Source organism: Myxine glutinosa, chromosome 3 (genome assembly GCF_964187855.1).
Source record: "Myxine glutinosa chromosome 3, kmMyxGlut1.1, whole genome shotgun sequence".
Classification (NCBI taxonomy): Eukaryota; Metazoa; Chordata; class Myxini; order Myxiniformes; family Myxinidae; genus Myxine; species Myxine glutinosa.
Window position 1 is genome coordinate 34,195,001 of NC_136263.1, and position 72,089 is coordinate 34,267,089.

Below are 72,089 nucleotides of genomic sequence, written 5' to 3' on the forward strand. Positions count from 1 at the left end.
ACAACACACTTACACAGATATATTATGTTCTTGTAAGTACTTGTAAAAGCTATTTTATATTTGAAGTTATAACCTTTCCCTATAAGCAATAATTGACTGAATTTTCCAACTGCCCGGATCATCAGCTGGGCACCGTTTTTCATCGAGGTTTCGATCCTTTCAACCCAGAACCTCTCCAAACGGAGGATCCACAACCCTGACTGCAGGTCCACATCATTAGATTACTCAACATCAATGGACCGACAACCTAAAAAAAATGATTTAAGTTATTTTTGGTTGAATTTTGCGATTCTTCAAAAAATGTATGTTAGCCATAATATGCTGATAAACGCAAATATCAATTTAAATGAGCAGATTCCCCCAAACAGCCAATTTCCTGCTTGCTGTAGTCGGAGCCAAATTTTACTTAAAAGTGAGAAAGAAAAAAAAATCAGTTGAACTCGTACTCAGTTAAAACAATCTCATGTTGAAGAAGGTTTAGTTTATGTTTCAAAATTTAACCCCAGCCAATGAGAAGCCAATTACCTTTTAGTGAATTACCATATTACTCTCTAATGCCCACAAATACCACTATTACCCTCTGATACCCATAACGTTTGGGTATCAATTATAAACATGCATAACGTTTGCCGTGTAATAGATTGGTGATTAATACAATTCCGTGTTTTTGGATGGAATTGTCTGGAATTATAAACATGCTTGATGAATGATGCAATTGATATCCCATTGCTAATAAAAAGTCTGACCTCTTTCATTTCTTGTGTGAATGTAGACATATTCATTTCAATTTCATCGTCAACACTGGAACGTGTGAAAATTTGGTCCACCAAAGGAAAACAAGCAATTTCAGCTGGGACAAAGGACCCTGAAAAAAACACATCACAGCATTGGTTATAATCTCAGTGTGATAACACTCACTGGAGGTCTGTGTACTGATGGGAAGAAAAAGAAGAAGAAAAAGAAGAAGAAGAAGAGTCAACCATCATGTGTATTACAACTCCCAAGTGCTTCAGTTTTTTTTTGTTCCTTGAGATGAGCAATTTTTAAAATTAAATTACTGGAATCAACGTTTGTGGTACAATCCAAGTTGTGGTACAAATCAGCGTTTGTGGTACAAACTCCAAATCGGGCAGGTGAGTGAACTCCAAACTTGAGTTTATTTCAAAACGTCAAATCAAAAGCGGTAAACCTCGTGCTATGAAGCAGAATGGAACGGCAAATTTAAGCAACTGATGACTGGCTCTTCTTCTGCCTTGAAAAAAATTCCTTCTTTATAAGGTACGAGCAGGGGAACCCAGCGTTGGAAAGGGGGGTGTGGGGGGCGTTGGGAGAGAGAGGGGTGAGGAAGGGAGTGGGTGGAGTAGAAGGGGGAGGGGAGGTGAGGGGAGAGCGAGGGCAAAGATATACTACATATACATATTTTGGGGGGTGGGGAGGCTTTGACAGGCTCCTCTGTTTTGGATGGGGAAGGGAAGGAGGAAACATTTTCCCGTGCAAAGAGTGCTTCATAACTTCTGTGTTGCACAGGTAAAAAAAGGTAAATTGAAATACCCTCTGCCACCATCACCAGATGGAGCTACACAGTACACATTTACATGGAGAATTCACGCCCCTCTCCCAGTCCCCCACACCCCTGAATGAGGCCGCGGTCACGTAACCTATGTTGCCCCCCCAGACAAAGTTGTATTTGTATTTGTACCCCAAGTAAAGTATATAAGCGTTTATAGCTGGAGTACCCGGCGTTGCTCAAGCAAAAAATAAACATTAACATATTTGAAATGAAAGCAAATGTAATGGAAAAGCAATTACATCCAAATCAGAATCCATCACAAATGTCAAATCATCATTTCACCTTTTTGTTGAATATATGCTGGTGAATGTGCCGTTCATCATGTTTCTGAGTTAAGTATGATGACGTTCATGAAGAAGAAGAAGAAGAAGCCTTACCACCAATTCCACTTCAGGAATTGTTTTATTATTTGTGTTCAAATGTCTGGTGATTGTTTTGTATTTATTTATTTGAATGTGTACTTGTATAGAACTGTCATTAATCAAAAAGGCTTAGGCACAAAAGAGCGATTTTTTTTTTTTAATCCAAAAAAACGATTTTTTTTGGCCTAAAACACTCCCAGGCATTCACTGATGAACCTCCGAAAGTTTTATGAAGATCCGTTCAGCCATCTCTGAGAAAAATGGCGACACATAGACACACACACAGACCCAAGGCTCTCTTATATAGTAGATGATGACAAACACCACGTGACACCCTTACAGGAAAGGTTATTACCCTCAAGAGGAGAGGGTATCACATTTGGGTCTGTTTGTTTGTCTGCACAGAACGTGACTATGCCTGTTAATTATATACGATTGAAATGATAACTATACACAACGATAACGAGGGTAATGATAATGGTACATATCAATGATACATCTATAGTATAAAAGGAGCTGTGTCTGTCATGCTATAACTTTAGAATGGAGCCATGTATTTCAATGAAACCAACGACAGTGGATTCAGGGAACTCCCATGAAGGTTTATGACGCAAAACCTGATTTGGAACATCGTCTTTCCCGGGTCGGTACACCGCTCAGGGTCGCCCTTCCTGGTGTGCACAAACGTGACATGTTGGCTCGGACACGCATGCGAGTGAGAAACGGTGGTGAGGGGACACGCACTTCTCGCTGGGACAAAGGGAGTCAAGGACTAGACATTGTGTCCAAGACAATTTGGAGGTGTTGGTTCATCGAGGCTGTTTCCAGGTGTGGCAGGGTGCAAGCTATACCACATCTCTCTCTCTTTCCCTTCCACTTGTATCTCTTCTCTCTTGTCTTGGATGAATGCTGGGCCCATATGCTGCAGTGAGACATTCGAGGGTGGTTACGTGTGTTTAGTTTGTAAGGGAATGTTTTTACCTGCACATACACTACCGGTCAAAAGTTTTAGAACACCTCAATTTTCCCAGTTTTTATTGAAATGTACGCAGTTTAATGTCCAGTGAATAACCTGAAATGGTACAAAGGTAAGCAGTAAACTGCTCGAGGTTAAAAAAAAGTTTAGGTTCGCAAAAATGGGAAAAGAATGTAAACTGCACAGTTATATTGTAAAAAAAGGCCTTCTTCAGGCAACAAGTAATGGGTTAACAACTTACTGCTGTTCTGCAGCAATGTAAGTAAAGTAACCCTTCAAAGTTGATGCAAACAATTCCTACAGGTGTCCCAACCTCTGCTGATTACATGATTACAAACCCCCTGTCTGTATAAAAGCAGTATTGGAACAGACTGTTATTACACCCTCTGAAGCATTATTTGGACAATATTGCACTGCAGGAAGTAGTGTGTTGGAAACTGGAGGAAACGTTGACAGGAAGAGGTCTGGCAGATGCAAAGCCACGACAGAATCAGAAGACAAGTTTCTGAGAGTCAACAGCTTGCGTGATAGGCGGTTCACAGGACAACAGCTTCAAGCACAGTTTAACACTGGTCGAAGTAAGCAAGTCTCAGTTTCAACTGCGAAGAGAAGACTTTGAGCTGCAGGTTTGACAGGTTGAGTGGCAGTAAGAAAGCCATTGCTAAGATGGAAAAATAAGAAAAAGAGGCTTGCCTGGGCCATGAAGCACCGCCAGTGGACTACTGAAGACTGGAAGGTCTTATGGACCGATGAATCAAAATTTGAAATCTTTGGTTCATCACGCAGGGTTTTTGTATGCCATCGAGTAGGTGAAAGGATGGTTCCTCAGTGTGTGACACCAACTGTCACAACATGGAGGAGGAAGCGTGATGGTCTGAGGTTCCTTTGCTGGATCCAGAGTTGGCGACATGCACAGAGTGACTGGCACCCTGAACCAAAAGGGCTACCACAGCATTTTGCAGCGCCATGCAATACCCTCTGGTATACGCCTAGTTGGTCAGGGGTTCATCCTACAGCAAGATAATGACCCTAAACACACCTCCAGGCTATGTCAAAACTACCTTCGAGGAAAAGAACAAGACGGTAGGCTTCAAATCATGGAATGGCCAGCACAGTCTCCAGACTTAAACCCCATCGTGCTGGTTTGGGATGAACTGGACAGAAGGGTGAAAGCAAAGCAACCTACAAGTGCAACACATTTGTGGGAACTTCTGTAACAGCGTTGGGAAGAACTTCCCGAACAATATTTGATTTCCATTGTAGAAAGAATGCCACGAGTGTGTTCGGCGGTTATATCTGCAAAAGGTGGCTACTTTGCCGAGTCAAAAATTTAAATTAAATTTTGTTAAACAAAATGATTCTATGATTTCTTTTTTATCTCCAATTGTTTATTTGTTCGATGCGTAATTTCAGAGTACATTGAGACATTAAACTGCGTAAATTTCAATAAAAACTGGAAAAACGGAGGTGTTCTAAAACTTTTGACCGGTAGTGTATATGCTCGCTGACCTGTAAATGCATGTGGTTTTTAATACTCGTACATGCTTAAAACACGATCCTGTATTGACTCATCCTGTTTGTCCCGATGGTGGCATATTGCAACTGAAAAATCAATTGATCAAGATATTGGGCTGCAGATAACATCGCAGCACATGACTTGGTACCGCTCAGCCAATCAATTAAGATCTGTCACGTGACTACCGGCACAATACACATTTGTAACGGTAACCTCACCTGTAATGGTAAAACGACCCTTCAGACCCTTCAGACAATCACCCCTTTTAGTTAGACCCCTCACTGCCCTTTTAGACCATTATCAGACCTTCAATCCCTTTGACCTTTAAATCCTTTTTAGACATTTTAAAACCCGTTAGACAATTCAAACCCTTTAGACCTTAAATTACACCCTTTAGATCCTTTATATCTTTTAAGACTTGAGACATTTTAAACCCCTTTAGAACTTTCAGACCACTTATATCCCTTTCGAGTTAGACCTTTACACCCTTCAGATCCCTTTCGACCTTTACACACTTTAGAGCGTTACACTCTTTAGACCTTGTTATGAAATGAAGTCGAGACCTCTTTTCCAGATATGAGGCTTTATTGAAATCTATCTCCACATACCCTATAACACAGAATAAAAGAATAATATGAGAACGACAGAGAACAAACGAAATAGCATTTCTAACTAATCTATAAGAAAGCAAATAACCATTTAACATTTCCCATCATACCTTACTCAAGCGTCTGCTCACAGAATACAGAAACGAAGCCAACTCCCCCTCCTTCCTACCCTGCATTCCGTTATATCCACTCCTCAGTGCCATCCCACAACAGAATCTTCTTCTTCATATTTCATCACATTCTCCCTCCGTTAAAAACACAAGCGATCAAACAAATAGCAAATAAACAATAAATCAACGTAACAGGGTGCAGAGCTGTACCAAACAAAATGAGTAGGTGGTTGGCACAATCTTCCAGCACGAGTCCGATAAATCCCTTCAGTCCCCGGATCCCCGGATCTCGCAAAAGTAGGATCATCCTCATCAGACCGCTTTCTTTGAGGGCTTCCTGACACCGACGGGATCTCCGGAACCTTGACGTTATCGTTAATCACTTTATCCCCGGTTGATCCTTGCTGCGACTCTAATTTGATGGGGGAAACGGAGATTCCGTCTCCCTTGTCGTCAGCAGCCCGCTGATTTCCTTCTCCACAAGGCGCGAGATGTCGGACTGATACAGTAGTCTCGCGTCTGTCAGGCAGCCGAACGTGAGCGTATTCCGGATTTGCTTCTAGAATTTCCACGCGATCCACCAACGGCTCATATTTACTTTGTCTGACCGCTCGTCTCAGTAGAGCTGGACCGAGCACCGTCAACCAAGAGGGTAGCGCTTGCCCACTAGCACTCCGTCGCTGGAATCGAAATAAGCGCTCGTGCGCAGTTTCATTCGTGGCAGTACAGAGAAGTGATCGAATAGTATGCAGCACCTCAGGCAATACACGCTCCCACAGCTGAAGAGGCAAACCCGCATGTTTTCAGGCCCACGGGGACACAGCTCTCCAGATAATTCCGTTATACCATTCCACCAGTCCATTTCCTTTGGGGTTATACGCCGTGGTACGGCTAGAGGCTACACCTCAATCCTGAAGAAACTGTTTAATCTCCCAAGACAAAAAGGCCGTATCCCCATCGGAGTGAACAAATGCAAGATATCCGAACAGTAAAAATAATTGCTGAAGACATTCAATAACCGTCGCTGATGACATATCCGCACACTGGAAGGAGAACGGAAAATGATAGTACTCGTCAACAACTGTAAGAATATATCAGCATGTTCCTGCAGCAGGCAACGGTCCTTTGAAATCCACGTTCAACCGCTCCCAAGGCCTTCCGACATGAATCAGAGTTCCCATAGGTGGTCTATAAAAACTCGGTTTAACCTTGGCGCACACAGAGCACGTCTTACATAGATGCCAAACTTCATCTATAGAAAAGGGAAGATTCCTACTACGCATGAAGTGGGTCATTCGAGTGACCCCTGGGTGGCAACGTGATTCATGAATATCACATACCTCGCCGGTGGCCATTCCAGAACAGACCGGTCGAGATAGAGCATCAGCAGCCAGATTATCTCGTCCCGGTCTATACACAATGTCAAAGCTAAAGTCGGCTAGTTCAACGTGCCAGCGAGCGATCTTGTCATTTTTAATCTTCTGCAGGTGCCGACCGTCATACATAAATGCAATGGACTGCTGGTCCGTAATCAGCTGAAAATGCTTACCTAGAAGAAAATGGCACCACCTTCAGACCGCTTCTACAATTGCATAAGCTAAGCTTCCTTTTCGATGGCAGAATGTTGCTTCTCACTGTCAGTCAAAGTGCGAGAAAAGAACGCGACCGGCCTTCCAACTTGATTTAGCGTCGCCGCGATAGCGCTGTCCGAGGCGTCTGTCTCGACCATGAAAGGAACAGTCTCATCAATCGAGGTCACAACAGCACTCGCGATGTCGTCTTTCAGTTTTTTTTTTTGGTTTTTTTTTGTATACTGAATCGAGGCTCGTGAAAGAGCTAACATTTATTTCACAAACAAATCAACCAGACAAACAAAATATACAAAAAGAGGGAGCGGAAGACAAGATGGGGAGAGAAGGGGAAGCACACAACCACAACATTTGAGAGCAGGGAGAAGTGTGGGAGGGAGAGGGCTTGGGGGCAGAAGGCATGGGAAGGGGAGGAGGGGGGGGAGAGGTATAAAACACAAGGGGACCGAAATTAGCGGGGGTAGAAAAGATCAAGGTTTTGGATGGGGGAGGATAAGAGATGGTGGTGAACAGCTGTTTTAAAGACCTGGAGGGTGGAGGGGGATTGAAGAGAGTGAGGGAGTTTGTTCCAGAGGCGGGAGAAAAGAGGCATGAAGGAGTGAAGGTGAGCAGAAAGTCTTGATTTTGGCAGTTTAACCATAAGAGGGTTGCAGGCACATCTTGTGCGACCTGTAGGAATATTTGGGGTACAGAGCCCAGAGAGGGCTGGGGGGGGCAAGGCCAGAGAGGAGTCGGTAGAAGACGGAAAGACCACCAACCTGCCTGCGGTGAGTGAGTGAAAGGCCCTTGGAGTTAGCTTCATCGCGGGAGATTCCAATGATTCTGAACGCTTTGGTTTCAACAGCGTGAAGACGGGCTAGGTGTGAGGCAGGAGCACCAGACCAGAGGGGAGAGCAGTATTCCATAGAGCTGCGGATGAAAGCCTTGTATGTGGTGAGGAGCTCAGGTGTGCCAAGGAAGGACTTCGCACGACGGAGGATGCCCAGTCGGCGACTGGCTTTGGAGGCCAGATTTTAAATGTGGTTTTCCCAGGAAAGATCATGGCAAATAGTGAGACCCAAAAGCTTGAGTGACAGAACTTCTTGGAGAGGATTATTCAGAAAGTGGATGGGAGGGTTTTCCAGTCGGTCTTTTCGGAGAGACATCGTAAGAGTGTGAGATTTATCAGGATTGAAAGACATGTTCCATTTGTTCGCCCAGTCTGTGATTTTGTCCAGGTCTGCAGAGAGTGAGGAGGCTGCAGACTGCCGATCTGAGGGATGAGGAATGGAGCGATAGAGAGTAGAGTCGTCAGCAAAGAGATAGAGAGGATTTTCAAGAGAGTCAGAGAGATCATTGATGAAGACCAGAAAAAGCACAGGGCCCAGAACACTACCTTGGGGACCTCCAGCCTGAACAGGAAGAGGAGATGAGAGAAACCCATTCAGGGCCACACGTTGACTACGACCAGAGAGGAAGTCCGCCAGCCATGCGTGGAGATTTCCATGGATACCAAAGGAGGAGAGTTTGGTGAGCAGAGCAGGGTGCCAGACCGTATCGAAGGCACGTGAAATGTCAAGGGAGACAGCTGTAATTTCCTGTTTGGCGTTGAGGACCTCCATCCATTGTTGAGAAAGCAGAAGCAGCATGTCCAGAGTAGAGTGACCAGGTCTGAAACCAAATTGATGATCAGAGATCAAGCCATTGGAGAAGAGGAAAGATTTCATATCTGAAGCAATGATGGATTCCATGACTTTGCTGATTAATTGGGAGAAGGCTGATTGGTCTGTAGTTGCTGGGATCTGTTTTTGCACCTTTTTTGTGCAAAGCGGTGATGTTGGCTGATTTCCAAGCAGATGGCAGATGACCTTGAGCAAAAGAGAGGGTGAAGAGAACAGAAAGAGGGAGTGAAAGAGCGGAAGAACATGATTTTAGGACCCGTGGGCTGATGCCGTCAGGACCAGTTGCAGAATCAGAGTCGAGGGTTGACAGAAACTTTTCCACCTTGTCAGGAGGAAAGGACACAGAGTCCAGGAGCAGCTGGGTACGACTGGGTACGGTGGGTACAGAGAGGGATGGGTTTGGGACACAAGATTTAGAGGCAAACACAGAGTTGAGGCATTCAGCCTTTTCACGTGCGGAGTCAGCCGTTAAGCCGTTTGAGGTGAGGGAGGGGATGGAGGGGGAACAAACACCAGAAACAGATTTGACCAGACGCCACCAGGATTTGGAAGAGGGAGACAGATAAGAGAGTTCGGTCTTGAGAACGGTGAGATATTGTTTCCTGGCTCTCCTGAGGGTGGACACACACTTGTTTCGGGCTTTGTGAAAGGAAATGAGATTTCCTTCCGTTGGATTTGCTTTCCAGGAGACGAAAGCAAGTTGTTTCAGGGCAACAGCCTCACCACAAGATTCCGTGTACCATGGACGGGAGGAAGGGTATGACAACTGAAGACGAGATGGGATAAATCTGTGCATGAGAGAGAGCAATTTACTTTGAAAGAATTCCCAGGATGAGTTGATGTCAGAGGCGGTAGAGATGGGAGACCAGTCCAGATGATTGATGGCTGCTTGAAGACCGTGCCAGTTGGCCTGAGTGAAATGCCAGACTCGTCGACGCTGAGGAGGCTCTCTGAGAATGGTCAGAGAGATGTCCACTTTGACAAGCACATGATCAGATGAGCCGATTGGAGCAGAAGAAGAGCAGCAGACATTTTCAGGGAAGTTTGTCATAACCAAATCCAGAAGAGAAGATGCTCCGTTGACTGAGATCCGGGTCGGGAAATTGACAGATTGTGTCAGTCCCAGTGAGTCGCAGAAGTCCTTTGCTGAAGAGCCATGGCTGGTGAGAGAGGTACCCACACCCAGCCAACTGGCATGGTGACAATTGAAATCACCACATATGAGGAAGAGAGAGTTGGGATGGGTAGATAGAAGTTGGTCCATATTATCAGACAGCGAGATGTAGATGGAGTCATCGCTGTTTGGTGGACGGTACAACACACATATGAACAAAAGGTGGGAGCGAAGGGGAAGCCGTAGCCAAAGGTATTCCTGGGGGTGAGGTGGAGAGAGGGCAGTGGAGGGCGAGTGAGGAAGAGAGTTTTTTATAAAGATAGCAACCCCACCTCCAGGACGAGGCTCAGGTCTATCATACCGGAGGAGGGAGTAACCTGGGAGAGATACCAAGGCATCAGAGACATCATGAAGGAGGAAAGTTTCTGTTAAGCAGATGACATCTGGTTTGTCAGCAGCAACCTGTATGGAGAGATCAGTCAAGTTTGAGCGAAGGCCCCGGATGTTTGAGGTCCATACTGTTAAGGAAGAGGAAGGGGGAGCATCGGATACAGAATGGGGGGGGGGGGGGTAGGGTAAGATGTGGAAGAGGAGGAAGAGGTAGGGAGAGCTGTTGAAGGTGTGTCAGAGATTTCAGAGATTTCAGAATAGCTTGGAGAAATGGAAGAATGGGGCGGACAAAAGGTTTGATGGAGATTGGGTGAGGCACAGTGAGGTGTTATTTGAGGAGGGGGGAAGAGCGAGGCAGAAGGTTGGGGGAGATGAAGGTGAAAGTTGGAAGGGGGAAGAAGCAGGGAGGATGCTTTGAGGAGGAGGGGTGAGAGGGGAGTCTAGGAGGGGAGGAGCGAGGGAGAGTCTCGGAGGGGAGGGGTGTGGGGGGAGTTTAGGAGGGAGGGGAGGGAAGGGGGGAGATTTGAAAGGGATGGGTGATGGGGAGGATTTGGAGGGGAGGGGTGAGATTGGATTTTGAAAAATGTACGATTCATGGGAAACGAACATTTTTTGCAAAATGAGTTTGAGACAGACCTTCGAGTCAAAAATACGTTTGAGGACACTGAAGGAGGGGTGGAGTTCTGGATAGTTTAGGGAATGTAGAAAGGAGGAACTGTAAGAGATGGTATTATATATATATTTTGGAATGAATAGATTTGGTGAGCAAGATGAAAGCATCCTTTTGTAGGAAAAGAAGAAAAGGGTGTTATAATATATGAGAGAAAATAGTTGTTCAGGGGAGAGATTATACATTTCTAACCACGTGATCGCGTGATCGCGAACGAAGAACGAACGAACAAATAAGAACAACAAATAAACGAATAAGACCTGGGAAGGAAATATTTTTTGGGTTTTTTTTTTTTTTTTTGAGTAGAGATATTAAACAAGGAGGTATGGGGTGAACGACTGGGATGAAACAGAGAACGAAAATAATTGCAGCGCATTCGACGAATCGCTGAGAGAAAAACAAAACCACAAGGTCGGAGACGGTACGGTAGCCTAAGCCTACGAGTACTAGGCTGCAGAATACTCGATATGCATTACCGACGATTGTGTATACATGTACGAAAAATTAGCACCGAAAATTTTACAAAAGATACGCTATAGGTACATACACCGAAAGATAGATACAGTCTCGACAAAAACACAATTGAGAAAGATCACTTAGCTTCGAAAGCGTGAGCGCATGGAACAGCTTCGAAAAGACGTGACCTCGCCAAGATCTGTTGTTGAAAGGCAGCCTTAGCGGCCAAAATTAGCGGAAATATTTTACATTCTACCAGTGGACTGATCCTCTCTGAAAAACATGGGACCCACTTGGAATAATGAGCAAACAGCCCCATGGCTCTACGCAATGCAGTGCGGTCAACGGAAGGGGCAATATCGAGCAAAGGTTGCAGCCGAGCCGAATCAGGTCGTATCTCCCCTCCGGTCACCGTATACCCCAAGATATCTGCTGTTTTGACTGAATAGCTACACTTATCCTCGTTGAAGGTCAGATTGTATTTCTGAGCCACGTCCAAGAACCGCCGTAAGTTCGAATCATGGTCCACCTGATCCCAGCTACAGACTGTGACATTGTCAACGTACACGAATACATCTCATCTTGCTCTCTGGATATAATGTCATCAATCACCTGTTGGAAGCACGCAACCCAATTAGTGACCGTGTAGGGAATCCTACGGAATTGGTACAACCGCTGACCTGATTCGGAGGCGGTTTTTATGTCGATCTGTATCCCTGATAGGTATCTGGTGATAAGCACTTCAAAGGTCCAAGGTGCTAAATACCCTGGAGGTAGATACTTCCCTGACCATGCTGTCCATCTTGGGGAGCGGGTAGGCATCAAGTTGGGTAAATCAATAAATCAATAAATTGTTATGAAATCAAGTCGAGACCTCTTTTCCAGATATGAGGCTTTATTGAAATCTATCTCCACATACCCTATAACACAGAATAAAATAATAATATTAGAACTACAGAGAAAGAAAGAAATAGCATTTCCAACTAATCTATAAGCAAGCGAATAACCATTTAACATTCCCCATCATACTGTTGTGGTTTTGAGAATAAAGGCAACCTCCCTTTTAGTTAGTTGCACCACAACATGTAGCCTCGCTTTAGCCAGTTATTTCTTATTAAATATGAAGTATAGTCTCCTTCTCAGTGTTAATATGCGTTGAGGCAGGTAAGTAAGGGTAGGCCTCATTGGGCTTGGAATGCCATGTGCTGGGCCGAGGACAAGTCGAGGAGGCCCGAGGGAGGAGTCGGAGGGAGTGGCTGGTAAGCAGCAAACAGCCAATGGGAGCTAAAGGGGAGTGGCCAGCAGCGGCGGCCAATGAGGACTAAGGGGAGTAACTGATGGGGGGGCTATCACGACACGTGACCCCCGGCGGCCAGTGGAGGCCCGTGGAACATTCTAGTGGGGCTCTGGGGGGATATAAGACCCGCCCCAGGCCCCCGAGCAAGAAGCTCTCAGCGCTCTGCCCAGGTCTCTGCGTTCTGCCCCCGCTCTCTACTGCCCCGTTCTCCCTGGCTCTGGTCTCTCTTTTGCCCTCGCTCTCTTGCGATTCAGCCTCTCGCAAGACAATCTCTCTCGTGGCCCTGTACTCCGGCGATCTCTTTGCCTGGACTCTCTGCACGTGCGCTTTTGCCTCGCCGACTTCGGGACATGCTGCGGGGATTTCCGTACGTGCACGACTGAAGCCGACGTCCCTGCCGTGAAAATCACCACGGGGAAACGAATAAAATGAGTAATCAGATGAACGCCATGGGGGAGGAGATTGGGCGTAGGATGAGCAAGGAAGCAGCAGTGATACGCGACGAGGCAAAGCGGCACGAGGAGCGCGTGGAGAGGGGGTTGAAGCAGAGCACGGCCAAACTGACTGGGGCTATGAGAGCAGCGGCGGGGAAGGTAGAGGAACCGACGATGGTCGAATTGGAAGAGAAAATTTTGGGGGCGCCGGATAAGGTCGAGTTGGAGGAGGAGATTTTGGGGGCGCCGACAATCGTCGAGTTAGAAGAAGAAATAATTGGGGTTGAAGAGACAGGAGAGACAGGGAGTGAATCACGGGAGGAAGTTATGGAGCATGTACAAAGTTCGTGTTCGCACCGTGATGCCGTGCTTGCTAACCCAATAAAAAGTTTGCAGGTGCTGGCGGAGAAGCAGGGGAAGGAGAGCCCCGAGGTGAGTAAAAATGGCGGGAATGTGTTTGGTGCGAACGGGTGCTCGGCGAGCTTGGGAGAGAGGCGAGACCCGGGCGTTCCAGAAGGGCCCATTGTGCGGTGTGCGACTGGTAATGGTACGGAGTGTGAGAGAGAGTGCATACCGAAGTGCGTGGAGAGGGAGTGTGCACCGGAATGTGCGATAACGGAGTGTGTGGGGGGCGCATGTGCGCCTGGGTGTGCGAGTGTGGAGTGGGTCGCGAGGTGTGATGACGCGGCCCAGGCATCGACACAGACCGGGGTAGAGCTTAGCGGGATGAGTAGCATACGCGAGCCCCCGGTGAGTTGTGTGTCGCGGTAACCGGAGGGAATCGGTGTTGCGTCGGTCTCGCAAGGACCGGCGTGCACGATTTGTGCCTCCGGCACCCACACGGTATGGTTGGTGCCGTATGGCGGCAAGGGCGATCGACCGGGTTCGAGGGGAGGTATGGATTTTCGGAGCCACGCACCTTATCGGTTGAGGTGCTCGGATCGTGGCCGGCTGGGTCATCGTGCGTGGGACCGAAAGGCCCCGCGCAGGGATGGAGTCCGGCACCTGGGCCCATCAATTCCTCCCCCCTCGGATCGTCAAAGCCGGACGGATACCCCATACAGGCGACCAACCACCTGCATGGAACGCTCGGCCCTTCGAGGCCGAGCCGAGACAACGTACCTCCACATGGAGGGGCTCATAGTGTAGAGGACTGTGGAGAGTAGTGTACCCCACGTGGGGGAATGGTAGTGTAACCATTCCTCCCCCGGGGGGGGGGGGGGGGGGCATGAGCATTAGTTTTGGGGGATGGCAGTGTTAGGCCCATGGAGGGGCCAGCAATGGTTACCTCCATGGGGGACCGAAGCTAGCCGAGGCAGGGCTAGGATAATGATAGGGATTTAGAAGACCATAGGGACAAGAGTTAAGTAGCGACACCTGAACTGTAGAGGGGACGTAGAGAGTTTAGGTGGTTGTTAAAAAAGGGTGTGCATAGTGTAAAGGGGACGACGGGGAAGCATGAGTTGCAGGGGAAATTAGTTAGGTAGATGATGCTGTGTGTTTGAGGAATTGTGTTGTAGTGTGGATGAAATTGTGTTGAGGTGTGTGGAAATAAATGGTGTGCAAGATAAAAGGTGTGGAATGCATGGTGCGAAGGATTGAATAGGGGGAGTGGAACCCATTCACGAAAGCCCAGGGGGTAGTTTAAAGCCAGGTAGAGGGCATAGGTAAATTGCATGGAGATTGACACCTGTGGTGCGGGTAGTAGAAAGTAGTGTTTTGTGAGGTGCAGGAGACGGTGGAATGGCTGGGCGTGTGGCTTAATTGGTGAGTGTGGTTATTGGGGCACTCCGTCACTGGTAGCTTGTCAGCCAGGTAAGGCCGCAGGTAGGCTCTGGGAGCCGGTTAGGTTAGAGTGTGAGTGGGGCCCAAGGATCCCCGGGAAGGACCCGGGTTGCCCAATGCCGAGGTGGGCATCGAGGGGGTAAGCGCCAGGGAGGGCCTTCCCCAGTTAGTGTAGTTGTGAGGAGCAGGCAAGCTCAGGAGGTGGCTTCAGTGACGGAGGTGCGCAGGTAGGTAGACCTGCTGTTAGAGCCACACGACCTAGCCCCGAAATTGTGCGAGGGCACGAGTAGAAAATTCGTTGGGTGAGACCCCAAAATCAGGAGGGCGCCACAGTGTGGGCAATGGGAATTCGGGTTCTTAGAACCACATAGTTTAAAGAAGGCTGATTGGCAGGGTACGACCCCGGGTAGTTTAACAGTGTGTAATGTTATTAGTGTAGTTAGGATATGAGATCCCTTCGCACCATCCACAGCCATTCACCGAGGACGAGCTTCACACCAAGGCTCTGTAAGCCGTTTGGGTGGTAAGACGCATCATGACGTGGGTGAGACATTGCTTTGTTCCATCCCTTCCTTCCTGGGAGGGATTTGGAGACGAATTTGGAGTTAGAGGGGGACATGGGAGACAAGACGTAGAATGAAGGAATTAATGAATGAATGATCGTTTTAAGGCCATTTTCCCCGCTAGAGCGGGGATTAGCCTCTAAATACAAGGGGATTCTAAATACAAGGGGGGTTAGGGTAGTGTAGCCAACGGTGGGGGGTACGGACGGTTAGGGACGAGCTTGCTCCGCTCGCTCTGCCGCGTCCCTCGCACCGCACCAGGTATGGTGGTGCCTGGTCACCTTGTTTTTCGTGTGCCACTGTGTGCTTTTCCTTTTGCTTGTTGCGCCTTGTCTTCCCTCCCCGCCCCAGGACCATTTGGAGGCCGACCTGTGCAGCACCCTGTTGCCAATCCATTTTGCTGCACCTATGGACCACAAGCCTTGTGGCCCCGTACCTCTGCTGTGCAGCATCTTGCTGCAATTCATCTTGCACCTTCGGACCACCTTTTGAGTGGCACTGACGCCACGCAGTTGGACCACGTGAAGAGTGGCCCTGCTGGCAAATAAAAATGAAAAAAGAGTGTGTGCAATTGTGTGCCAAGTGTGAAGATGTGAAGATTTAGATGGCCCTGATGTTTCACATGGCCTGTATGCCGGTCAGGGCCAGCCAGGTTTGTTAGCCGCACACACAAGACAAGAAGATGCAAGATGCAAGCAGCAAGTGCCTTGATTTCTCTCCTCCAATTCTTTCCTCAAAGTGCAGGTCCTGGGTCGTAGTATTGTAAATAAAGGTTAAGTTCTGTGCTTGTAAATATAAGAATGTGCCCACCGGCTATGTGTTTAGTTTGAAAATTCCGAAAATACATGGATAGTTGTGGCTGTGAGTCTGATAGAGTAGCTGCTCAACGCATTAGGAGGGACATATCTCGTGTAAAAAAATGTCGCACACATGGGTTAGAATAAATGTTTGGGGGATTACATCTATGTGTCACATTAAAAGTAAAAGTAAATTGAATGCCAGACTCTACCGGTCGTTCCGACTAAGGTCGACTCGGGGCGAGTCTGGTCAGACAGGGGGGTCGTGTTGTGGTTTTTAGAATAAAGGCAACCCCCCTTTTAGTTAGTTGCACCACAACATGTAGCCTCACTTTAGCCAGTTATTTCTTAATAAATGTGAAGTATAGTCTCCTTCCCAGTGTTAGTATGCGTTGAGGCAGGTAAGTAAGGGTAGGCCTCATTGGGCCTGGAATGTCATGTGCTGGGCCTAGGACAAGTCGAGGAGGCCCGAGGGAGGAGTCGGAGGGAGTGGCTGGTAAGCAGCAAACAGCCAATGGGAGCTAAAGGGGAGTGGCCAGCAATGGCGGCCAATGAGGACTAAGGGGAGTAACTGATGGGGGGCTATCACGACACGTGACCCCCGGCGGCCAGGGGAGGCCCATGGAACATTCTAGTGGGGCTCCGGGGGGATATAAAACCCACCCCGGACCCCCAAGCAAGAAACTCTCAGCGCTCTGCCCAGGTCTCTGCGTTCTGCCCCCGCTCTCTGCTGCCCCGTTCTCCCTGGCTCTGGTCTCTCTTTTGCCCTCGCTCTCTTGAGATTCACGCTATCGCAGGACAATCTCTCTCGTGGCCCTGTACTCTGGCGATCTCTTTGCCTGGACTCCCTGCATGTGCGCTTTTGCCTCGCCGACTTCGGGACACACTGCAGGGATTTCCGTACGTGCACGACTGAAGCCGACGTCCCTGCCGCGAACATCACCAAGGGGAAACGCCCATCGAGCCGTCCGGGGCGAAATGCACTAAGCGGCCGCGCTTTTAGCTCTTCCTCTTCTTGCTCCCTTTCCCCGAGTGAGTCAGAGGACCATTGTCTGGGCAACGAAAGTAAGAACGGTTAAGTTTCTCTCATGTGTCTCTTTTCTCTGACCATTGTACATTTGTTAATAAACCTGTGTTTGTTTCCAACTTGGCCGTTTTCGTCTCTTCACCATTGGCCTCGCATTGCACGAGATAAAACCGCTCGATCGGGTTCCTAATAATAATTAACGGCAAGAGTTACGCGACACGCAAACCGCTCGGGCGTATCAGACCATCGTGACTCGTGTGAGGTCCAGCCCCCGTCCTCGTGGCGGCATGTGTATCGAAGGTACTCGGGTTATTGACCGGAAACCCTTCCACGCGCTTGCTGCGGGTTTGGCGGCTGGAATTTTTTTTTTTTTTTTGTATACAAGATCGAGGCTCGTGAAAGAGCGAACATTAATCACACAGAAAGACAAACCGACACATAAAACATATAACATCGGGAGCGGTAGACAAGATGGGGAGAGAGGGGGAAGGACACAAACACAACATTTGAGAGCAGGGACCGAGAGACATGGAGACATCGAGAGATCTGAGAGAGGGCGAGGGCTTTGAGGGGGGGGGGGGGCATGGGAAGGGGGCGGTGGGAGAGGTATAAAACATATGGACACTGCCAGGACTTCCAGGAAAGAAGTTGGAATTTCAAACAAGGTGGATCTGGGGTGAATTAGCGGGGGTAGAAAAGATCAAGGTTTTGGATGGGGGAAGATAAGAGATGGTGGTGAACAGCTGTTTTAAAGACCTGGAGGGAGGAGTGGGATTGAAGGGAGTGAGGGAGTTTGTTCCAGAGGCAGGAGAAAAGAGGAATGAAAGAGTGAAGGTGAGCAGAGAGCCGAGATTTCGGCAGTTTAACCATCAGAGGGTTGCTGGCAGATCTTGTGCGACCTGTAGGAATATTTGGGGGACAGAGCACAGAGAGAGCTGGGGGTGCAAGGCCGGAGAGGAGTCGGTAGAAGACAGAAAGACCACCTACCTGCCTGCGGTGAGTGAGTGAAAGGCCCTCAGAGATAGCTTCATCGCGGGAGATTCCAATAATTCTGAAAGCTTTAGTTTCAACAGCGTGAAGCCGAGCTAGGTGTGAGGCAGGAGCACCGGCCCATAGGGGAGAACAGTATTCCATTGAGCTGCGGATGAAAGCCTTGTATGTGGTGAGGAGCTCAGGTGTGCCGAGGAAGGACTTCGCACGACGGAGGATGCCCAGTCGGCGACTGGCTTTGGAGGCCAGCTTGGAAATGTGGTTTTCCCAAGAAAGATCATGGCAGATAGTGAGACCCAAAAGCTTGAGCGACAGAACTTCTTGGAGAGGATTGTTGAGAAAGTAGATGGGAGGGTTGTCCAGTCGATCTTTTCGGAGAGACATAGTAAGAGTGTGAGATTTGTCAGGATTGAAAGACATGTTCCACTTGTTTGACCAGTCTGTGATTTTGTCGAAGTCTTCAGAGAGTGAGGAGGCTGCAGACTGCCGATCTGAGGGAAGAGGAATGGAGCGGCAGAGAGTGGAGTCATCAGCAAAGAGATAGAGAGGATTTTCAAGAGAGTCAGAGAGATCATTGATGAAGACCAGAAAAAGCACGGGGCCCAGAACACTGCCTTGGGGAACTCCGGCCTGAACAGGAAGAGGAGATGAGAGAAACCCATTCAGGGCCACACGTTGACGACGACTAGAGAGGAAGTCCCCCAGCCATGCGTGGAGATTTCCATGGATACCAAAGGAGGAGAGTTTGGTGAGCAGAGCGGGGTGCCAGACCGTGTCGAAGGCACATGATATGTCGAGGGAGACAGCTCTAATTTCCTGTTTGGCATTGAGGACCTCCATCCATTGTTGAGACAGCAGAAGCAGCATGTCCAGAGTAGAGTGACCTGGTCTGAAACCAAATTGATGATCAGAGATCAAGCCATTGGAGAAGAGGAAAGATTTCATATCCGAAGCAATGATGGATTCCATGACTTTGCTGATAATTGGGAGAAGGCTGATTGGTCTGTAGTTGCTAGGATCTGTTTTTGCACCTTTTTTGTGCAAAGCGGTGATGTTGGCTGATTTCCAAGCAGATGGCAGTTGACCTTGAGCAAAAGAGAGGGTGAAGAGAACAGAGAGAGGGTGAGATAGAGCGGCAGAGCAGGATTTTAGGACCCGTGGGCCGATGCCGTCGGGTCCAGTTGCAGAATCAGAGTCGAGGGTTGACAGAAACTTTTCCACCTTGTCAGGAGGAAAGGACACGGAGTCCAGGAGCAGCAGGGTACGACTGGGTATGGTGGATACAGAGAGGGATGGGTTTGGGACACAAGATTTAGAGGCAAACACAGAGTTGAGGCATTCAGCTTTTTCACGTGCGGAGTCAGCTGTGTAGCCGTTTGAGGTAAGGGAGGGGATGGAGGAGGAACAAACACCAGAAACGGATTTGACCAGACGCCACCAGGATTTGGAAGAGGGAGACAGATAAGAGAGTTCGGTCTTGAGAACGGAGAGATATTGTTTCCTGGCTCTCCTGAGGGTGGACACACACTTGTTTCGGGCTTTGTGAAAGGAAATGAGATTTCCTTCCGTTGGATTTGCTTTCCAGGAGACGAAGGCAAGTTGTTTCTGGGCAACAGCCTCACCACAAGATTCCGTGTACCATGGACGGGAGGAAGGGTATGACAACTGAAGACGAGATGGGATAAATCTGTGCATGAGAGAGAGCAATTTACTTTGGAAGAATTCCCAGGATGAGTTGATGTCAGAGGTGGTAGCGATGGGAGACCAGTCCAGATGATTGATAGCTGCTTGAAGACCGTGCCAGTTGGCCTGAGTGAAATGCCAGACTCGTCGACGCTGAGCAGGCTCCCTGAGGATGGTCAGAGAGATGTCCACTTTAACAAGGAAATGATCAGATGATCCGATTGGAGCAGAATTAGAGCAGCAGACATTTTCAGGGAAGTTAGTCATAACCAAGTCCAGAAGAGAAGATGTTCCGTTGACTGAGATCCGGGTCGGGAAATTGACAGATTGTGTCAGTCCCAGTGAGTCGCAGAAGTCCTTTGCTGAGGAGCCATGGCTGGTGAGAGAGGTACCCACACCCAGCCAACTGGCATGGTGACAGTTGAAATCACCACATATGAGGAAGAGAGAGTTGGGATGAGTAGATAGAAGTTGGTCCATATTATCAGACAGCAAGATGTAGATGGAGTCATCACTGTTTGGTGGACGGTACAACACACATATGAACAAGAGGTGGGAGCGAATGGGAAGTCATAGCCAGAGGTATTCCTGGGGGTGAGGTGGAGAGAGTGCAGTGCAGGGCGAGTGAGGAAGAGAGTTTTTGATAAAGATAGCAACCCCGCCTCCAGGACGAGGCTCAGGTCTATCATACCGGAGGAGGGAGTAGCCCGGGAGAGATACTAAGGAATCAGAGACATCATAAAGGAGGAAAGTTTCTGTTGAGCAGATCACGTCTGGTTTGACAGAAGCAACCTGTATGGAGAGATCAGTTAAGTTTGAACGAAGGCCCCGGATGTTTGAGGTCCATACCGTTAATGAAGAGGAAGGGGGAGCATCAGATACAGAACAGGGGGGAGGAGGGGTAGGGTAAGATGTGGAAGAGGTGGAAGAGGTAGGGAGAGCTGTTGAAGGTGTGTCAGAGATTTCAGAATAGCTCGGAGAAAGGGAAGGATGGGGCGGACAAAAGGTTTGATGGTGATTGGGTGAGGCACAATGAGGTGTTATTTGAGGAGGGGGAAGAGCGAGGCAGAAGGTTGGGGGAGATGGAGGTGAGAGTTGGAAGGGGGAAGAAGCGGGGAGGACGCTTTGAGGAGGGGGAGTGAGAGGGGGGAAATTGAGAAGCAATGAGGGTGGGGAGATTTGAAGGGGAGGGGTGAGGGGGGAGTTTGGGAGGGAAGGGACAAGGGGAGGGATTTGAAAGGGATGGGATATGGGGGAGATTTGGAGGGGAGGGGTGAGGGAGGAGTCTAGGAGGGGAGGGGCGAGGGGGCGTCTTGGCGGGGAGGGGTGAGGGGATAGTTTAGGAGCGAGGGGGCAAGGGGGGAGATTTGAAAGGGATGGGTGATGGGGAAGATTTGGAGGGGAGGGGTGATAGGGAAGATTTGGAGGGGAGGGGTTATGGGGAAGATTTGGAGGGGAGGGGTGAGATTGGATTTTAGAAAGTGTACGATTTATGGGAAACGAACATTTATTGCAAAATGAGTTTCTTGTGACCTTCGAGTTAAAAATACGTTTAAGGACGCTGGATGGAGGATGGAGTGCAGGAGAGTTTCGGGAATGTAGAAAAAAGGCACGATAGGAGATGGATATTTTTTTGGGGATGAATTGATTTGGTGAGCAAGTCGAAAGCAGCCTTTTAAAGAAGAAGAAGAAAAAGGTGTTATAAAATATGACGGAATACATAACTTGAGGGGAAAGTGTAAACATTGAAGGTTAATAACAGTGAAAACTATCTGGGGAAATGGGGGAGAAACACGTGGTCGAAGAACGAACGAACGAATAAGAATGAATAAACGAATGAGAACAGAGAAGGAAATGTTTTTTTTTTTTTTTTTTTTTGAGTTGAGATTTACACAAGGAAGTAGGCTATGGGTGAAAAGACTGGGAATACAGAGAACGAAAGTTATTGGATCACAAACGACGGACCGCTGAGAGAAAAACAAAGCCTCAAGGTTGTACAGTGTACACTGTACAAGGCCTCAAGACGCGACACGAATTAACACGATTTTCAATACAGGTATGAAAGATTTGCACCGAAAAATCTTCGTCGGGACACAATATATGTACAACACCATAAATAAATACAGTTTTAACGAAAATACAAATGGGAACAATCACTTAACTTCGATTTCAAATCGTTCGCGACGCGGCAAAGGCCTTGCTCGTGACACGGCAAACAGACGATCAATTTATGAAAGATAAACACCGAGAAACAACCAAAGTTGCACACAATAACTTCACACACCGAAAGATAAATACAGTTTCGACAAAATGTATTTAGCAAGTGGGTAGCGGCCTCGTGGACTCGAAGCTCGATGGGAAGAAGGGCTTAATCCCCCCTCAGTACATCGACGGGCTCGAGATCCGCAAGAATACATTACTCAAGTGTCTGCTGACAGAATACAGAAACGAAGCCAACTCTCCCTCCTTCCTACCCTGCATTCCGTTATATCCACTCCTCAGTGCCATCCCACAACCAAATCTTCTTCTTCATATTGATCATAGACCCCTTTCTACCATTTAAACTTTTTTTAGACATATCGACCTTGCCACTTTATAAATACCCTTTTGATCTTTTGAAACTTTTTGACATATTAAAACTCTTTATACCCTTTTAGACAATTCAGACCCTTTAGAGTTTAGAACTTAAATGACACTCTTAAGACCCCTTTAGACCTTGTAAGACATTTTCAACCTTTCGACATTTCGATCTTTACACCTTTTGACTTTTACACCAAACTGTCTTGCCTTCTTCTACATATTGAAAACAAATTATGAGGAAATAAAAAATAAAAATTTCAAACTGTTTTAGTTGGGAATGACATACCGATTTGAGCCATGATCTGGAGCAGAGCCACTTGCTTGATGTACGTGGACTTTCCACTCATATTTGGTCCCGTGATCAACACAAACTCGGCTCCGGGTGCAGCGAATACATCGTTCGGCACCAGTGCCTTTGTGTTCTTGTGCTCCAAGAATGGGTGACGTCCTTGTTTAATGTAAATAATGTCGGTGAACTCCGGACAAACTGGTAAAAAAGATGGAAAGGGAATTTTGATGTAACATTAAAATGCCAGTGTGTATCGTGGTTCACATTCAATGAGGAAAGCATCCTTTGAAATTGTGACTTGCAGCATTATTTGGGGGACAACTCTTATTTTGTTAATAATAGCAAGAAATGACTGCAAGTGGAACGATCACGAGCTAACTTACTCTCCAAACTCTCTGTCTATTGCATACAAGGCCACTTCCATGCAGGACTTACTAACTTCCTCCACTTTTATAACCAACATGTGGCTCTCAACGGAATTCCTTTCATCTCCTCTCCCTGTCAAGACTGGAGTGCCCCAACACAGTGGTCTGGGCCAAGTCCAATTCATAATCTTCATTAACGATCTCGCTTGGCTCTCTGGAAACTCTATCTTTTTGCTGACGGTTCCACCCTCTGCAGCAACATACCTCCACCAGCCTCTTCCCTCTCTGCAGACCTTGATAGAATCGCGAGCTGGTTCTACACTAGGAATATGTCTTTCAATCATAACAAATCGCGCTTTCACTCTGTCTTTTTGAAAGGATCTTCAAGCAAACATTCCCATCCACTTCTTCAATAATCCTCTTGAAGAAGTTCAGTCACTCAACATTTGGGCCTCAGAATCAGTCATGATCTTTCTTGGGCAAACCCCATATCTGAGATGGCCTCACTGATTGGGAATCCTCCGTTGTTCAACACCTCTCCTTGGCAGATTTGAACTTTTATCAACTTATAAAGCCTTCATCCGCAACTTGATGGAATGCTGTTCTCCCATTTGTGCTGGTGCCCCTGCCTCTCATCTTGCCTTTGGGGAAACAAACAAAGACCTTCAATATCATTGGAATCTTCCACGATGAAGCTGAGACTCTGGGCCTATAACTTTTACATCGCAGACAGGTCGGTGGTCTTTCTGACTTATACCTCTCGTTTCTGGTCTCTTGCACTCTCTGCTACTCCCTTGCTCCCCCACACCCCTCCCCCGGTTTCTGCAGGGTACACGTGATCTGTCAGTAACCCACTCCTGATTAAACTTTCAGGATCCAGGCTCACTGGTAGGTCCCATTCACTGATTTGTTTAACTACTCTATCACCTGTGAAGCAACTTCTTCAGTCTGCTCAATCACATCTTTCTCTCCAAGGCTTCAATATAGCTGTTCACCACCACCTCAAGTAATCATCCATTATCTTTTCTACCCCAATCAACCATCTACCTCCCTTTTACCTTTTCTACCCCAACCCAAAAATAAGTCACGCCTTATTTTCCAAGTTGTAGTGTTTTTCTCCCCCTCATCCTCTTTTTCAATTATTTGTTCCATTTTTGTTTCATTCCAGGCGTTTCTCTTCCTTTTCTTGCTGTTTTTGTTGAAATACAATGTTGCAATGTCAGATAATCTGTGTAAAATATTGCAATATGGTGCAGTAAAATAAGTTATGTTTGAGTTCCAATATCTTCTGTACTCACCATGTGGGGAGTCCTTGGTGCTGTATGCAAAAGAAATGAGTAAGTCCAACATGGACAAAGCATCAGATAGCTTGTGTAAGCAGTATATGTGAGTATGCACCTCTGCCAACAGCTTGGATATCACTCTGTGAGAAATGGAGAAAGCATAAAGAAAAGGGAGTGAGAGATCAATTGATCCTGAACTTACCAAATATAACAAACCATAAGGGAAATCCTGTAAGCCTGTGATACCATGCAACATGAAAGACACCAGAACAAAATAAAGGAAAGAATAACAAACAAAAGTTCATTAAAACCACTCTTTATGGGAGACTACATCGCAGATTCGTGAGACTTGAAGGTTTTTTAATCGATGATATCAATCAAAGAAATGTTTTCTTTTAGATCAAATACATTTTGACAAATGACCAGGCAATAATAATAATAAAAAAATACGCAATTTGGGTCTGTCTGTCTGACTCTCGGCGATACATTAGGTCGTTACTTATCCAATCTCCAAACAAACATGACAGGACATGACTAAGAGTAACACAATAGAGATTGTAGAGACTTCATATGCCCCCCTACCCAAGGGGGGCTTTCGGTCTTGGGTGAAATCCGTGTTAAGGTGTATATCCGTGTTAAGATAGCTTATGGCATTTTTCCAAGGCTGCTTCCAACAACAAAAGTAACTCGAAAACATCTGAAAATGCAAAACCCATCTGCATCCGCTTTGTATTCGGACTTCTTCTCCTTCTGTATGCTAAACATCACAAAAACAGAATATAGAATATATAAATATTTGAAAATACATAAGATGTAAAAATCGAATCAAAAAAAAATAAAAATAGAACGAGCAATCAAAGATTGCAAAACTCTTACCCAGACTTCTTTCGTGTGGTTTTGTATCCCGAGTATTTTATTGACATACTCCCATTTGAATTATACCGTACACACTTTATCGAAGTACTCACATACTAATTGCACATACTTTATAGACATACTCACATTCTAATTGTACACACTCACATTCTAATTGTATATAATTTATAGACGTACTCACATTCTAATTGTACATACTTTATAGACGTACTCACATTCTAATTATACATACTTCATAGACGTACTCACATTCTAATTGTACAATACATACTTTATAGACGTACTCACATTCTAATTGTACATACTTTATAGACGTACTCACATTCTAATTGTACAACACATACTTTATCGACGTACTCACATTCTAATTGCACATACTTTATTATAGATGTTTTCTCATTCTAATTGTACATACTTTATAGACGCACTTACATTCGAATTGTACATACATTATCGACTCGATGTAATCACATTCTAATTGTACATATTTTATAGACATACTTTTTATAAATAAATACTTAATAAATCGATAATAATCAAGTAATTAATGAATTAGTTATCAAAAAATAAAAAACACCATTTTTGCCAAAGCACTACTTGTTTACTATTGTGACTAAAATTTCAGCTTCTTAGCTCAAAGGATGGCTGAGATATCGCGTGGACAAACAAACAACCAAGAAACAACCAAACAAAGAAAACAAACAGAGTGAGAACCGAGAAATCGCTTTCGGCATGCGTCATGCAGCTCCTTGAGATGGAATATTGAGGAAGCAGTGTGCAACAACAAAGAAAACAGGTGAAGCTACATTCAAAGTATACCGCCCCCATTGCAAATAAATAAATAACATATCCTACACCACGTGACATTCCTGGGGAGCCTTTGGCACCCGGTCATGCCGCTGTGTTGCACTTGGAGACGTAATTGGGAAGGAGCGGTTTACAATAATGGATTCATTAATTGATTAATTACATAATTAAAATAGCCTTGTACAGTGTGCACTGTACAACCTTGAGGCTTTGTTTTTCTCTCAGTGGTCCGTCGTTTGTGATCCAATAACTTTCGTTCTCTGTATTCCCAGGCTTTTCACCCATAGCCTACTTCCTTGTGTAAATCTCAACTCAAAAAAAAAAAAAAAAAAACATTTCCTTCTCTGTTCTCATTCGTTTATTCATTCTTATTCGTTCGTTCGTTCTTCGACCACGTGTTTCTCCCCCATTTCCCCAGATAGTTTTCACTCATTAACCTTCAATGTTTACACTTTCCCCTGAAGTTATGTATTCCGTCATATTTTATAACACCTTTTTCTTCTTCTTCTTTAAAAGGCTGCTTTCGACTTGCTCACCAAATCAATTCATCCCAAAAAAAATATCCATCTCCTATAGTGCCTTTTTTCTACATTCCCTAAACTCTCCTGCACTCCATCCTCCATCCAGCGTCCTTAAACGTATTTTTAACTCGAAGGTCACAAGAAACTCATTTTGCAATAAATGTTCGTTTCCCATAAATCGTACACTTTCAAAAATCCAATCTCACCCCTCCCCTCCAAATCTTCCCCATAACCCCTCCCCTCCAAATCTTCCCCATCACCCCTCCCCTCCAAATCTTCCCCATCACCCATCCCTTTCAAATCTCCCCCCTTGCCCCCTCCCTCCTAAACTACCCCCTCACCCCTCCCCGCCAAGACGCCCCCTCGCCCCTCCCCTCCAAGACTCCTGCCTCACCCCTCCCCTCCAAATCTCCCCCATATCCCATCCCTTTCAAATCCCTCCCCTTGTCCCTTCCCTCCCAAACTCCCCCCTCACCCATCCCCTTCAAATCTCCCCACCCTCATTGCTTCTCAATTTCCCCCCTCTCACTCCCCCTCCTCAAAGCGTCCTCCCCGCTTCTTCCCCCTTCAAACTCTCACCTCCATCTCCCCCAACCTTCTGCCTCGCTCTTCCCCCTCCTCAAATAACACCTCATTGTGGCTCACACAATCACCATCAAACCTTTTGTCCGCCCCATCCTTCCCTTTCTCCGAGCTATTCTGAAATCTCTGACACACCTTCAACAGCTCTCCCTACCTCTTCCACCTCTTCCACATCTTACCCTACCCCTCCTCCCCCCTGTTCTGTATCTGATGCTCCCCCTTCCTCTTCATTAACGGTATGGACCTCAAACATCCGGGGCCTTCGTTCAAACTTAACTGATCTCTCCATACAGGTTGCTTCTGTCAAACCAGACGTGATCTGCTTAACAGAAACTTTCCTCCTTTATGATGTCTCTGATTCCATAGTATCTCTCCCGGGCTACTCCCTCCTCCGGTATGATAGACCTGAGCCTCGTCCTGGAGGCGGGGTTGCTATCTTTATCAAAAACTCTCTTCCTCACTCGCCCTGCACTGCACTCTCTCCACCTCACCCCCAGGAATACCTCTGGCTACGGCTTCCCCTTCGCTCCCACCTCTTGTTCATATGTGTGTTGTACCGTCCACCAAACAGTGATGACTCCATCTACATCTCGCTGTCTGATGATATGGACCAACTTCTATCTACTCATCCCAACTCTCTCTTCCTCATATGTGGTGATTTCAACTGTCATCATGCCAGTTGGCTGGGTGTGGGTACCTCTCTCACCAGCCATGGCTCCTCAGCAAAGGACTTCTGCGACTCACTGGGACTGACACAATCTGTCAATTTCCCGACCCGGATTTCAGTCAACGGAACATCTTCTCTTCTGGACTTGGTTATGACTAACTTCCCTGAAAATGTCTGCTGCTCTTCTTCTGCTCCGATCGGATCATCTGATCATGTCCTTGTTAAAGTGGACATCTCTCTGACCATCCTCAGGGAGCCTGCTCAGCGTCGACGAGTCTGGCATTTCACTCAGGCCAACTGGCACGGTCTTCAAGCAGCCATCAATCATCTGGACTGGTCTCCCATCTCTACCACCTCTGACATCAACTCATCCTGGGAATTCTTCCAAAGTAAATTGCTCTCTCTCATGCACAGATTTATCCCATCTCGTCTTCAGTTGTCATACCCTTCCTCCCGTCCATGGTACACGGAATCTTGTGGTGAGGCTGTTGCCCAGAAACAACTTGCCTTCGTCTCCTGGAAAGCAAATCCAACGGAAGGAAATCTCATTTCCTTTCACAAAGCCCGAAACAAGTGTGTGTCCGCCCTCAGGAGAGCCAGGAAACAATATCTCTCCGTTCTCAAGACCGAACTCTCTTATCTGTCTCCCTCTTCCAAATCCTGGTGGCGTCTGGTCAAATCCGTTTCTGGTGTTTGTTCCCCCTCCATCCCCTCCCTTACCTCAAACGGCTACACAGCTGACTCCGCACGTGAAAAAGCTGAATGCCTCAACTCTGTGTTTGCCTCTAAATCTTGTGTCCCAAACCCATCCCTCTCTGTACCCACCATACCCAGTCGTACCCTGCTGCTTCTGGACTCCGTGTCCTTTCCTCCTGACAAGGTGGAAAAGTTTCTGTCAACCCTCGACTCTGATTCTGCAACTGGACCCGACGGCATCAGCCCACGGGTCCTAAAATCCTGCTCTGCTGCTCTATCTCACCCTCTCTCTGTTCTCTTCACCCTCTCTTTTGCTCAAGGTCAACTGCCATCTGCTTGGAAATCAGCCAACATCACCGCTTTGCACAAAAAAGGTGCAAAAACAGATCCTAGCAACTACAGACCAATCAGCCTTCTCCCAATTATCAGCAAAGTCATGGAATCCATCATTGCTTCTGATATGAAATCTTTCCTCTTCTCCAATGGCTTGATCTCTGATCATCAATTTGGTTTCAGACCAGGTCACTCTACTCTGGACATGCTGCTTCTGCTGTCTCAACAATGGATGGAGGTCCTCAATGCCAAACAGGAAATTAGAGCTGTCTCCCTCGACATATCACGTGCCTTCGACACGGTCTGGCACCCCGCTCTGCTCACCAAACTCTCCTCCTTTGGTATCCATGGAAATCTCCACGCATGGCTGGCGGACTTCCTCTCTAGTCGTCGTCAACGTGTGGCCCTGAATGGGTTTCTCTCATCTCCTCTTCCTGTTCAGGCTGGAGTTCCCCAAGGCAGTGTTCTGGGCCCCGTGCTTTTTCTGGTCTTCATCAATGATCTCTCTGACTCTCTCGAAAATCCTCTCTATCTCTTTGCTGATGACTCCACTCTCTGCCGCTCCATTCCTCTTCCCTCAGATCGGCAGTCTGCTGCCTCCTCGCTCTCTGAAGACCTGGACAAAATCACAGACTGGTCAAACAAGTGGAACATGTCTTTCAATCCTGACAAATCTCACACTCTTACTATGTCTCTCCGAAAAGATCGACTGGACAACCCTCCCATCTACTTTCTCAACAATCCTCTCCAAGAAGTTCTGTCGCTCAAGATTTTGGGTCTCACTATCTGCCATGATCTTTCTTGGGAAAACCACATTTCCAAGCTGGCCTCCAAAGCCAGTCGCCGACTGGGCATCCTCTGTCGTGCGAAGTCCTTCCTCGGCACACCTGAGCTCCTCACCACATACAAGGCTTTCATCCGCAGCTCAATGGAATACTGTTCTCCCCTATGGGCCGGTGCTCCTGCCTCACACCTAGCTCGGCTTCATGCTGTTGAAACCAAAGCTTTCAGAATTATTGGAATCTCCCGCGATGAAGCTATCTCTGAGGGCCTTTCACTCACTCACCGCAGGCAGGTAGGTGGTCTTTCTGTCTTCTACCGACTCCTCTCCGGCCTTGCACCCCCAGCTCTCTCTGTGCTCTGTCCCCCAAATATTCCTACAGGTCGCACAAGATCTGCCAGCAACCCTCTGATGGTTAAACTGCCGAAATCTCGGCTCTCCGCTCACCTTCACTCTTTCATTCCTCTTTTCTCCCGCCTCTGGAACAAACTCCCTCACTCCCTTCAATCCCACTCCTCCCTCCAGGTCTTTAAAACAGCTGTTCACCACCATCTCTTATCTTCCCCCATCCAAAACCTTGATCTTTTCTACCCCCGCTAATTCACCCCAGATCCACCTTGTTTGAAATTCCAACTTCTTTCCTGGAAGTCCTGGCAGTGTCCATATGTTTTATACCTCTCCCACTGCCCCCTTCCCACGCCCCCCCCCCCAAAGCCCTCACCCTCTCTCAGATCTCTCGATGTCTCCATGTCTCTCGGTCCCTGCTCTCAAATGTTGTGTTTGTGTCCTTCCCCCTCTCTCCCCATCTTGTCTACCGCTCCCTATGTTATGTTTTATGTGTCGGTTTGTCTTTCTGTGTGATTAATGTTCGCTCTTTCACGAGCCTCGATCTTGTATACAAAAAAAATAAAAAAATAAAAAAAAATAAAAATTAATAATAAATCATAAAATAATTAAGGTCATTAATTAAATGGCTAATAGCATACAAAAACCACCACTATTTCATCCAAATCAAGAACTTTTTGAAAATCAATTAAGTAGGCATTCGAAAAATTAAATAACGAAAGAATTAAATAATTAAAGAAAAATTAAATAATTAAAGAATCGATTAATTCATTAATCAATAAATCAAAAATGGTCTTCACAGCCAAATCACTTGGTCACTGTCATGTTCAAATATCAGCTTCCTAGCTCAAAAGGTGCCTGAAATATTGGCCAGAAAAGAAAGTTAATAAATAATTAATAATCAAAAGAAATAAACAATAATTGTAAAAAAATTAATTTCTTCATCAATTGCCTAATAACATAGCTAAACCACCACCATTTCATCCGAATCTGTAACTTTTTGAAAATTAATCAATCAAGTAAATCATCGAGTAATTAAATAATTAATTGATTAATTGACCAATCAATAAATCAAAAATACCCTTTTACAGTCAAATTACTTGGTCACTGCCATGTCCAAATATCAGCTCCCAGCTCAAAGGATGGCTGAGATATCACCCGGACAAACAAGAAAGAAAGAAAACAAACAAGCGGAGTGAAGACTGAGTACTCCCTTTTGGTGCGCATCATTGCCGGGCCCCCTTCGGCACCCAGTGATGACGTCATTCAGCGCCTCGAGATGGAATAGGGAGAGAGCGTTGTATAATAATATCCTCTCCCCCCCTCCCCAAAGGGTTTTTCTTCCTTGGTCAAACCCATGGTAACGTGAATAAATACTTTATTGTGGCGTTTTGTGGGGTCACCCATACTAGAAGTAAAACTATTATGAACTACAAACACGTGTGATTTTAAAACAGTTGCTTCTGTTGTTTAATACTAAACTGAAAGGGAGGAAACCCGACGTTCTTGAGGCATTATATGCTTATCACGTCTCCCACAGAATAACGGACCCGAACCTAGATCGACTGTAATCTATATACCCCAAAGAGGATAGTAACACGATCCTTGTTGTCTCGCTTTCTAGGGAGCCCGTGTACTAGTAATGCTATTGTGTTAATTAGGTTTTTGAAAGTAACTTCATTATACAAAGAAAAACGCATGCAAAACCAAGATGTGTGGAACAACAATAAATAATCAGAATTGAAACTACAATACCTTGCTCACATGAAAGAGAGTTGAGTACGCATTGCAAGGTAAAATAGCAAATAATCATAAGGTCCCAAAGCTTCAGAAGCAAACTCAGGGACAAAAGTTGTTCGAGCAATGAAAAGCCTCGACGAGGATAAGTACAAGTAATATTGAGGTGTTCACATTGGGGCAAAGCATCCTAAATTAAAATGCCGATTCCAGCAGGAAATCAGTTTACCAACAAGATGGCACAAAATGTTAAAAAAGAGACAACAACAACAAGAACCTGAATCCCGATAACGATTGCAATTGTGCCAAGATCTACCACTGCTGGGTGACAATTCACATTCAAACCTCATTTCTGTTTCTTACACATTGGATTTGAAAAATATTTCTTCCGCAGACTCTTCACAGCGAGTGTTCAGCTTCTGGAGCTGCAGGCTGGTGAATGTGCACGAGGACTCACATACTGACGTCTGAGATAGAATGAAACATGTAAGTTGGACAACCGCATTGCTCTGCTATTCATCGCAATAATGATGTGGTGCTGTATGCGTATGAAACAAGATTTTGGGGGAAATTCACAATAACAAACTCTTGTGGAAGTTTTTCTTGGAGCAAAGCAGATTTAATCTTCAATTGAAATCCCTTTGATGGAGTGTAGATCAGTTGAATTGGTAGGTTGTAGAAATCGCAGAGCATCTTGACCAGATCTGCCAAAAGGAATAAGAAAATTCAAGATCACACATACAAGCAGTCATCAGACTTTCAGGCACAATTAGCGAGCCAAATAAGATCCCTGGCTTAGAGAAGAAGTCCGTGAGTTATGGATGAAACGTATGCTCAATCAGGTTTGTTGCATAATCGGCAAAGTAGTCACTTCGTGAAAATGACTTAGTATGAACTTCCAAGATCATGTGTGTGTGTGTGTGTGAGTGTGTGTGTTAGTTGCTATCTCAAAATGCAGGTTTCAGAAGGTAGAATGGAGCCCTCCCAGGTCTCGATGTATCCACCTTCGTATGTGTGTGTGTGTGTGTGTGTGTGTGTGTGTGTGTGTGTGTGTTTGTGTGTGTGTTAATAATGCCTTATTTTGTCAATATCGTCTTGCTTAGTGAATCAGTTACATGTTTAGTAGTTTAGAAAATGGCTCTTTTGGTGTGCATCAGAATGACCACGTTTCAAGACAGGTCGATGTCCAGGTGTGCACTTGCAAGGCCCATGCACATGCAACGATTTATACAACTTTATCTCTTTCACGAGCCTCGATTCAGTATACAAAAAAAAAAAAAAAAATGTACAGTGCACACTATACAGTGGCTTTGCTTTTAAATTGTGTGTGTTTTAACCGGTCATATTGAAATGTCCTTACCCTGAATGTCCCGAATGCTTTCGTTGTAGGCACGCCTTGCAATATCCAGGGTTCCATCGATGCTTGCTTTCACTACATAGAACTTCTCTACTTTCATGGAGAGGTGGCCTGTCTTCAAATGTGTGTCCTCATTAATCACCATATTGATGCTCTCCAACATCTTCGTAAACCTGCCCACAACAAAAGGACGTAATTTATTTTAATAAAGAAAAGGTTTATGTACAAAATGATATATAAATTCATTGCAAAAGGATGAAGCGGTGATACGGCTTAAACCCATGATGGGCCAAATGGCCTCCTTATTTGTCCTAACTGTCCTGGAATAAGCTACGCAGTTAAGTCTGAGATGGACAAGTTGGAGATTAAGTGTCAAACAGTCCCAATTCTTACATCCTAAAGGTGTGTTCACTCCCTAAAATGTTGACCCAAAGCAAAAGACATAAAATATATTGTCCCATGAAATAACGGATTCCTGTTTCTACACCGAGTCTCGGTCTATCGTCTTCAACTGCCCTGCAAACGACTTCCATGTTAAAGTTGGATGAGCAGAAGTTGTCAGCATACACAGTTATTACTTGATGAAGATGCTACTGGGGAAAAAAAGAAAAGAAAGCTTTGAAACAGATGTTGCAGGAGAATATCTCAATCACAGAAAGGATTTGGTTCAGCACAGTCCAGGCATTCTCCATTCCTCGACACGCCAGAACTCCTGAAGGAGGAGCACATAACGGAATAATGTTCTTATGAACTGATACTCCAACATTCGATCCCTTTCCCCTGGATACTGTAGACTATAAAGCAAGCGCACACGCACACACACACACACACTTTTTTTTTATATACAGAATCGAGGCTCGTGTAAGAGCTAACACATGGAACATGAAAACATGCACAGACACATGAAACATACAATGAAGGGAGCGGGTGACAAGAGGGGGAGAGAGAGGGAAGCACACAAGCACAACAGTAGAGAACAGGGTTATATGAGCAGATAGAAGGGGGAGGGCTGGGGGAGGATGGAGTGTACACGGTATAAAGCAAATGAACACTACTAGGAGTTTCAGGAAAGAAGTTGGGGATTGAAAGAGGTGGATTTGGGGTGTTTAACGGGTGTAGAAAAGATCAAGATTTTGGATGGGGGAAGACAAGAGATGGTGGTGAATGTTAACCTTACGAATAATTTGTATCCGACAAAAAAATTAGACTTTTTCAGGGACCCTCATCGTAACACTCGACGCAAAAAAAGCCATTCTAAATCTGACCCAACAACCCCGGACAGTGGATAATCAGCAGAGGCCTATAGCCCTGATGTCTTAGGCCCACCAGAAAACCAAGATAGCTGCCATATTATTTATTCTGGGTGCCATGGTAGGTGGAGTCAAGCGACAGATGTGGGTAGAGTCCAGCAGCTTTCCGATCAATGGGTGCACGTTTCAAAAATCGACCCCACAACAAGAACAACAACAGCAACGCTGAGCTCTTGTAGATCTGCAACAATCGCAGGTAAAGACATGTTCCAATTCTCAGGGCAGCAACAACAGGCGACAGTTTATTGCTGGATCGAGATCGATTTGACCCAGGCTTGACCAGCTCAAAGGCGAGAGTGTGTACTTCTCAATTATCCTGCCAGCCCGAAGTTCATATCTGTCCATCGTCTGCTAAGGTTTTTGTAATTCAGGTCTAAGTATACTGTTGTCTACTATATTGTCTGTCCTGAATGTGACTGGATGTATGAGCTCCTCCAAGAGTCTTACATTGCTGTAAATAAAACAAAAGGCCGGACAATGTCAGGAACATGTGATGCCCATTATCAACTGTGGGGTTTAAAATGTGTGAATTACAAAAGGAAATTATTACATCGATATAATATAAATCTTTAGTAAAATTAACCTGTCATTAATCAATAGATGTTTGAGCTTACAATGTCCTTCTTGTCCCTGCCACTCAAACCAACTACCTGGGACCCTCTGTAGGTCTTAAATGGCAGCTTAGAATTTGATATTAAAACAAAGATTTCCTCACATCAACTCACCAGTGGGTCAGCCTTGGGGGGCCAGGGGAGGGACGTACAAGTAAACCATGTGGACGTGGTTTACTCATGTTCTGATGAATCAATGTTGGCCAAAACAAAATTTTAAAGAAATGTAAAATCGGGTTTTAATTTCTCCCCTTGCTTACCTTTCGTCCTTTAAAGAGTTGCTGTAGGCCTGAAGCAAAGGCGTTTGAAAATACTGAAGAGCAAGCTGGTGACACAAAACATGGAGTCATCAGATGAATCAACTACAGCGTGCTAAAGATGCAGAACATTTGAATCATAGAGATATTTTCCATCTGGCCAAAGGTTCCTGTTTCTGTGACTTATGCTGACAAGTATGACAAGATCGCCATCCATGAGAATTTGTCACCAATAAAACTTTACTAGTTGTGATTGCACAATCGACATATGAAGGTCATTGTATAGATGTGCACCGACCAGTGTGTTCTACACAAAATAATATTGACTGTGAGGTTATAACGAACATCCACATCCAGTAAAAATGGAGGAGTTGTGTGTGTGTGTGTGTGTGTGTGTGTGTGTGTGTGTGTGTGTGTGTGCGTGCGTGCGTGCGTGTGTGTGTGTGTGTGTGTGTGTGTGTTGTGTTGTGTTGTGTTGTGTTGTGTTGTGTTGTGTTTTTCGTGGAGTTATACTGGAGCTTTCTGATGTGGAGTGTGATACACCGAAATTATCGTCCGAAATCAACTACAAATAATCCTAATACAAATAGTTTCTAAACGTGTGCAATGTTAAGGTGTATAGAGCAGCTTAATAAGTCCTTCCACAGCATGGCATTCGGATTACAAAATAAACAAGAAAGAGCAATCAGAGATTGCAAACCCTCGCCAGGATGTATTTTCAGTGGTTAAGGCTTTTGTGTTAAAACAAATATGGCGGCCAAACCTCGTGACCGATGACGTCTTCATTATTATTTTTTCTCCACTAATTAATTCCTAGATTATGCTCAAGAAATTTGTTGATCTTGATCGGATGAAGTTTTGTACTTGTCGAATTATGACGTCATAATGGAGGCACCTATGACATCATCATTAACATATTTCATTCCCCATGGAGAGTTCTTTACAATGAGCCTTGTCTCAATTTTTTCTATGCAGCGCTTTCAGAGATATAGAGCTGCAAATGTTTTCGGTTTTTCCAAGATGGCGACCGAACCACGTGACCGATGACATCATTGTTTTTTTTTTCTCCATTAATTTATTCCTAGATTATGCTCAAGAAATTTCATCTTGATCGGATGAAGTTTTGTACTTGTCGAATTATGAAGTCATAATCGAGGCACTATGACATCATCATTAACATATTTTATTCTCCATGGAGAGTTATTTACAATGAGCCATGTCTCAATTTTTTCGATTCAGCGCTTTCAGAGATATAGAGATGTAAATTTTTCGGTTTTTCCAAGTTGGCACCCGAATCACGTGACCGGTGACGTCATCATTATTATTTTTTCTCCACCAGTTTATGCCGTCATGTCGCTCAAGAAATTGCATCTTGATTGGATGAAGTTTTGTACTTGGCGAATTATCCAATTATGATGTCATAATGGAAGCCTTGGGCCGAGAGAGTTAAAAATTGGGCAGTCTATTCCAGGGCAAAACAAATATGTGTGTAAAGTTTGGCGATTCTACGTGCAACGGTGTAGACTATGACGTCATAATTATTTTAAAAAATTATACAGGTGGAGTTGCACCTATGGTAAAAATTTCCTGTCAATCAGACCAACTGTTGCAGAGAAAATCATATTTATTCTGTGCGGACAAACAGACAAACAGACAAACGGATTCGAATGCAATACCCTCTCCTCAGGCGAGGGTAACTAGAACGGCACTCAGTAGAGTGCAAATCTCTGCCTGGTTGGCCATATCACTCAATGGTGAAGAATCACTTAAACAATTATACTAGCTGGATCCGGATCTGGATCTTCACCAAAACTGAATCGATTCTTCCTTGTCACACACACAACCTATCCAACCAGTTTTGTCCAAATGCATCCATACCTTTTTGAGATATCCCGCTATGTATCGTTTTTGGCCCGATCTCCCAATGGTGAAGAATCACTTTAAAAATTATAGTAGCCGGATCTGAATCTTCACCAAAATCTAATAATTTCGTCATTGTCACATACACGACATCTCTGACAAATTTCGTCCGAATCCGTCCACAACTTTTTGAGATATTTTCTTCACAAACAAACAGACAGACAGACGAGAAATCGGTCAGAGACCCAGGACTTGCCGGAATGTACTTTTTTTAGGGGTGTTGGTTAGAAGTGAAGCGGATAATGTTTGACAGAGTTATTAGTAAAAAAAAACAACATTTTTTGACCTTGAGTTTGACCTTTCAAGGTCAAAGGTCATGGTGCCAAATGAAATGTCGTATGTGACTTCCTGTATGTCAGTAACAGTAAGTGTATGCATATCTCTTGTACTTTTAGAGTTATAGTGGTTTGAAATATATTTTAAATGAAAACTCGACCCCTCTGATTTCACGTTTTGGGTGACCTTGAGCTTGACCTTGGGCCTAGAGAGTTAAAAATTGGGCACAGTCTATTCCAGGGCAAGGTAAATATGTGTGTAAAGTATGGCGATGCTATGTGCAACAATGTAGACGTAGTACTGCGCACAAACAGACAGACAGACAGACAAACAGACAAACCAATCAACCAACATACTTGCCGGAATTTTTCCGGCAAGTAACAAGGGTGAAAACATAACCTCCACCCACCTTTGGTGGCGGAGGTAACAAGAGGGAGAATTGCTGAGGAATGCATGTGCCCTATCAAGTTTCAGTTCAATATCACACCATCAGAGACTCCTCCTCACTCACCACATTCAAAACATCACTCAAGACCCACCTGTTCAACACTGCATTCAACATTTAACCCACAGCATTTAACCCCTGACTATCTCTTCTCCTTCTCCTTCCTTTTGCTTTGATTATTTACCTATTGGTTTTTGTCTTTTTGCACTTGTTTTTTGTACTCTGTCAAAGCGCCTTTGGGCTTCTTGAAAAGCGCTATATAAAATAAATGTATTATTATTATTATTATTATTATTATTATTATTATTATTATATTGTTACGGACCGCGGATAAGATGTTGGTTTGCCGAGCGGATGGCACCGCGGCCCTAACAGTCACCCCGACTAACCCGATTCCCTAACGTTGGCCGAATCGCGCCACAGGTATTCAATAAGGAAAAGACAAAGGCGACACGGATGTGAAGAAGAAGAAGAAGCAGAAGACAAAAAAGGTTGAAATGCTACTAAATTTATTCCTACTATTTACACGCTCAAAGTAACCAAGGAGAAGGAAGGATAATAAAATAATTTACAGAAGAGGCAAGGCGACACAGCGAAACTTAGCTTAACTATACAGGCTTAATTATTACCCAGGGACAGAACAAACAAAGACAGACTCACGCGGAGAATGATGATAGGAATGGCAGGAGGTGGATGGCTGGAGGGAGAGGAAGGTCCACTGGAACTGGGTCACGGTCGGGCCGGGAGCGGCAGCTCCGTTCCTCCGCGGCCACGGTCTGCACCGCCGGCAACGCCCAAGCTGCGGTCGTGCGAGCTGCCGCAGGACGAGCTCCGCCGGTCGAGTTAAAGTTGCCTGGTGGAGCCAACGCTGCTTGGTGGAGTTTAAAGCTGCTGGTACTGCTCGTGGTACTCCTCTTGCTTGCTCTCAGGACTCTCTCTCAATGCTTGCTCTCAGAACTCCTTCTCCCTCCTCTCTGCTCTGCGCTGCTTGTGTCCTGCCAACTCTCTGACGCCCCTCTCTTTGCACATCTCTCGCTTGGTCCAACCACACACTCGGTTCTTGCGCGCGCGCTTTTATAGCGCCTCAGGCGATCAAGCCGCCGGCCTTCAGGACACGCCCCTCGGTGAGCTCGCTTCGGCCCTGATTGGTGGGCACAGGCGCTCTGACTCCACCCTTGATGACGATGGGCGGGCACGCCCTTCTTCCCCGAGCTGAGCACATGCTTAATGGCGGCAATTGACGAAAAGGGAATGTGAACGGAATCTACTCTTATTTCACCTGGTGCAATGGAGTGTCATCTTAATGGAAGACAAGGCCTTACCCTAATACACATAATAAGGAAATAAACTACTGAACAGGGATATTATGGTGTCCTTCATGTATGCTTTATGGAACTAACTATGGGAACGCCCTTTGACCTTTATACAACACTGGAGTAAGGAGGGCGATATTTTAACAACAATTTGCACTACAACAACAAAAAAAAAAACCATTCTCATATCCACAACACTGCACCCTCCTCCTCTTAGGCACGTCCCGGGCCTATAACTTTAACTTTTAGTGTGGCACGTAGGTGTAGTTCCCTCCACATTTAACCTGACCCTGAGTGCGACAGTTTTAAAACATAAATAAATATGTCCCGCTGCTCCATTGCACCCTACCTAACAGACTCACGCCCATAGCTAACCGAATTGCGGAATTGGTCTTCAAACTATACATTGACGGTGGGGAGCATTATTTACAATGACGTTACTTTATTTACAAAACTAACCCAGGACCTGTGATTGTGCTTTCTGGGGGGGGGGGGGGGGGGGGGGAGACAGTCTGCTCTGCATCAATGCACCATGAAAGCACCCAAAAACGCACCAACACACCCTCAAGCACCAATCGGTGCTCAGTCATCACTGTTCATCAAAATAAAAACAACAACCCCTAACCCTGCTGGTGGTCTCTTGCTCTTCGGCTCCCTCTGCTGGCTATTTGCTTTCTTCCAGATGTTGTCATTTTCTTTGCAGGCGGCCTATTTGCAATAAAACTTGCACAAAACGTGTCCATTTTTATTTTATTTATGGCCCACAGGGCCGACTAGTGTGGTTCACCTGTGGGGCATCGGTGCCCTGTGGCCAAGGTCCGCCAGCAAGATCTCGGGCCTTCATGGCCGTTGCCAGAAGAGGGGCCATGCCCCAACCCACGGGGTCCATAAGTGGTGCTCAGCCACAGACATGTGGTCCATAATGTGGTGCATCGATGCAGACAGCTGTGGTTGTGAGAGGTTCGGGCGCACAATGGCCGACTCACGCACGCTCCCCTCGGCGCCCAGTGGCGCACAGGTCCTCATGTGGGAGACAAAAGGGGGAAAAGACAGATGAGCGAGGGGTAAGGTCACAAGGGTACACATCAATCAAGGCAATGCAAGGCGAAGTGCGTACGGAGAGCGAAGTGAGAAAAGCTCGTCCCTACCGTACGTCACCCCCCCTGTCACCTACTCTACCCTTGCCCTTACCCCATATGTACAACAATCTACACATTTACAAATTCGTCGCTAATGTCACGTCGTCCCCATATTTCCCCTATACCAAATTCGTCACCACAATCCCTCTAACCAAAATTTGCCATCACCCAATTCATCATCAATCCTCATAAGGAGGAAGAGATGGAACATCAGCACAATGTCACACCCACGTCATGATGCGTCTCACATTCCAAACATTTGCATCAAAATAATAAAAACAACCATGGCATGGTGTGGAGTTACGTCACCTCAGGTGAGTGGATGTAGATGGTGCAAGGAGATTTTCATCCTAACTATCCTCTAAATGACTTTAACACACTTTAAACTACCCGGGGTCTTTCCCTGCCAAACCATTGGCCATCTTACTATATGCGGTTTTAAGAACCAAATTCCCATTGACCAAACTGTGGTGCCTCCTCAATTTGGGGTCTCACTCCCCCGATGCAACTTCCGGTGCCCTTGCACAATTTCCGGGCTGGGTCGTGTAGCTCTCCCAGCAGGTCTACCCACCTGCACACCTCCACCACTGTAGCTGCCACCCGAGCTTACCTAGCTCCTCACCCTAACCTATCTAACTGGGGAAGGCCCCTCCTGGCTCTGTCACCCCTTGGTGCCCTCTGGCACTGGGCTACCCGGGTCCGTCCTCCGGATCCTCGGGCCCCAATCACAACAACAGGTCGCACAAGATCTGCCTGCAACCCTCTTATGGTCAAACTGCCAAAATCAAGACTCTCTGCTCACCTTCACTCCTTCATTCCTCTTTTCTCCCGCCTCTGGAACAAACTCCCTCACTCTCTTCAATCCCACTCCACCCTCCAGGTCTTTAAAACAGCTGTTCACCACCATCTCTTATCTTCCCCCATCCAAAACCTTGATCTTTTCTACCCCCGCTAATTTCACCCCAATTCCACTTTTTTGAAATACCAACTTCTGTCCTGGAAGTCATTGGTGTCCTTGTGTTTTATACTTCTCCCTCCACCCCCCCCCCCTTCCCATGCCTCCTCCCCCCAAGCCCTCTCCCTTCCACACATCTCCCTGCTCTCAAATGTTGTGTTTGTGTGCTTCACCTTCTCTCCCCATCTTGTTTTCCGCTCCCGCTTTTTATATATTTTGTTTGTCTGGTTGATTTGTTTGTGAAGTAAATGTTAGCTCTTTCACGAGCCTCGATTCAGTATACAAAAAAAAAAAGAAAAAAAAAAAAAAAAAAGACACAAACAATCTTAAGTTAGTTTCCCTACTTAAATACATCGAGATGTCTCCTACGCATCCATGGTCTATACTATAACTATACAATTCTATATTTACTGTGAGATTCCTCCCTCTACCCCCACAAACGTGACAATATAATAAGTGATATTTTCATGTTTAGGGCGATTAACACCTCCACTAAACGGATGAGCCAGACAGACTTTAACTCCCTCAAAATGTTCATTTTATGGTGGTCTTAAGCTCGCACGGTACTGTGGAGAAACACAAAAACCTTATCGCTTTCAAAACCAAACAAGTTTATTCCCAAAACAACTAACAAATGAAGGTTGAAATTAAATAAAAAGCTACTAACATTTTTTTCCACCTTTAGAGGCCATTTTTCCCTGCAGAGCAGGGGTTGGCCTTTTTCGGGCACCGTGGTCCCCTTTTTGAAGCAATGTTTTACAGCCAGATGCCCTTCCTGCCGCCAACACTGTTAGTCTCCTCATGCGACACACAGGGAATTACCAGTGAACTGGTACTCAATTTGCCGATCTCGGAAGGATGACAGGCTGAGTCAACCCCCCTGGCATTCATTCAGCGATCGCCCGGGATTCGACTATACAATTCGACTATAACTATACAATTCTATATTTACTGTGAGATTCCTCCCTCTACCCCCACAAACTGCCGATGTTTGCCACAAACTGCCACAAACTGCCTAGGATCCCAAGCCGCACCCTAACCGCTAAGCCAAAACCTAGCAACACTTACAATGCGATCAAATAAATCAAAAGAAATCTGAAGCGCCTCACTCCAGACTCAATCACAGATAGGGAAAGGGACAAAACCGGGATTCAGCTCTGGTGGAAGTGGGGTGAGGATGGGCACAGAGACCACGACGATCCCTCCAAAGCTCTCCTCAGAGCGCGACCCTTAAACACGCTCTCTGGTACACTGCCGATTCTCCTCAGACCACTTCAGTCTCTCCTCAGAACAGCACGATCTTAAGCACCGAACCCGTGCGATCCAGGCTTCTCCCCTCCGCTCTCTTGACAACACTCTACCACTCAAGGCGTTGGACTCCACCCCCTTCAGGAGACAATCATAGCTCCGCCCCTCTCTCTCACACTGTCTCCCAGTGCCCCCGGTAAATGTTTATAGGCAGGTCTGTACACACATTTTATTAACTTAATCCCTCGCTATCCATTACAATGCACCACCCTCCGTATGGAACACATTCAAATAAACAATCCCGAAGCTGTAGTGTCCTTGCTTATTACATCAAGATTGAGTAACTATTCGTACACGGACCATACTTCTCAATACAGTCCTATCTGTTCTAAGGTAATCTCTAAGTCCCTTCTCCCACTCCTCCCCGACAAACGTAACAATATTTTCTAAATTCAAAAACGACATAACTCCGTGGAAAATTGGGGAAATGCTCCAAAACTCGAACTTGTTCTGTAAGTTATCATAATAAAACCATGCACCAAGTTTAAGTTGAATATGTTAAAGGGTATGGAAAAAGTGCAGAAAACCACAGGTGGTATGTACAGATGGAGAGCAAACCTGCAATCCCCTCCGGGTAGGGGACTAATAATAGTTTCATTTGAAAATAAAAATAAACGTTTAATCCCCCCGCCCTGGCCAAAGCACATATGGGCTTGGTAAAAGGCAATGTAATGCTCAAGCGGAACATCAGGCAAGTACTGTCGGACCCTGCTATTCGCAGTTCCGCATATTCGCAGGTGATAAAATGCGACCTGTTTCTCTATACATGGAAAAGTGTCCCGCGAAATCGTGTTTTTTTTTTCTCCTATTTCCGGCTGTGTTCGGTGAATTTGCAGTTTTTTTTTTGTTTTTTTTATTGAAACAATGCCGCGGCATACGTTCACGGGATTTTCATTGACCTTCACAAATTATCGTCAACATTCTCTGGATTTCCTTCGCCATTCATGGATTTTTCCTCACTATTTTTTTTTTTTTTTTTGTATACAGAGTCGACGCTCGTGAAAGAGCTAACATTTATCAAACAAACAAATCAAACAAACAAGCAAACAAACTATATAAAAAGGGGAGCGGTCGACAAGATGGGGAGAGAAGGGGAGGAAGCACACAAACACAACATTTGAGAGCAGGGACATCGGGAGATGTGTGGGAGGGAGAGGGCCTGGAGGGAGGCAGGATAGGTATAAAACGTAAGGACACCAAGGACTTCCAGGAAAGAAGTCAAAAGTCACCTCAAAAAAGTGGATTTGGGGTGAAATTAGCGGGGGTAGAAAAGATCAAGGTTTTGGATTGGGGAAGATAAGAGATGGTGGTGAACAGCCGTTTTAAAGACCTGGAGGGAGGAGTGGGATTGAAGAGAGTGAGGGAGTTTGTTCCAGAGGTGGGAGAAAAGAGGAATGAAGGAGTGAAGGTGAGCAGAGAGTCTTGATTTTGGCAGTTTAACCATAAGAGGGTTGCAGGCAGATCTTGTGCGACCTGTAGGAATATTTGGGGGACAGAGCCCAGAGAGAGCTGGGGGAGCAAGGCCGGAGAGGAGTCGGTAGAAGACGGAAAGACCACCAACCTGCCTGCGGTGAGTAAGTGAAAGGCCCTCGGAGATAGCGTCATCGCGGGAGATTCCACTGATTCTGAACGCTTTGGTTTCAACAGCGTGAAGACGAGCTAGGTGTGAGGCAGGAGCACCAGCCCAGAGGGGAGAGCAGTACTCCATTGAGCTGCGGGTGAAAGCCTTGTATGTGGTGAGGAGCTCAGGTGTGCCAAGGAAGGACTTCGCACGACGGAGGATGCCCAGTCGGCGACTGGCTTTGGAGGCCAGCTTGGAAATGTGGTTTTCCCAGGAAAGATCATGGCAGATAGTGAGACCCAAAAGCTTGAGTGACAGAACTTCTTGGAGAGGATTATTCAGAAAGTAGATGGGAGGGTTGTCCAGTCGGTCTTTTCGGAGAGACATCGTAAGAGTGTGAGATTTGTCAGGATTGAAAGACATGTTCCACTTGTTTGCCCAGTCTGTGATTTTGTCCAGGTCTGCAGAGAGTGAGGAGGCTGCAGACTGCCGATCTGAGGGATGAGGAATGGAGCGGCAGAGAGTGGAGTCATCAGCAAAGAGATAGAGAGGATTTTCAAGAGAGTCAGAGAGATCATTGATGAAGACCAGAAAAAGCACAGGGCCCAGAACACTGCCTTGGGGAACTCCAGCCTGAACAGGAAGAGGAGATGAGAGAAACCCATTCAGGGCCACACGTTGACTACGACTATAGAGGAAGTCCGCCAGCCATGCGTGGAGATTTCCATGGATACCAAAGGAGGAGAGTTTGGTGAGCAGAGCGGGGTGCCAGACCGTATCGAAGGCACGTGATATGTCGAGGGAGACAGCTCTAATTTCCTGTTTGGCATTGAGGACCTCCATCCATTGTTGAGACAGCAGAAGCAGCATGTCCAGAGTAGAGTGACCTGGTCTGAAACCAAATTGATGATCAGAGATCAAGCCATTGGAGAAGAGGAAGGATTTGATGTCAGAAGCGATGATTGATTCCATGACCTTGCTGATTATTTGGAGCAGGCCGATTGGTCTGTAGTTGCAAGGATCTGTTTTTGCACCTTTTTTGTGCAAAGCGGTGATGTTTGCTGATTTTCAAGCAGATGGCAGTTGCCCTTGAGCAAAAGAGAGGGTGAAGAGAACAGAGAGAGGGAGTGAAAGAGCGGAAGAACAGGATTTTAGGACCCGTGGGCTGATGCCGTCAGGTCCAGTTGCAGAATCAGAGTCGAGGGTTGACAGAAACGTTTCCACCTTGTCAGGAGGAAAGGACACGGAGTCCAGGAGCAGCTGGGTACGACTGCACTTTGGTCCTCTCTATTTGCGGATTTTCGCGATTAGGGAACCTATTCCCCCTTTTTCCATTGAAACAATGCCCCGCTATTCGTGGTTTCGCTATTCACGGATTTTCCAGGAAAGTATCCCCCGCGAATAGCGGGGTCTGAGAGTATACTACAAAGCCGTGAAAACCAATGAAAATTTGGTCCAATGGACCAATGGGTCCGCTCGTTACTAAAATGAGGATGTTTATGCGGATATCAATTCATTGGATTCTGTGCAAATTCATTGGAGTAGATTATAATTGGATTCTGTGCACTCAGTTGCTCTTTGGTAATGTGTGAAATAAACGTAAATAAAAATACGTACACAGTTTTTATTGATATTGTTACCTGTAATTGTCCTGTTAGTTGCAAGATGTGTTTGAGAGAAATTGTGTTCATTAGTTTTGCTTCAATAGTCTGCATCTGAAACACAAATAACACAAAGATCACCACCAGTTGTGACATTCTACAATGTGAAAGTAAAGCAGTCATGGACATAACCCTCCCCTTCTCCCCCAATCCCACAAGGACATTTTCTGCATGTGTGTGTGTGTGTGTGTGTGTGTGTGTGTGTGTGTGTGTGTGTGTGTGTGTGTGTGTGTGTGTGTGTGTAAGTCTGACAGTCATATAAAAACAAGACCAATAGTCCAACAACAGCATAGCCAGGCTTGTATCTGCTGAGTGCTGCATCTGCTGTCCCCCTGTCATGTGAACAGATCCTCAGCCCTGATTGGTGGATGTTTAAGAGGAACATACATACATACACTGGACGGGCAGACAAACGCTGTTCCAGACGACATTGCCATAGGGGCTATGCCGTAAAAATATAGCTGCCGAACCACGTGACCAATGACATCATCAATATTTTTTCTCAACCAATTTATTCCTAGATCACGCTCAAGAAATTTCATACTGATCGGATCAAGCGTTCTACTTGTCTATTTATGATGTCATAATGAAGGCACCTATGACATCATCATTAACATATGTTTTTCTCCATTGGGAGTACTTTACAATGAGCCACCTTTCTATTTTTTCCATGGAGTGGTTTCGGAGAAATAAAGGTGCAAAGTTTTTCATTTTTTCCAAGATGGTGCCTGTACCACGTGGCCTATGCCGTCATAATTATAAAAAAAAGTTCTACAGGAGGAGGCACTCCAATAGTGAGAATTTAGTGTCAATCGGACCAACGGTTGCAAAGAAAATGAATTTTAAAGGGAACAAACCCACAAAATCCCGACGGAAGGGACATACATACATACATACATACATACATACATACATACATACATACATACATACATACATACATACATACGCTGCCTCCAGACAGCATTGCCCAACGCACTACTCCGTGAAAACAGCTGGCCCAATCTCCACCAGATTTTCACCAGGGTTTTTTTTTTTTTTTTTTTTTTGTATACTGAATCGAGGCTCGTGAAAGAGCTAACATTTACTTCACAAACAAATCAACCAGACAAACAAAATATCTAAAAAGAGGGAGCGGAAGACAAGATGGGGAGAGAAGGGGAAGCACACAAACACAACATTTGAGAGCAGGGAGATGTGTGGGAGGGAGAGGGCTTGGGGGGAGGAGGTGTGGGAAGGGGGGGGGGGGGGGGGTTGGGAGAAGTATAAAACACAAGGACACCAAGGACTTCCAGGACAGGAGTTGGTCTTTCAAAAAAGTGGATTTGGGGTGAAATTAGCGGGGGTAGAAAAGATCAAGGTTTTGGATGGGGGAAGATAAGAGATGGTGGGGAACAGCTGTTTTAAAGACCTGGAGGGTGGAGTGGGATTGAAGAGAGTGAGGGAGTTTGTTCCAGAGGCAGGAGAAAAGAGGAATGAAGGAGTGAAGGTGAGCAGAGAGTCTTGATTTTGGCAGTTTAACCATAAGAGGGTTGCAGGCAGATCTTGTGCGACCTGTAGGAATATTTGCGGGACAGAGCCCAGAGAGAGCTGGGGGGGCAAGGCCAGAGAGGACGGGAAGACCACCAACCTGCCTGCGGTGAGTGAGTGAGAGGCCCTTGGAGTTAGCTTCATCGCGGGAGATTCCAATGATTCTGAATGCTTTGGTTTCAACAGCGTGAAGACGAGCTAGGTGTGAGGCAGGAGCACCAGCCCAGAGGGGAGAGCAGTATTCCATAGAGCTGCGGATGAAAGCCTTGTATGTGGTGAGGAGCTCAGGTGTGCCAAGGAAGGACTTCGCACGACGGAGGATGCCCAGTCGGCGACTGGCTTTGGAGGCCAGATTTGAAATGTGGTACCAAGGGAAAGGTCATATTTTCTGTGTATGTGTGTTTGTACGTTTGAAAATGAAGAGACTGACCTCAGACAAGGAAATGAGGTATTTTGGCCTATCGTTGCCATGGTGCACTCTTGCTTTTTCTTTTTCCTGCAGCTTTAAACACTATCTTCCTGATGGTTTACTAAAGTCTAAGCAACCCGATCTTGATCAGGTAGACCCAGGTTGTAAAGAATATATGAATGAAGATCATGTGCAAATGGAACTTCCAGCTGTTGTTGCAGCTGTTGTTGTTTGTTGTTGTCAACATTTGTTGTTGTTGTCCAGTTTTTCAGGACCAGGTTCGATAATATGAGCTTTTTTTTGTTTGTTTTTTGTATACAAGATCGAGGCTCGTGAAAGAGCGAACATTAATCACACAGAAAGACAAACCGACACATAAAACATATAACATCGGGAGCGGTAGACAAGATGGGGAGAGAGGGGGAAGGACACAAACACAACATTTGAGAGCAGGGACCGAGAGACATGGAGACATCGAGAGATCTGAGAGAGGGCGAGGGCTTTGGGGGGGGGGGCATGGGAAGGGGGCGGTGGGAGAGGTATAAAACATATGGACACTGCCAGGACTTCCAGGAAAGAAGTTGGAATTTCAAACAAGGTGGATCTGGGGTGAATTAGCGGGGGTAGAAAAGATCAAGGTTTTGGATGGGGGAAGATAAGAGATGGTGGTGAACAGCTGTTTTAAAGACCTGGAGGGAGGAGTGGGATTGAAGGGAGTGAGGGAGTTTGTTCCAGAGGCGGGAGAAAAGAGGAATGAAAGAGTGAAGGTGAGCAGAGAGCCGAGATTTCGGCAGTTTAACCATCAGAGGGTTGCTGGCAGATCTTGTGCGACCTGTAGGAATATTTGGGGGACAGAGCACAGAGAGAGCTGGGGGTGCAAGGCCGGAGAGGAGTCGGTAGAAGACAGAAAGACCACCTACCTGCCTGCGGTGAGTGAGTGAAAGGCCATCAGAGATAGCTTCATCGCGGGAGATTCCAATAATTCTGAAAGCTTTGGTTTCAACAGCGTGAAGCCGAGCTAGGTGTGAGGCAGGAGCACCGGCCCATAGGGGAGAACAGTATTCCATTGAGCTGCGGATGAAAGCCTTGTATGTGGTGAGGAGCTCAGGTGTGCCGAGGAAGGACTTCGCACGACGGAGGATGCCCAGTCGGCGACTGGCTTTGGAGGCCAGCTTGGAAATGTGGTTTTCCCAAGAAAGATCATGGCAGATAGTGAGACCCAAAATCTTGAGCGACAGAACTTCTTGGAGAGGATTGTTGAGAAAGTAGATGGGAGGGTTGTCCAGTCGATCTTTTCGGAGAGACATAGTAAGAGTGTGAGATTTGTCAGGATTGAAAGACATGTTCCACTTGTTTGACCAGTCTGTGATTTTGTCCAGGTCTTCAGAGAGTGAGGAGGCAGCAGACTGCCGATCTGAGGGAAGAGGAATGGAGCGGCAGAGAGTGGAGTCATCAGCAAAGAGATAGAGAGGATTTTCGAGAGAGTCAGAGAGATCATTGATGAAGACCAGAAAAAGCACGGGGCCCAGAACACTGCCTTGGGGAACTCCAGCCTGAACAGGAAGAGGAGATGAGAGAAACCCATTCAGGGCCACACGTTGACGACGACTAGAGAGGAAGTCCGCCAGCCATGCGTGGAGATTTCCATGGATACCAAAGGAGGAGAGTTTGGTGAGCAGAGCGGGGTGCCAGACCGTGTCGAAGGCACGTGATATGTCGATGGAGACAGCTCTAATTTCCTGTTTGGCATTGAGGACCTCCATCCATAGTTGAGACAGCAGAAGCAGCATGTCCAGAGTAGAGTGACCTGGTCTGAAACCAAATTGATGATCAGAGATCAAGCCATTGGAGAAGAGGAAAGATTTCATATCCGAAGCAATGATGGATTCCATGACTTTGCTGATAATTGGGAGAAGGCTGATTGGTCTGTAGTTGCTAGGATCTGTTTTTGCACCTTTTTTGTGCAAAGCGGTGATGTTGGCTGATTTCCAAGCAGATGGCAGTTGACCTTGAGCAAAAGAGAGGGTGAAGAGAACAGAGAGAGGGTGAGATAGAGCAGCAGAGCAGGATTTTAGGACCTGTGGGCTGATGCCGTCGGGTCCAGTTGCAGAATCAGAGTCGAGGGTTGACAGAAACTTTTCCACCTTGTCAGGAGGAAAGGACACGGAGTCCAGGAGCAGCAGGGTACGACTGGGTATGGTGGGTACAGAGAGGGATGGGTTTGGGACACAAGATTTAGAGGCAAACACAGAGTTGAGGCATTCAGCTTTTTCACGTGCGGAGTCAGCTGTGTAGCCGTTTGAGGTAAGGGAGGGGATGGAGGGGGAACAAACACCAGAAACGGATTTGACCAGACGCCACCAGGATTTGGAAGAGGGAGACAGATAAGAGAGTTCGGTCTTGAGAACGGAGAGATATTGTTTCCTGGCTCTCCTGAGGGTGGACACACACTTGTTTCGGGCTTTGTGAAAGGAAATGAGATTTCCTTCCGTTGGATTTGCTTTCCAGGAGACGAAGGCAAGTTGTTTCTGGGCAACAGCCTCACCACAAGATTCCGTGTACCATGGACGAGAGGAAGGGTATGACAACTGAAGACGAGATGGGATAAATCTGTGCATGAGAGAGAGCAATTTACTTTGGAAGAATTCCCAGGATGAGTTGATGTCAGAGGTGGTAGAGATGGGAGACCAGTCCAGATGATTGATGGCTGCTTGAAGACCGTGCCAGTTGGCCTGAGTGAAATGCCAGACTCGTCGACGCTGAGCAGGCTCCCTGAGGATGGTCAGAGAGATGTCCACTTTAACAAGGACATGATCAGATGATCCGATCGGAGCAGAAGAAGAGCAACAGACATTTTCAGGGAAGTTAGTCATAACCAAGTCCAGAAGAGAAGATGTTCCGTTGACTGAGATCCGGGTCGGGAAATTGACAGATTGTGTCAGTCCCAGTGAGTCGCAGAAGTCCTTTGCTGAGGAGCCATGGCTGGTGAGAGAGGTACCCACACCCAGCCAACTGGCATGATGACAGTTGAAATCACCACATATGAGGAAGAGAGAGTTGGGATGATTAGATAGAAGTTGGTCCATATCATCAGACAGCGAGATGTAGATGGAGTCATCACTGTTTGGTGGACGGTACAACACACATATGAACAAGAGGTGGGAGCGAAGGGGAAGCCGTAGCCAGAGGTATTCCTGGGGGTGAGGTGGAGAGAGTGCAGTGCAGGGCGAGTGAGGAAGAGAGTTTTTGATAAAGATAGCAACCCCGCCTCCAGGACGAGGCTCAGGTCTATCATACCGGAGGAGGGAGTAGCCCGGGAGAGATACAATGGAATCAGAGACATCATAAAGGAGGAAAGTTTCTGTTAAGCAGATCACGTCTGGTTTGACAGAAGCAACCTGTATGGAGAGATCAGTTAAGTTTGAACGAAGGCCCCGGATGTTTGAGGTCCATACCGTTAATGAAGAGGAAGGGGGAGCATCAGATACAGAACAGGGGGGAGGAGGGGTAGGGTAAGATGTGGAAGAGGTGGAAGAGGTAGGGAGAGCTGTTGAAGGTGTGTCAGAGATTTCAGAATAGCTCGGAGAAAGGGAAGGATGGGGCGGACAAAAGGTTTGATGGTGATTGGGTGAGCCACAATGAGGTGTTATTTGAGGAGGGGGAAGAGCGAGGCAGAAGGTTGGGGGAGATGGAGGTGAGAGTTTGAAGGGGGAAGAAGCGGGGAGGACGCTTTGAGGAGGGGGAGTGAGAGGGGGGAAATTGAGAAGCAATGAGGGTGGGGAGATTTGAAGGGGAGGGGTGAGGGGGGAGTTTGGGAGGGAAGGGACAAGGGGAGGGATTTGAAAGGGATGGGATATGGGGGAGATTTGGAGGGGAGGGGTGAGGCAGGAGTCTAGGAGGGGAGGGGCGAGGGGGCGTCTTGGCGGGGAGGGGTGAGGGGGTAGTTTAGGAGGGAGGGGGCAAGGGGGGAGATTTGAAAGGGATGGGTGATGGGGAAGATTTGGAGGGGAGGGGTGATGGGGAAGATTTGGAGGGGAGGGGTTATGGGGAAGATTTGGAGGGGAGGGGTGAGATTGGATTTTTGAATGTTTGGTGAGCTGATTAATGGTGAGCTGATTAAATGTTTAATCCTAGTCCAACCAACAGGGGTCTTTTTGGGCACCAAGCATACATTTTGATGTGTTATTTCTATATTAGTTTAGCAATGTATTTCATGTTTTATTAGTTTGTTTACATATATGTGCTAGTAACAAATGTGTATGATGTTTTAAGATTCCATCTTCCTGCAGAGTTGCAAGCAAATTCTGTCTGGGGTCCAAAAAGACCCGAGTTGTTTTTGTTCATGTTTTTGCATATATGATCACTTTACATGAGATTTCTACTGAGCGAGTCTGATAAACTCAGTCCACTTAATCAATGACGTCAGCACGAAGGTCTTTACGGTCTTTACTCACCTTACCACTCGCCACCTCCCTCCGCCCACACTCTCCACCCCCCACCCCCACTTCCCCCCTCATCCCCACTCTCCAACCCCCCCCGCCCCCCCACTCTCCACCACCCCTCATATTATTTTTGGTTCTATGCTTCTGAGTAGGATCTTAAAAGTCCCCAGTTGGTTTGTTAATTTTAGATTTTATACATATATTATTTTAATGGTTGTTGACTTTATCAATAAACACTATGTTTAGTCGTTGATGTGAAACTTTGGCAGATTTAGTGAAATCGAGTGCTTTTTGAGTTGGGTGAAAATGCTAAATCGGGTGGAGATTGGGCCAGCCGTTTTCACGGAGGGAGTAGCACGCAGGTCAATGCCGTCTGGAGCAGCGTTTATCTGTCTGTCTGTCTGTCTGTCTGTCTGTCTGTCCATATGTATGTTGCGTGAGTGGTTTTTGAGTGAAATGGAGACCCCAGTTGGTCAGATTAGGCAGAAAAATATGTTGGTAGGGCTAGGGTTAAGGAACAAACCACACTGTATCACCGATGTGCCTTAATGGTGCTCTTCTTCAGAAATAAATAAATAAAATAAAAATAAATAAAACATCTCTACAATATTGAGGCTCATGGTAGAGCAACGTGAGGGAAGAGGCATATAAAGTGAAGGTCAACAATTGGACACAACCAGAGTAGGGAATAAACGAACATTAAAGGAACAGAGGAAGAGTTAATGGGAGTAATAAAGATTGTGGGTAAGAATTGGGAATGACATGACGTGGTGGTGTAAGACATGCTTGAACACCTGGAGGGAACCCTGAACAAGGCATTTTGTGTCAATAATAAACCAGGCAATCTGTACTGATATATGAAAACAATGCAAGAAGACTGAGGGGAATACAATATAACTTACTGTTTCCGTTGTGGGAATCATAATGAGAGCGGAGACAAGACCGTCAATATCCAAAAACTGTGATATCACTGGGTAGAAAGGATGTGCATTCATTACCACATGTACTGTTACCAACAGCCAGTTACTAAAGTTATCGCCCATTTTGGATGGGAACACGTTAAGCGTGTCCATGCTACGTCGATTAGATATAACTACGTCATGACATTACAAACTATGACGTGTTAATTAACTTCATGTCGATGTGTTTCAAGCTCAGTGCCATGTAAATTGAAATAGTACATGCTTGCCAGCTGTCAAGGTCTCTAGAAAACTGAAATCATACATGCTTGCAAGCTGTCAAGGTCTCTTTCTTTCCGTAGCTCTCCCACAGCACCAAGGCGCTCGTTTATCTTGTTCAAATCCAAGAGCGGCTCCAGAATGCTTGCACGTAACAGCCTTTCACCGGCTGCTGTCTTGGTGTGGTTCAGCATTCCAAAGAGGCATAACTTATTCCTGACAATAAACAATCGACAAATGGGTATTCAGATACATAGAGAGCACGGCTGTTAAAATTTTCAAATACCAATATATTGTTGCGGATTCAGGGGTCGGTGCTCCCCTTATCAAGGGGGGTTAATCCCCTTGTCTTTTAAGCTGGCCGTCCCCCAATCCTGGAAATTATGACGCTCCTCCCGGTCGGAATCAGCTAGGGTGATTGGTCAATGAAGTCCCAAATACCTACGTACTAACCCCGACAGCGGGCAGGGAAATAACTCCCGCTCGAACCACGGATAAGATGGAATATTGCCGAGCGGTTAGCAATCCGAGATCCGAGCCGTTAACAAATGACTAAACCCGATCCTGAGCGGTTTCCAAATCGTGCCACAGGTACTCAATTGAAAGAAAGGATGGAGGCGATCGAATAAGAGGAAACCAGAGTAAGGGAAGAACAAAGAGTGGGTTTATTAATTATTTACAAGACCCAAAGAAGAGGAAACGAAAGCATGTACAAGAAGAGAGAAACAAAAGGACACAGGGCAATCTTAACTATACAGTCGTACTTACAACCCCGGACAAACAGACAGACTCACACGGGATGGCAGCTGGTAGGGGGGGAAGGTCCAGGCAGATGGTTCCAGGCAATGGGATCCGGCTCCGGTCCAGGCTCCGGGTCCACGGGCAAAGAACGGCAGGCAGCTTCGCATATTGTTGGCGCGCGACCGGACCTTACATATGTGAGGGGCTCGAATGCTGCGTACGTATAGTGTGCCAAATGCTCTCTCTCTCTCTCTCCCGATAAATCAAGGTCCGTATCAAACGGCAGTTCGTATCAAACGATGGTTCCCTGCGCAGTTCGTTGAAACAAGCGCGCCTCCGCGCTGTCCTCTGGATAACGTTACAATCAGACATCTCCGCGCAGTTCCTTCAATAGCAACGGTCCCCTGCGCAGTTCTTTCAATAACAACGGTCCCCTGCACAGTTCTTTCAATAGCAACGGTCCCCTGCGCAGTTCTTTCAATAGCAACGGTCCCCTGCGCAGTTCTGAAAGCAGTCCACGCGCTTGCGCTTATATAACGCGCTTTGAAATCAATGTGCGCTTCATAGAGACACGCCCGCCAGTGAGCTCACCTCAGCCCTGGTTGGATAGCGAGGGCAAACCGGCTCCGCCCTTGACGGCTCGCTGACAGGGCCACGCCTCGTTCTTGGCGCTCAGCCCCCTTCTTCTCCAAGCTTGACCGCGTGCATAATGGCGTTTGGAGCGAGGCAGCGAACGCTGCTGGGCGAGCAGAGGCGCGTAATAGAATTTGGAGAGAGAGATTGGCAAAATGGACAGAACGTATCTTATTTCATTAATGCAACGCAGATTCAACTATTGGGAACACAGCCTTATCTGAAACACATACTAAGGAAATAACTGACAGTCCTATGGTGTCCTACATGTTGCATATGGACTAACTATGGGTGCGACCTTTGACCTTTTAAATGATGGAATATTTACAAGAAGTGATTATTTATTTACAAAGTGAGGGGTTCTCAAAACCACAACACTGCACCATCCTTTCCTCCAGGCCCGTCCCGGGCCGAAACAACTTTAACTTAGTGTGACACTTATGTGTGGTTACCCTCTACTTTTAACCTCACACTGAGTGCGACAGTTTTAACACTAAATATGTGCCGGATGCTGCGTTGCATTCTACCTAACAGACTCATGCCCACAGACTAACCGAATTGCGGAATTATTTTGAAACTACACATTTAGCCGATGGGGAGCATTATTTACAAAAACACTACTAATTATTTACAAACTGCCACCCAGGACCTGTCTTTTGTGGGAAGAGAAAAAGATCTTTTGAAAAGAGGAAAAATACCACACTGCACTGCACTGATACACCATACCATATGCACCAATAATAAAAATGCACCAAAAGCACCAAAAAGCACCATCATCAAAATGCACACAAAAAAACATTTTAAAATAATCAATGATGTCTGATGTCTTCCTGCTTGTCTGCTGGGCCCATGCTTCCGGTTGTCTTGATCTTCATGCTTGATGTTATTTAAGAATAAAAGGGCACACACTGCGTCCGCTTTTTATGATTTCTGGCCAGCAGGGCCAACGTAGGTTGTCCACTGCATGGCATGGATGCCACTTTAAGAACAGTGGTCCGCAACCAGACACCACTGGCAATAATGGTCGGTCCCAGCAGAGACGCCAGGCCACAGTGCATATTGTCCATAAGGTGGTGCTAGGCCACAGAACGTATGGTCCATGAGTGGAGCCAGTGTGATCCATATGGTGCATCAGTGCAGGCCCGAGGCAGCGAAGGTGCGGGCACACAACTACGGTCACCTGCGCACTCCCCCCGGGCCCAAAAAAACAAGCCCATGAGTGGGGGAAGGAGGACAAGCAAAGCAGGGGCAAGGGCGCAAGGGTAAACATTAATACAAGATAATGCAAGATGGAGAGCGCGGGAGAGCGAGCTAAGAAAGCTCGTCCCTATCCATACGTCACCCCCCATGTCACCTACTCTACCCTTGCCCCTCCCCGTATTTACACTTTTTACAAATTCGTCGCTTTCGTCTTGTCCTTCCCATCCCCTCTAGTTCCAAATTCATCATCAATCCCTCCTAAGGAGGAAGAGATGGAATACAAACAATGTCAACCCCACGTCGAGATGCATCTTACATTCCCAAATGTCTGCCAAAAAAATGTGGTGTGGAGTTTTATCACCCAGGTGAGTGGAATGCGGATGGTGCGAAGAGATTTTCTCCTATCTACCTTCTAAACGACATTAACACTTTAACTCCACCCGGGGTCTTTCCCTGCAAATCCATTGGCCACTTTACTCTATGCGGTTCTAAAAACCAATTCCCATTGCACATACTGTGGTGCTCTCCCAATTTTGGGGTCTCACTCCCCCGAGTTTTCCTTCTGTGCCCTTGCACAATTTCAGGGATGGGTCGTGTGGCTCACCAGCAAGTCCGCTCACCTGCACACCTCCGCCACTGTATGTCGCCACCCGAGCTTACCTGCTCCTCACCCTAACCTACCTGGGGAAGGCCCTCTGGCTCCCTTACCCCACTACCGCCCTCTCTGGCGTCGGGCTACCCGGGTCCTCCTCTGGATCCTCGGGCCCCATTAAACTCTAACTGGCTCCCAGAGCCTACATGCGGCCTCACCTGGCCGACAGACTACCAGTGGCGGAGTGCTCAACCAATCACACACACTAACAGGCCACACGCCCAGCCATTCCATACACTCCTGCACCCATTCAAGCAGTACTCTGCTACTTCCGCACCACAGATGTCAATATCCAACCACAATTTACCTACTCCCTCTACCTACTTTTAAACTACCCTCCCCGGGTACTTGTGAAGGGGTCCATCCTTCCCCCATCCACTGCTGCGCACCATACACTCCACTCCACGTATTCCACAATACTCACTCCACACCATTCATTCCATACTCCATTTACTTCACTTGCACATCATGCAAGTCAATCACCCAATGCACAATCACACACATCCTCAATACTCTGCTCAATACACTTTCACTTCTCCAAACCATTGCCTCAGGCACTCAGATTCTCCCACGCTCACACACACACCTTTCCCAAGCATTGCCTCTCAATTCCTCATTTCAATATGCTCACCAGCAAGACTCTCATACCAATTCCTCATTCAATAAATTTCACCACAAACACACTGCATCATTTAATCTCCTTGGTTTTCCCTCTAACTTAGTGCTTCCCTGTCACCCCTTATACTATTGCACATCCCTCGTCGTTATCAACCATCTACCCTACTCTACATCCCCACTACAGGTACAAAGGTCACGACTTAAATTTTGCTCACCTGTGGTCATCTCTAGTTCCCTAACCATTTATCCTAACCCTCCCGGGCTAGTTTACACTGCCACCCCATAAACCTATAGCTCCTCTGCCTAAAGATATGATGTGAGGGATGGTAGATCTCCCATCCCTCTACACCGTATACCATTTGCCATCATTACTGCTACCATTAATCGTCCACTATGCTTGAGCCTCTCGTTGCGGGAAATACATTATCAAAGCTCGGCTTCGCAAAGCCGGGCAATGAATCCGGATGGTTTGTCTCCTACAGGTTGGGTCCGTCCGGCAGTTTTGATTCTGGGGAGGAGGTTTTGTCGGGCCGAGATTCCATGGTCCATCCCTGCGCAGACCCTTTCGGTCTCCGGCCCGTTGACCCAACCTCACCTGGTCGGAGCACCACCCCCGCCAGACGGCGCAGGTCCGACCTGGCCTTTCTCCGCCGAAATCGTGCCGATCACCTGAACGACGTGGCACCGACCATACAGGGTGGTGCCCGGCCCGAATCATGCACGGCGCTCCGTGCAGGAGCGACGCAGCCACGATACCCGCCGGCCGCCGCAGCACACAAAGCGCACCACGCCCCGAGAGCTCGCGTCGGCTATACGTCGGCCTGAATGCTGTCCCGGTCAACGTCGATGCTCGGCTAGCATGCTCACATCCATACGCTACCCGTTCTATATTCACACATCCAGGTGTCTCCATACACTCCATGCATTCCATGCATTCCTCTCGCGCACATTCTTGCGCATTCATTCTCCTCGCACACTCTGTTATCACACACTTCGTAATACACCTCTCTCGCGCACCTCCTTGCGCACACTATCCTGGTACATACTCCGTACCACTCATGGGGGTGCACTCTTGCATCCACCCATTCAGCGCACACCTACCCACGGGTGTGCAATCCCTCGTCGCACACCCAATCACGCACTCCACAACCAACTCAGGTGTGCATTCTCGCACACGCTCCTCAACCATCTCACACTCTTGGTCACACTCACTCCCACTATCACACCCCGATGTGCATTCGCTTCCACACTCGGCAACACACTCGCGCTCCGGCGCCATTCGCACACGCGTGCCATTTCCACTCACACAGCGCACCACGGACCTCCCACAAACGCCCGGGTTACGCTGGAATCCCAAGCGCGCGAAAATTCTTTTTGCGCTGAACACTTTCCCGAGAACACCTTTTAGCACCATATACCAACCTACTCACCTTGGCGCTTCCTCTTCTTCGCTCCAACACCTGCAAACTTTCATTGGGGTTAAGCACGGCATCACAATGCGAATACAGACTTTGCGTGCATTCCATTTCTTCCTTCCATGAGTGCTTTTCTAAGTCTGTCTCTTCCGCCCCAATTTCCACGATTGATTCGATTTCTCTTCCCAGCCCAACGACCACCGGCGCGCTTTAAAAATTTTCTTTTAATTCTGCGGCCATTGGCTTCTCTATACCCCGGGTCGCGATTTCTATATCCATCCACGTGAGTGTGCTTTGCTCCAACTCACTCAACCTGCGCTCCTCTAGCCGCGTTACCTCGTCGCGTAACCGTGTGCTCTTCCCGCGCAACTCGCGGTCTCTCTCCCTCTCCAATTATTTTGCCTCATACGTGGCTTTGTCCCTCGCCAGCCCCCTCGTTAATTTCTTGGGCTTGACCACGCATGTCCTCCAATTGGCCCCCTAATTTGCCCTCTAATCCTCCCAATATGCATTCTAGCCCCCCAATTTGACCGCCCAATTCATTTCTCAACCCCCCAATTTGGCTTCCCAATTGCTCACCCATTCGGCTTTCCAAATTACCTAACCCTTCTTTCATTTCCCTCATTTCATTACTTTGCACCTCAAAGCACGCTTTAATTTGCGCCATTAAGGTGCCCATATCTATTGGCGCCACGGGCTCGGCTACCGCGGCCATGTGCGCGGCGCCGCCATTTTGTGCGCCTGCAACCCCCACTACCGCACCTTCTTCAATCTCCTCTTCCATCTCTCCCACTTCCTCCCTGGGGTCCTGGATTAATTCTACCCCTTCCTCTACCTCTTCATTTCCCCCCCCCCTCCCCCGGCATCCTATCGCCTTGGGTATCCATGGCATGACTATAATTTGGATGTTAATTTAAAATTTTGGCCGCTCGTAATTTTGACCAAATTTTAAAGATAATATAAAAATTTGGTTCGGGCTTCAAATCCCACACCCCGACACCAATTGTTGCGGATTCGGGGGTCGGCGCTTCCCTTATCAAGGGGGGGGGGGCGGGGTTAATCCCCTTGTCTTTTAAGCTGGCCGTTCCCCAATCCTGGAAATTATGACGCTCCTTCAGGTCGGAATCAGCTAGGGTGATTGGTCAATGAAGTCCCAAATACCTACGTACTTAACCCCGACCGCGAGCAGGGAAATAACTCCCGCTCGAACCACGGATAAGATGGAATATTGCTGAGCGGTTAGCAATCCGCGATCCGAGCCATTAACAAATGACTAAACCCGATCCTGAGCGGATTCCAACTCGTGCCACAGGTACTCAATTGAAAGAAAGGACGGAGGCGATCGAATAAGAGGAAACCAGAGTAAGGGAAGAACAAAGAGTGGGTTTATTAATTATTTACAAGACCCAAAGAAGAGGAAACGAAAGCATGTACAAGAAGAGGGAAACAAAAGGACACAGAGCAATCTTAACTATACAGTCTTACTTACAACCCCGGACAAACAGACAGACTCACACGGGATGGCAGCTGGTAGGGGGGGAAGGTCCAGGCAGATGGTTCCAGGCGATGGGATCTGGCTCCGGTCCAGGCTCCGGGTCCGCGGGCGAAGAACGGCAGGCAGCTTCGCGTATCGTTGGCGCGCGACCGGACCTTACATATGCGAGGGGCTCGAATGCTGCGTACGTATAGCGTGCTGAACGCTCTCTCTCTCCCAATCAATCAAGGTCCATATCAAACGGCAGTTCGTATCGGTTCCCTGCGCAGTTCGTTGAAACAAGCGCGCCTCCACGCTGTCCTCTGGATAACGTTACAATCAGACGTCTCCGCGCAGTTCCTTCAATAGCAACGGTCCCCTGCGCAGTTGTTTCAATAGCAACGGTCCCCTGCACAGTTCTTTCAATAGCAATGGTCCCCTGCGCAGTTCTTTCAATAGCAACGGTCCCCTGCGCAGTTCTTTCAATAGCAACGGTCCCCTGCACAGTTCTTTCAATAGCAACGGTCCCATGCGCAGTTCTTTCAATAGCAACGGTCCCCTGCGCAGTTCTTTCAATAGCAACGGTCCCCTGCGCAGTTCTTTCAATAGCAACGGTCCCCTGCGCAGTTCTTTCGATAGCAACGGTCCCTTGCGCAGTTCTTTCAATAGCACCGGTCCCCTGCGCAGTTCTTTCGATAGCAACGGTCCCCTGCGCAGTTCTTTCAAGAGCAACGGTCCCCTGCACAGTTCTTTCAATAGCAACGGTCCCCTGCGCAGTTCTTTCAATAGCAACGGTTCCCTGCGCAGTTCTTTCAATAGCAACGGTCCCCTGCGCAGTTCTTTCAATAGCACCGGTCCCCTGCGCAGTTCTTTCAATAGCAACGGTCCCCTGCGCAGTTCTTTCAATAGCAACGGTCCCCTGCACAGTTCTTTCAATAGCAACGGTCCCCTGCGCAGTTCTTTCAATAGCAACGGTCCCCTGCACAGTTCTTTCAATAGCAACGGTCCCCTGCGCAGTTCTGAAAGCAGTCCTCGCGCTTGCGCTTATATAACGCGCTTTGAAATCAATGCGCGCTTCATAGAGACACGCCCGCCAGTGAGCTCACCTCAGCCCTGGTTGGATAGCGAGGGCTCATCGGCTCCGCCCTTGACGGCTGGTTGACAGGGCCATGCCTTGTTCTTGGTGCTCAGCCCCCTTCTTCTCCAAGCTTGACCGCATGCGTAATGGCGTTTGGAGTGAGGCAGCGAATGCTGCTGGGCGAGCAGAGGCACGTAATATAATTTGGAGAGAAAGACTGGCAAAATGGACGGAATGGGGCCTATCTTATTTAATTAATGCAACGCAGTTAAACTATTGGGAACACAGCCTTATCTGAAACACATACTAAGGAAATAACTGACAGTCCTATGGTGTCCTACGTGTTGCATATGGGCTAACTATGGGTGCGACCTTTGACCTTTTAAATGATGGAATATTTACAAGAAGTGATTATTTATTTACAAAGTGAGGGGTTCTCAAAACCGCAACAATATATATATATATACAGACTTGGCATTTAATATGGAATATTTTTTTTGTGGGGGTGAACTAATTTTTCAAAATGACTTAGAACCAAAAGTTCATTGGAATTATGGTGAAATTATTCTAGATTTTGTTATTGTGACCTTTAAAAGAAACAAAAACCACATTTGACATTTCGAAACAAATAAATTGATCCTTGAAAGTGATGTAAACTGATATCGAACTCAATTCACGGACAGTACTGTGTTAAACTTCTGGACGTTTTCCAGAAGTATCTCTTTATTTTGCACATTAGCCAAATTTTTTTTCAACATAAACAAAAGCAAAATTATGACTGGGATTACGGACAGTAAAATTACAGTTCAGTACTTCGTGTAACCCCCACGAGCATTCAGGAGAGCACGTACATGTCGAGGCATGATGTTCACGAGATTTGCCAAGGTTTGGACAGGAATCGCTTGCCATGCAGTTGCATAGCCTGCTGCAATTCACGCAAAGAGGCAGGCTGCTGGTCCAAGTTGTCGATTTGACGTGTTAATTCTGCCCACAAGTTCTCTATTGGATTCATATCCGGGGACATGGCAGGCCACTCCATATGCTCTACACCACGGTCAGCAAGAAAGTGTTGGATCATGCGAGCACGATGAGGCCGTGCATTGTCATCTTGGAAGACAAAGTTTCCTCAAAAGGCTGCACGAGCAAATGGAAGCAATGTTTCTTCCAGAATGACCCTGTACTTGAACTGGTTCAGGTTTCCATTCAGAACAACCAGGTCAGTTTTGCCCCCTGCATGAAAAGCAGCTCAAACGGTCACCCCACCACCTCCATCTTGGACTCTTGGCACTATACAATCTTCGTTGTGGGCTTCATGCACTTGTCTGCGCACTCGGACGCGGCCATCTTGACGATAGACCAGAAATCTAGACTCGTCACTGAAGGTCACGTGATTCCAGTGTCCTGGCTGCCATTGACGGTGCTCTCTGGCCCACTGCAATCGGCGCTGGCTGTGTTGTCTGGTCAGGCGTGGCTTTCTCAGGGGACGCCTGGCACGATAGCCTGCTTGAACCAGTCGTTGGTTGACTAGCCTTCTGGATACAGGCACATTTGTCAGTTGCTGCCACTCAGCCCTAAGCCGATTAGCTGACTTGGTACGGCCATTGCAGACTAACCGGTGCAGCTGACGATCATCTCTCCTTGTGGTTATGCGTGGACGTCCTGGCCTCGGTATTGGAGTAGGGACACCCCTCTGAGCATTTCGTTTCAGGATCTTTGACACCTGACCTTGAATGATGCCATACTGCCGAGCAATAGCACGCTGTTTCATGCCAGAATTTCGTAAGGCCACCACTCCATGACAAACAGCATTGTCAAGTTGACGGACCATCTCCAGAGGAAGCGGCAATAACTTTTGTAGACGTGCAGCAGTTGTTTTCCACTAATACAGAACGCAACAACCCTTATATACCCGATTGTGAAGCCAATCGTCAAATGTACCTGTCCTTACATTTTATCACGCCACCTGTGATATAATCCTGTTATTGACTTCTTGCTGCGAAAGACAATCAGTGACATGGTTCTTTCAACAAAGAAATCACCGAAGGGTAAAATAAACTCACCAGATTGATATACTGAGTTCAGAAAGTAAACCCAAGTCAAGAAAAAAAAAAATATTCCATATTAAATGCCAAGTCTGTATATATATATATATATATATATATATATATATATATATATATATATATATATATATATATATATATATATTGTTGCGGATATGAGGACTGTATTTTTTTGATTGTGTGTATTATTATTATTATTGCTTGAGTCTGCGCCTCCTGCCTCCGGAGCTCTGTAAAGGTCAAAGGGCGTCCCATAATTAGTCCATAAAGCATCCACACCACAGCTAATCATAGAATACCCCTGTTCGATAGCGTATATCTTATTATGTGTTTTAGGGTAAGGCTGTGTCTCCCATTAATTGAAATACTCCATTGCACCAGTGAAAGAGATAGATTCCCTTCATTCCCATTCCCAAAACTTCCATTCCCCCTTTTCGTCAATTGCCATTCGCATTGCCAACTGCATTTTGGGCGGTTTTCTCTTCATCCGCCATTGACCACGAGGCAGGGTTGGGGAAGAAAGGCGGGTCCCCACCTCGTCATAGAGGGGAGGAGTGAGTCATCCCCACTCATCCAACCACGAACAAGGGGTTGGACTTGGAGAGGGTGTGGAAAGAAAGATCGAGGAGGTTCGCGAAGGTTGAGGGGCGGGGCCTATATAACCCGCAGGCAGGGCGTTTCCCAAGCGGCAGACGGGAGATGAACCATTACAGAGAGACGAGAGGGAGTCCAAGGAGTTGAGTCCGAGAGAAGTCCAGAGTTGCGCTGCAGATCGAGCCACCGAAACTGCACTTACTGCAGCTCGAGCCACCGCAACTGCATTTTACTGCAGCTGGAGCCACCGAAACTGCAGCCACAGCAGTGTGAGGCCTGGACGGCAGTTTGGAGCAGGGCCGCGAAGGAGCGGCGGCTGCCCAACGAGTCGATCGGTTGCAGGACCAGTTGGACCTCCCTATCCCGCCAGCCATTCATCTCCCGCCAGTCCTATCATCATTCCCCGCGTGAGTCTGTCCTTGTTTGTTCTGTCCCTGGGTTAATTAAGACTGTAGGTAAGCTAGCATTGCACTGTGTATCTAATCCCGTCTGTAAATAAACGTGACTGCTTTCTTCTTGATTATATGTGTAAATAATAAACCCAATTACTCCTTTTCTCGTCTTATAAATTTTCCTCTTTGCATTCGGTCGCTTTAGAGTTTTCCCGATTGAATAGCGGTGGCGCGATCCGGCCAAAGTTTGGGGCAAATCGGGTATTAGTCGGGGAATAACTGTTCGGCCGCGGTTACACCACCGCTCGGTCAAAATAACATCTTAACCGCGTCCGTAACAATTGGTGTTAGGGAGTGAGATACGGACCCGAAGCGCGCTTAACGCGCTCAAAATTACAAGCTGCTGGAAATTTGTGTTGTTTTACAAAAACCCGAATTTTGAAATCGCGCCATGGCTGGTCAAGGCGATCGGATGCCGGTGGGTGAGCTAGAGATAGACGGGGTGGAATCGACCCAGGACCTAGGGGAAATGTATGTGGATGAAAGAGAGGAGGAGAACATTGGCAATGTGGTTGAGGGGGTATCAGACGCACAAAATGGCGCTCTCGCGCACGAGGTTTCAGGCGCGCAAAAAGGCGCCTCGCACGAGCGCGCGGTAGCCGAGCCCGCTGTATCAACGGGCTTTAACATGCAGCCGATTGACATGCAGGCCCTCATTGCGCAGCTACAGGCAGCTGTACAGATGAGTATGGGGAGCCAAATTGAGCGATTGGGTGAGCGATTGGAGGGCCAAATGGGGGTAATGAGGGACGAAGCGAGGGGTACCGGTGAGGGGTTAGACAATGGGATAAAAGAGGTAAAGAATGGGTTAACGGGGGTGGAAAATAGAATGGCTGCCCAGGAGAATCAGTTAGAGGGGGTGAAAAATGGGTTAATGGGGTTAGAAAATAGGATGGAAGACAAATTGCGGGAAATAGGGGAGCAATCCGCCCGGGAAATCGAACAGATGGGGAACCAGATAGAGGAGGTGAAAATCGGGTTAGAAAGTAAACTGGATGCTCAGAGGGATGAATTGGGATAGATGAGGGTAGCATCTACAAAAGAGAGGGAGGAGATGAAAGAGGAGATACGACGAGTGTAAGTGAGGAGGTCTCGGGGGTACGCGAGGAGGTAAAGCGAGGTGAAAAGCGTATAGAGAAAGAGGTGAGGAATGGGCCGGCAAAGTTACAAGGGGAAATAGAAGATCTGACGGAGGAGGTGGAACAGCTGACAGAGGGACAAACGGAGTTAGTGGAGCAGGTTCAAAGGAACACTGCGGTACTAGGAGGGTTAAAGGCGACACAAAAAGAAATTAAAAATGACTTAATAGCGACACAGAGGCAATGTCAGATGGTACGTGAGGGACTGACAATGAGGTTGGACGAGGTGACAGAGATAATGGAGACGAAGGACCGGCAGGTAAGGACGCACATAGAGACGGTCACGGTAGCCTTAGAGGACGAACTTGAGGAGACGCACCGGGAAATAAAAGAGGTGAAGCAAAAATTAGAGGAAGTAGAAGAAGAGGTGAGTGAAATTAAGAAGAGACGGACAGAAACTAAGAGAGAAATACGGGAGGAGGTGATGGAATATGTACAAGGTCGGTGCTCAACTCATGATGTGCTACTCACTAACCAAATAAAGAGTTTGCAGGTGGCAGAAGAGGTGCGACGAAGAGGTGCCAAGGTGAGTGGCGATATAATCGGAAATGTACATGATGTGAGGGGAGCTTCAGTCGGCTTGGGGGTTGTTGTGGACCCGGGTGTTCGTGAGAGGCCGTTGGTGAAGTGTGCGACAGGAGTGGTGTGCGAAAAAAGAGGTGTGCGAGAATGTCCGACCATGGGGTGTGTGAGGAAAAAGTGCGCGCCGAGGAGTGAGTGTGCTGTCGAGAGTGAGTCGGTCGTAGCGCGTGTGCGAGGGAGCACATGGAAGCGCGTAGTGAGGAGTGTTACAGAGGATGTAACGGGAGAGTGTGCCGTCAAGAGTGAGTCGGTCGTAGCGCGTGTGCGAGGGAGCACATGGAAGCGCGTACTGAGGAGTGTTACAGAGGATGTAACGGGAGAGTGTGCCGTCAAGAGTGAGTTGGTCGAAGCGCATGTGCGAGGGGGTACATGGAAGCGCGGTGTGGTAAGTGTTACGGAGGAAGTAACGAAAGAGTGTGCGCAAGAGGATGCGCGAGAAAGGTGTGTAACAGACAGGTGCATGGGGAAAGAGTGCGCTGTCAAGAGTAAGGGGGAATGCACGCCTGTGGTGAGTGTTACAGAGGGTGTAACGGGAGAGTGTGCGCAAGAGTGTGCACGAGAAAGGTGTGTAACGGACAGGTGCATGAGGAAAGAGTGTGCTGTCGAGAGTAAGGGTGAGTGCGCGACAGAGAGTGGAGGTGAAAGTAGTGAGAGTGACACGGAGCGTGAGTTGGTTGTGACAGGTGAGCGAGGATGTACACCTGGAATGGAAGGATGCACACCTGGAATGGTAGAGCGTGTGTGGGAATGCACACTTGAGTTGGTCGTGAGGCACGTGGTTGGGTGTGCGAGTGAGAGCACACCTGTAATTGTCACAGAGGAGGTGACCGAGAAGGGGGCGCGAAGAGGTGTTTTGGTGAGGTGTGCGGACGACGAATGTGTGCCAAGGTGTTCGGTGGTCAGGTGTGTGACCAAGTCTGTGAGCGGAATGAGTGTACCTGGGTGTGTTGGAGAAGGTGCAATGACAAGGAGCATGGGAACAGCTGGGTGTATGAGCAAGGAAGGGGTAGCGTATGCATGTGAGCATGCAGGTGAGGCATCGACGGTAACCGGGTTAGCGGTTAGAACGACATTTAGCCGAATCGGGCCCTCGGTGCGTGCCGGGCTTTGCGTGCCGCGAGAACCAGCGGGGATCCAAACCGCGGCGGGTCCGAAAGGACCGCCGTACGCGATCCACGCTGGGCCTCGCTTTGAACGGCCGCGTCCGTGCTCCACTAGGCGGAGCGGGCAGCCCGATAGGAAGGGTCGTCATGGCGACCACTTTTTGTTAAGGCGTTCCGGCAGGTCGAGATCGGGCAATTGGATGGCTCCACGCCGAGGTGGTGCGTGGGATCTCGGCCCGGGTAAACCTCCTTCCCTGCACCGAATGTCGGACGCATCCAACCGCCGGTACCAAAGAACCCGCATTCATTGCTCGGCTGTACGAAGCCGGGCTGTAGACGTGAATTGGCGCACCGAGAGGATCTAATAAGTAGACGGGTGATGAGGTTAGTGTTTTGGACCCAAAATTAGAAAAAGGCAAAATTTGATGATTGGTACGGTGATTGGCAGATGATTGGGAAAAATTTTGATTTGTTGGATTTGGACGAGCGAAATTGATAGTAGGACCTCCCCGATGTGGTGGGATGGCAAATCCACCATCCCTCACAGAGGGGGGCAAAGGAGCACTAGAGTTATGGGGTGTATGGCAGTGAAAACTAGCCCGGGTGGGTTAGGATATTGTGTGTAGGGCCCTAGAAGATGACATTAGGTAACGTTAAGATTAGTTAGTGACAAGGATACCTGTAGTGGGGACGCAGGTAGATTAGTGTGGATGATAATGACGTGGTATGTGCTTAGTTTAAAGGGAAGACGGGGAGCACTAAGTTAGCAGGGTAACAGGTAGATGAGATGATGCCGTGTGAGTGTTGGAGGTGTATTCAAGTGTATTGAGCAGTGTGTGAGGATTGAACAGGTGTGATTGCACAGGTGTGCAACTGAACAGGTGTATGGAGCAGTGTAGGAGGGAGTAGTGGTGATTGCGTGTGGTGTTGACCAAATGGTCCAGGAAGAGGAGGAGGGTGCAGGTGGCACCAGGTGATTGCACAGGTGTGCAACAACAGGTGTATGTGGCTATGTGGAATAAATGGTTGTGTGGAATACATGGAGTGTGGAATATATGGAGTATTGGAATGGATGGTCGTGGAGTGAGTATGCTGGAAATTGTGGAGTGGAGTGGATGGTGCGAAGGTGTGAATGGGGGAAGAGTAGACCCCCATCACGAATACCTGGGGCGGGTAGTGTAAGTGTTAGGTAGAGGGTATAGGTAAATTGTAGTTGGATATTGGCATCTGTGGTGCGGGTGGAAGAATGATGTTCGGATGGGTGCATTAGTGTTGTGGAAATGGCTGGGCGTGTAGCCTGTTAGTGTGTGTAGTTGGTTTGGGCACTCCACCACTGTGAGGATGTCGGCCAGGTGAGGCCGCAAGTGGGCTCTGGGAGCCGGTAGTTGTGGATGGGGCCCGAGGATCCGGAGGACGGACCCGGGTAGCCCAGTGCCAGAGGGCACCAAGGGGTGACAGAGCCAGGAGGGGCCTTCCCCAGTTAGTTAGGTTAGGGTGAGGAGCTAGGTAAGCTCGGGTGGCAACTGCAGTGGTGGAGGTGTGCAGGTGGGTAGACCTGCTGGGAGAGATACACGTCACAGCCCAGAAATTGTGCAAGGGCACCGGGAGATGAATCGGGGGAGTGAGACCCCAAATTGAGAAGCACCACAGTTTGGTCAATGGGAATTGGTTTTTAGAACCCATAGTGTAAGTGGCCAATGGATTGGCAGGGAAAGACCCCGGGTAGAGTAAAGAGTGTTAAAGTCATTTAGAGGGTAGGTAGGATGAAGGATCTCCTCGCAGCATCTGCATCCACTCACCTGAGGTGACAGGACCTCCACACCATGCCAGGTTGTTTAATTATTTTGGATGCAAATGTTTGGAAGGTGAGACGCATCATGACGTGTGTGTGACATTGTGCTTGATGTTCCATCTCTTCCTCCTTATGAGGATTGATGATGAATTGGGTGATGGCAAATTTTGAAGTAGAGGGATTGTGGAGACGAATTTGGTATAAGGAAAATAAGGGGAAGACGTGATGGTAGCGACGGATTGGTAATGTGTAGATTTTGTACATATGGGGTAAGGGCAAGGGTAGTGTAGGTGACAGGGGGGTGACGTACGGTAGGGACGAGCTTTCTCACTTCGCCCTCCGTACGCATTTCGCCTTGCATTGCCTTATTGATGTGTGCCCTTGCGACCTTACCCCTCGCTCATTTGTCTCTTTTGTCTCCCACATGACCTGTGCGCCATTGGGCGCCGAGGGGAGCGTGCGTGAGTCCTCCATTGTGCGCCCGGAATTCCCAGAACCAGCTGTCTGCATCGATGCACCACATGATGGACCACATGTCGGTGGCCGAGCACCACTTATGGACCCCATGGGTTGGGGCATGGCCCCTCTGCTGGAACCGGCCATGAGGGCCCGAAATCTTGCTGGCGGACCTTGGCCACAGGGCACCGATGCCCCACAGGTGAACCACACGTAGTCGGCCCTGTGGGCCATAAATAAAATAAAATAAAAAGGACACATTGGGTGCATTTTTCAGTTCAAATAGGCCGCCAGTAAGAAAAGCAAAAGAAAAAGACAACATCTGGAAGAACAAATAATAATAGCCAGCAGAGGGAGCCGAAGAGCAAGAGACCACCTGCAGGGTTAGGGGTTGTTGATTTATATTTATTATTGAACATGCATTGAACACTGATGAACTGTGGTGACTGCACCGATTGGTGCTTGAGGGTGTGTTGGTGCGTTATAGGTGCTTTCATGGTGCATTGATGCAGAGCAGACTGTCTCCCCCCCAGAAAGAACAATTACAGGTCCTGGGTTAGTTTTGTAAATAAAAGCAGAGTCATTGTAAATAATGCTCCCCACCGTCAATGTATAGTTTGAAGACCATTCCGCAATTCGGTTAACTGTGGGCGTAAGTCTGTTAGGCAGGGTGCAATGGAGCAGCGGGACACATTTATTTATGTTTTAAAAACTGTCGCACTCAGGGTCAGGTTAAAAGTAGAGGGAACTACACCTACGTGTCACACTAAATAAAAGTTGTAGGCCGGGAGGTGCCTAAGAGGAGGAGGGTGCAGTGTTGCGGATATGAGGACTGTATTTTTTTGATTGTGTGTATTATTATTTTGCTTGAGTCTGCGCCTCCTGCCTCCGGAGCTGTGTAAAGGTCAAAGGGCGTCCCATAATTAGTCCATAAAGCATCCACACCACAGCTAATCATAGAATACCCCTGTTCGATAGCTTATATCTTATTATGTGTTTTAGGGTAAGGCTGTGTCTCCCATTAATTGAAATACTCCATTGCACCAGTGAAAGAGATAGATTCCCTTCATTCCCATTCCCAAAACTTCCATTCCCCCTTTTCGTCAATTGCCATTCGCATTGCCAACTGCATTTTGGGCGGTTTTCTCTTCATCCGCCATTGACCACGAGGCAGGGTTGGGGAAGAAAGGCGGGTCCCCACCTCGTCATAGAGGGGAGGAGTGAGTCAGCCCCACTCAACCAACCACGAACAAGGGGTTGGACTTGGAGAGGGTGTGGAAAGAAAGATCGAAGAGGCTCGCGAAGGTTGAGGGGCGGGGCCTATATAACCCGCAGGCAGGGCGTTTCCCAAGCAGCAGACGGGAGATGAACCATTACAGAGAGACGAGAGGGAGTCCAAGGAGTTGAGTCCGAGAGAAGTCCAGAGTTGCGCTGCAGATCGAGCCACCGAAACTGCACTTACTGCAGCTCGAGCCACTGCAACTGCATTTTACTGCAGCTGGAGCCACCGAAACTGCAGCCACAGCAGCGTGAGGCCTGGACGGCAGTTTGGAGCAGGGCCGCGAAGGAGCGGCGGCTGCCCAACGAGTCGATCGGTTGCAGGACCAGTTGGACCTCCCTATCCCGCCAGCCATTCATCTCCCGCCAGTCCTATCATCATTCCCCGCGTGAGTCTGTCCTTGTTTGTTCTGTCCCTGGGTTAATTAAGACTGTAGGTAAGCTAGCATTGCACTGTGTATCTAATCTCGTCTGTAAATAAACGTGACTGCTTTCTTCTTGATTATATGTGTAAATAATAAACCCAATTACTCTTTTTCTCGTCTTATTCCTTTTCCTCTTTGCATTCGGTCGCTTTAGAGTTTTCCCGATTGAATAGCGGTGGCGCGATCCGGCCAAAGTTTGGGGCAAATCGGGTATTAGTCGGGGAATAACTGTTCGGCCGCGATTACACCACCGCTCGGTCAAAATAACATCTTAACCGTGTCCGTAACAATATATATATATAAATACATACACATACTTGAGTAGAAGATACCTTTTGAAGAGATAGATAGGGTTGGTGGGGTTGGTTCTAACAAAGCAACAGCTTTCGCAAATAGTTAGACAATATTGTTACGTTTGTAAAGGGTAGGCAATACCTTCGTCCAAGTAGAATTGTATAGATTAGTGCGCTCCGACTGTCGTGAAGAAGAAGAAACCTCGATGTATGATAAGTAGAATATTTGTGTAGACCGGATGTCGTGTAAGTGTATCTTCGTCCCCATGAGAGGGGTGGGATTTGTTAATTAGCAAGGGATTATGGGTAATTAATCCCCTGTATGTAATTGCCTCTAATATTTTCCTGTGTTCCTTATGACACTGCACTACAGACACCTAGTAAGAAATCGGCCATTATCCACACTAATTAAAAACCAACCCAAAACCAGGCATGAAGCATCACTGTGGGTAACACCGACTTGGTGAGCACACGGGACAGGCAGGGCCATGAGCCACGCCCCAAAGAGCAGTGATTGGTCCGGGATTTGATTGGCACAAAGACTGGTAAGATGAGACTCGCTGATAGGAGCGGACACAGAGACGTCGTGGGATGACATCAGAGTACAAAATAGTTAGAGCGGCGGACATTTTCTCTCTTGGGTCCGGACTTTGTTGGTGAACGGTCACCGAAAAGCTCTCTCTCAGCATCGACATTTTATCCCTCTCAGCATCGACATTTTATCTCTCTCAGCATTGACGTCCTCTTGGTTCTTCTCGTTCTGGACCCCATAGCGATGGTCACACTTTGCTCTCTTGCGCAAGGAAGATTCATCGTGGGCAGTCGTGTTCCGACATCTTGATAGTGGTCGTGAGGAGGCGGAACTGCAGTTTCCCAAGCAAGAACGACGAGTGGACAGGCGCTGCCTGCTCGGTCGCTTTGCGCGCGGAGCCCGGGGAGAGGGGGCCGCAAGGAGGGCCTACTACGCGC